Genomic DNA, 61,258 nt, shown 5'->3' with positions numbered 1-61,258 from the left:
TATCCTGCTTGGGACTCTCTGTGCTTCCTGGACTTGTATGTCTATTTCCTTTGCCAGGTTAGGAAAGTTTTCAGTCATTATTTCTTCAAATAGTTTTTCAATCCCTTGCTTTCTCTCTTCTCCTTCTGGTACCTCTATCATGTGAATGTTGTTATGCTTGATGTTATCTCAGAGGTCTCTTAAACTCTCCTCATTGTTTTTGGATTCTTTTTCTTTTTGCTAATCCAATTGGGTGTTTTATGTTACCTTGTTTTCCAAATTGCTGATTCAATCCTCTTTTTCATCCAGTTTGCTGGTAATTCCTTCTAGTGCAGTCTTCATTTTAATTATTGTATACTTTACTTTTTTATGTATTTTTTATTTATTTTTTATTTTTTTGTTTTTTTTTGTTGAGAGCCCACTGGCCCATGTGGGAATCGAACCCGCAGCCTTCGGAGTTAGGAGCACGGAGCTCCAACCGCCTGCGCCAAGGGCCGGCCCGTGTATACTTTACTTTTGACTGGCTCTTTTTTATGGTTTCTATGTCCATTTTAATGCTTGTTATTGCTTTGTTGAAGTGCTCATTAAGTTATTTGAGCTTGTTTATAATCTATGTTTTGAACTCTGTCTCTGGTAGGTTGCTTGCCTTTATTTGTGTAGTTCTTTTTCTCATGTTCTTTCATTTGGGATGTATTTCTTTGTTCCCTCATTTTGGCTGCCTCTCTATGTTTGTTTCTATGTATTAGGTAGATCTGCTATGTCTCCCAGTCTTGGCCCAGTGGCCTTATGTAGTAGGTGCCTTCTGGGACCCAGTGGCACAGTCTGCCTGGTCACCTGAGCCTGCTGCTCTAGCAGTGTCCCTTGTGTGGGTTGTGTGTTTCCTCCTGTTATAGTTGAGCCTTAGTTACTACTGGCATGTCAGTAGGGGGATTAACCCTCATGCTGACTGGCTGTGGGGTTTGGCCACATCTACAGCTTATAGGCTGCTGTGCAGGGGGTTTACCCCACTGAGTAAGCCCACAGTGTGCTCTGGTGCTTGTTGAGATTACTCTTTTGGTGTGCTGCTTGTGAGGCTAATTGGGTGGTGCTCTGCTGTGGTCTGAAGCCACCCTCCAGGTATATTGGTCCTGGGGCTTCTTGTGAGTGGCTCTGATGCAGGTCCAGGTCACACATTGCCTATGACCAGCCAGGGGTTACCTGGTAAGAGGTACAAAGCAATCCACAGTTGTTCACTCCCTAACCCTGTAGGCATGAGAGGAAGGCTAACCCTGTAGGCATGAGAGGAAGGCCACACTGTGAACCAAAGATGTCTGCCACCAGTATGGGGTCTGGGACAGCTCTGCAAAATGCCAGGACACCCCAAGGCCTGCTGCCACCTGCCAGCTCCCTTAAGTTTCAGCCACTGATAAAGTGGCTGTATATTAGTTGGGTGAGGCAAGATCTCAGGGAGTCATTAGAGTGGGAAGAATTGTAGTCACCAGTTTAATGTAAATTCTGTTTTGGGGCCAGTGGTGAGCCTGGAGTGACTCAGCACAAGTCTCAGAGCACACCCAGGCCAGTTGCTTCCTGGCTGGAGTCTACTGGACTCTGATAGTTTTCAAGAAAGAGTGCAATGCAGGCGGGCTGGCTGCTCTTGAAGAAAGTGCCTCCAGTGATTTGTGAGTTGGGTGGGGCGGGTCCCAGTGACTCAGCAGGGTGGAGCAGCAGAGCTCACTAGGCAATCAGATTCAGATTTGGCCAAGGTGGGGGCGTGCTCAACACAGGAAAGATGGCGTCTGCCTGTCAGCTGCTTGGAATGTTACCCCTCACCAGGAAAATGCTGACTGTCCTCCAGTCCTTCCCCTGAAGCCACAAACCTCAGGATGCACCTTGTCCCCTGTATGTCTTCAAGGCCTCCCTTCGCTGGAGCCTAAGTTGAGTGCCGGCAAGTGAGTGAGTCTGTGTGCGGGCCATTTAAATAAGAGGATGTCTGGGTTTCCTGCAGCCTTCCAGCCAACAAAAGGGTCAGAATCTCCACTGTTTTTCACAGCCAGATATTGTGGGGGCTCCTCTTCTCGGTGTCAGTGCTCTGGGCTGGAGAGCCTAGGGTTGGGGACTGGGGTCCCTTGCTCCTCTGGGGAAAACCAGGGCAGCTGAGATATCCTGGTTGATTCTCAAAGTCCACATACAGGTGTGGGGCATGTTATGCCTCTCTGCCTCTCCTACTAGTGGTTTCTTCTTTATATTTTTAGTTATAAGACTTCTGTTCAGCTAGACTTCAGATGGTTCTCCAGGTTGATTGTTCTATAATTTAATTGTAATTTTAATGTGTGCACAGAAAGAAGCAAGCACAGTATTTATCTACTCCGCCATCTTGAGTCTCTCAAAAACACATTATTTTATAGGTGTGTGCGTACACTGTAATAGAAATTCCCAGAATGGGACCGCTGTGTGTGTCATAATGAATTGGGAAACATTTAGCTTTTTAGAGATAGATAACTAGATGGATAAATTCTGACTCAGATAAACAGAGTTTAGATAACTTGTCAATTATCTATTCCTGTGTTTGATAGAATGTTCACCCTGGAACTCTTGCATGTATGTGTGTGTGTGTACGTGTGTGCATGTGTGGGAGAAAGTGGTTGTTGGATGCCTTCCCACTTCCTTCTTGACACCCACACTTTCCCATAGCCACATACATCTTTCAGTCTCTCAAGGTTTATGCATTTAGGTTTTCTAGGACATAATGGAAGCAATAAGATGATGATTGTTATCATGCATTGAGTACCAACTCAGGGCCAGGAACTGTGCTGGGTGCTTTGAGTGTATTATTTTTTATTATTTTCAAATTTTATGTTTTTAATTTATTTTATTTTATTTTTAAAAATTAGTTTCAGGTGTACAAAACAATGTAATAGTCAGACATTTAACAATTGCTTCAAAAACAATAAAATACTTAGGAATAAATTTCTTTTCTTTTATTTATTTGTTTTTTTGTTTATTGGGGTGACAATTAGTGAAATTACATAGATTTCAGGTGTAGAATTCTGTATCACATCATCTATAAATACCATTGTGTGTTCACCACCGAGTCAGTTCTCCTTTCATCACCATATATCTGATCCCCCTTACCCTCATCTCCCTCCCCCCACCCCCTTACCCTCTGGCAACTACTAAACTATTGTCTATGTCTATGAGTTTTTGTTTCTCATTTGTTTGTCTTGTTCTTTTGTTGGTTTTGGTTTATATACCACATATCAGTGAAATCATAGGGTTCTCTGCTTTTTCTGTCTGACTTATTTCGCTTAGAATTATACTCTCAAGATCCATTCATGTTGTCACGAATGTTCCTATATCATCTTTTCTTACTGCTGAATAGTATTCCATTGTATATTTAACCAAGGAAGTAAAAAACCTGTACTCAGAATATTATAAGACATTAAAGAGAGAAATTAAAAAATATACAAATAAATGGAGACATATACCATGCTCATAGATAGGAATAATTAATATAGTTAAAATGTTCGTACTACCTAAGGCAATATATAGATTCAGCGCAATCCCTATCAAATTACCAATGATATTTTTCGCAGAAGAACAAATAATCCTAAAATTTATATGGAACCATAAAAGACCCCGAATAGCCATGACAATCTTGAGAAATAAGAACAAAATGAGTGTATTATTTTTAACTTTTATTTCAACCGCATCAGGACCTCTTTTTACAGATGAGGAATGCAGAGCTCAGTTTGCTCAAGACCTACAACTAGGAAGCTGTAGATGCAGAAGTTGAAGCCAAGTGTGTCTGCTCTACAGCCATGGCCTATTAGCCAGTGCCATGCCCAGCTCTGCTGGCATTCCCATGCTGCCCTGAACAATAACCTGAGAAAGGCTGACTGGTGGGGATGTGTCCTGATGGTTAAAAATAGTATCCTCAGCTTCTGGATTATTCCTTCAAATAATGGCTCTGTGCTGCTGAGACGTCCTGATTTTGATGTCACTCAGGTCAAATTAACAAATGCTTATGGAACATCTGCCATGTGGCGGACATGATGCTGGTTGCTGTAGGAAATACAGAAGTATAAATCAAGACTCATATGTGGACAAACTGAAGCCCAGTTGTCAATGTATAGGTTTACTGGTTAACCTTAAAAAGAACTACTCCCACCAGATAATATTGCCAAACTGTCTTTCCAGGAGTGGGACTGTTTCGTTATAAGATAAATGCAATCAATCAAGACTGGTTTCTGCTCCTTCCTGCGGTCCCCACACCACACACATCAAAGTAAATGCCAAGTCTATAACCTCGTTTAACATCTAAATCAAGTTATGGAAAAACTAGCATAGATGAGAGTATTCATTTCTATTGCGGAGGAATAACTATAAGAATTGAAACTATAGCAAAAATGATAAAGAAAAAGATTGATAGATAACAATGGAAAATTTTCAAAGAAGAATGTAAATAAATATGAATACAATAAGTTTTTATGCATTAATGCGATTGATTATATAAAAATTTATAAAAGACATTCGAAGTTTTACAGTAAGCAAGCATTACTTTTTTAACAAAAATAATGGTTACAGTAATTTAAACCCAAGTTTAAAAAAGCTTATTTGAATACATAAGAAAACAACCCTTTGACCTCAAATACTAGCCAACAAATATAAGCAGATAATCTATCTAATGGTATTAATAAACTCTATGGCTTGAAATAGGATAAGGTCAAGAAAGGAAAAAAAGTAAGAAATATGAAAATGTCCACCGTGTTCATAACCTTTAACTTAGCTATCTCCTTCCTAAGAATTTATTCTAAGGAAATTTTCTAAGGATGAGGAAGTTAAATGTATTAGAGCTCCAACATAACAGGGAAATTGTTAACTGAACCATTGTGTATCTATACGGTGGAATATTATTCAATCATTCAATAATCATTATGAAGACTTTGAGGCTACAAGCTTATAAAGTAATGTTAAACGATAACAGCAGAAATTTACCTACATAACTATTCTGGTTCCGGAAAAATAACTTCTTGTCATCAGGGCCTGGAAGTACACATAGAGAAGTGAAAATGTGTTTGGATGAGGGTAATTAGGTTTTTTTTTTAATTTAAAAATTTTAAGTTTCTGGACAAAAATGATTTTTAAAGAAACAACAACAAAAAAAGAAAATTGTGGTGTTGGGATCTCTGGACATCTCAGAGGGTTATACAACATTATCTATGCCAGCATCAGACACTTCGCCAGATGGGACAGTTAAGCCGCCTGCCTCTTGTAGCTGGATCCAGACCCAATCTCGGAGCTGGTGTCTTCCTTTTATAGAGCTCCTCCCTTCTCCTTTGGCGGTTAGCCTAGCCCCTTTCTCCACGCCTCTCCTACAATATGCAACCATCAGGGCACAGCAGTGTTTGTGTCCTGCTCACAGCGCCAAAAAGCCCCAGGCACAGGGCACTGCCCCCTTTGGCTCCTCTTCAGTCCTCGGCCTTGCCCTCGTCTCCCATGACACAGCAGAACAACCCAGCTCATCTCAGCTTCCATATGCCACACCCATGGGTTTCTGTCTCATTCCCACTGCTCTTAACAGAAGTAACTCCAAATGAGTAAATCAAGCAGAACTGGACTTTGTCATATAGAAGTAATTACCCAAGAAACAGGATGCTGTATTTACCTTTTATATGACCAAATTGCTTTCTAAAAGGGGTAATCCAAGTTAAAGTACAAATTTAAAAGCCTCTGAATAAAGCCTAAGAGAGACGCACAGGGTCATGGACCATTGCCAAATGTAATCCAAGAATGAGAAGTAACCAAATATGGGTTGTAAGATTCTGGGAATTCTCCGGAAAATGGTGCTGAACATGCTTAGTCACTTGCAATTGTTTGCACAAGCAAAAGGACACAGAAGGTAGCAATGATATAAAACAGGGTGCGATCCAGGAAAGACTCTTATTTATAGAAGAGTGAGGCTGGGAGGAACTGAAAGCTGACAGGTCCACACTCTCTTGTCTTTCAGTTGAGGAAATTCAGGGCGGTCAGAGGCCCAATCAGGGTCACATCTAATCTTCTGCCACCTGGTCAGCACCCTCTGCCCTTCTGTAGTGCATTCTAGAAAAATTTTTTCTTTTAATAATTATTTTTTGCTAAGTCAAAATAGTCACATGATTTAAAAACAAACACAAGGAGGGGGGTTCACAGTGTGAGGGATATAAATGATGAACGTCGAAGTATTACCTTGTCTTGTGCACCTGAAACTAATAAAAAAATATATAAAAACAACAAAAAACAACAAACAAAAACAAATGCAATATAAAAAGGTGTAATTGAAAAGACTCCGTCTCACCTCTCATTAATTTTCTTATATATCCTTCTAGGACTCTGTGAAAATACAAGCAAATCGAAAAATATTAAAATACATTCTTGTTTCCCACTCTTTCATCTTCCCACATGAAAGTATAGAAAGCTTCCTTTTTCGTTTTAAGATATTGATATCGTTTTAAGATATTGAGTTGTAAGGATGTCCCATAATATATTTAACTAGTCCCTATTTATGAACCCCTGGGTTATTTGTAATATTTTGCTTTTACAATCTGTGCTGCCATAAATAACCTTGTACATATGTCATCTCAGAAAAATGCAGGTGTAGCTGTGGGATAAATTCCCAGAAGTGTGTTTGTGGTCAAAGGATAACCAGACAAGTTGTTGGATATAGCAAATTGCCTTCCATGGGTGCTTCCAATGAGCAAGTGTAAAAGTGTGCCTGTTTCCCCACAGTTAGAGTTAGTTCTTGGGGCAGATCTGCCTTCTTAGGTATAGTCTTCTTGGACTAATATTAACTTTTGTTTCATTGTTTGAGTAAATACCAACTGGCATCAAGTGAGGGGCATTGGTCCTGAGGCATGTTGGGTAACATGGGGAACCAGCTTAGACTTAAAAACTTGGCATAGCTAGTGCATGATATGCAGGCCAGAGTATCAGTGTCTCTCACCCCGGATTAGCTTTTCCCTGCACTGCTCTTTGAGAGGCCATTGCTCAGAATAGCCTTGGATGTTGGGTAATCAGGTGGTCTGTTCTAATTTTATCCTCAAAGTGATCCTGTGGGATGAGAGGTAATTATGATTTCCACTTGACAGATGAAGAAACTGAGGCACCGAAAGGTAAAATAGCACTCTCTTACTGATTCCTCCTCTTCTGGAGTATAACTCAGATGTAAGATTGAGGTCTTGATGAGTTGGAAAGCATTTTGAGAGGGGGAAGTTTGAACTGGGGTGGCGTCTTGCTGGGGAGATGCAGGTCATGCATGGGAGTAGAGAGTAGCTTATTGGAGACTGGCTCTAGGCTCCAGGCTTAAGGGAAAAGAAAGAAGCAATCTTTAGTTCAAATCCTACCTTAAAATCTGGTTTGCTGTGTCCTTGATGTTCCTTGAGACCCAGGACTGGGGCTTCTTCGTTTTAATACCCAGTACTGCTAGGATTTGCAGGGCCCAGAGCAAGAATACAAATTTGGATGCAAGTCTCCAGCCACCCCTTTCTCTTCCTTGTCCTGGTTCCATCCTGCATCTTCAGGAGCCCTACACACTGGCCTCAGCCACCCCTCAGGTCTAGGAGTTCACACATAAGCAGTAAGGTTCATCCTCCAGACCCAAGAAAGAGGCCGGTCCAGGCCCTAGAAGTAAGTTCAGGGCTAAATGGACAGGAAATGCCAGCATCCCAGTTACTGGAGGATGTCTAGAGGGAGGTTAGGACTCCAGGTTGGCACATTCCTTTGGGCCCATAGATTCCTTGCCAGAGTAGAAACCCTTTAAAATGTAAGGGCCTATGGGTGGTACTATGGGAAAGAATCCAGTCAAATTATCAGTATGAAAGCATCAGGTAGAGCTGGAAAATCCAGGCATGAAAAACCAGATGGAAGTCAGGGAAATCTATTCATAGTAAAATGATTTAAACAGGCAGAAGGGAGGCAGAGATTGTAGGAGTCCAGTAAGCAAGGAAGCACAAGTATACAGCACGTGATGAGATGGGATGGCCTAGTGATGGACAGGGAGAGAGATATCTTAGAGATGGGGTATCTTCTCACAGGAGGGTGCATGGAGCTGGCCATAAGTGGGAACCATCCTTTTTCAGACAGTAATTCAAGTCTTTTGTCCTCTACCCAGAAGGCAGTGCTATCTGTAGACTCAGGTACAAAAGTCCTCAGCTTGGTCATCAGGGCATTATGTTCTACTCAGCTTCAGGGTCTCTTGCCTTAAATGATACTTGATTAAGTTTTGTTAAAACAGAGTTTTAAATCAAAGCTCCTTCTGCAATATGGGTAATGCAAAATCCCTACCAACTGAGTGGTTCCATCAAAATATAACTAAGTACAAATACCTCCAAGAAAGTCATGCCAGCGTGAACTCTTTTTGATTATCAGTCTTTCATTACTTGAGAGTTTATTCAATTTCTTTTGTCCCTTCAGATATCCTAAAATGTCCGTGCTGTTATTTCGATTTCAGGTAATTAGAGACTCTAGCCAGCAGACCAAAGCCCAATTGGCACCAGCACCAGTATTACCAGGTTTTATTGCATTTGGTCAAATCTTCATAAGCTCAATTTTGATTTCTCACAGAATCATAGACTCCTGGAGCTGGGAGGAATTTAAATCCTGGTGCTTGTATGCTGTCAAAACCAAGATCTCACAACCTTCTAAGGGAGCCAAGCCCACTTTTGAGCCACTCCGACTTCTAACAGGTCTTTTTTAGGTTCAGCTGAAATCTGTCTTCAGTTTTCTAATCATTTTTCTGCTTTTGATCCCTTGGAGTCCATACAGAATATTTCCAGTTCCTTTGCCAGTTGACCACTACATCCCAGTTTACCACCGTAATCCTTCTGAGTTACCTCTGTGGATCAGACACCTCTAGTGTTTTCAACTGTTCTCCATATGATGTGGTTTTAGGAACTATCCCTTAAACCCATATGCTGAGTTTGCAATGTTTCAGGGGTCTTCCAAGTAAAGATGCTGCATGGGTTGTTGGATGGATAATCTGACATTCAGGCATGAGAACTAACTTAGTGGGTATAGATTTGAAAATCATTAGCTCGTGCAGGGCGTGACTGAAGCCTCAAGAGTAGATAAGGTCACCCAGGGAGGCTGTGAGCTGGAGAAACGATTGAACTTGGGGGAAGATGAATCATGCAAGGATGTGTAGATGAAGAGGGAGGAACACATGAAGGACATGGAGAAAGAGTGGTCAGAGAGGTAGGGGGATGTCTGGGGAGAGTGTTACTATAGAAACCCAGGGAGAATGAAGTTTAAGGTTTGAGTAGCAGTGATATCTAATGCATCAGAAGCCTAGGCATTTGACAGTTGGGGTAGGTGTCAGTTTCTTAAGAGAAGTGAGAGTGGAAGCTAGAGAGCAGAACTTTGAGAATGAGAGGGGAAGGAGTACAGTCAGTGAGTGGAGACCATTTTTTGAGATGCTGGCCTGGGAAGGGAAATGGAGACCTAAGGAGGGTAGTCAAAGGAGAACCATTTGTCTTTAGGGTGAGAGAGACATAAGCTTGTTTCAATGTTAATGGGAAGGGGCCAGGAGAGAGGGAGAGGTGGAAAATATGGAAGGAGTAGGGAGAGAAAGGATAGCTAGTGGAACTACCATTCTGAGGCAGAGTGTGAGGGAATTAAAGGACAGTAGGAAGAATTCTTGAACAGGAGTGGGCCTCTCACTCACAGAGATGAAGGAAAGAACGTGCTGAGTTTTCCTTTGACATAGTAGGTGTGGTTGTCTACTGATGACCAAGGGGAGCAATGTAGAGTAGGGGACTGAGAGTAAATGCCAAAGTTTAAACTGTATTCCCCTGCCCCTAACAAAATGATGTGTCACCGGCCGGAGTAGCACCACAGATTCTGCTGCCCTTCTACCCCATCCATGAGAATGGATCCCACTACTGGCCTGAATGGACCCCCGTTTACTACCTTCAACCTTAAGGGCAAATTGCTCATTAACATCCTTGGTTTCCAAACTATTCTCTTGGATAAGACAGAGCCTGGGGGGCCAGGGACTCTTCCAAGTGTTTTAACAGTATTAAATTATTTCCTTCTCTAGCAGACCTAGGAAGTATAGGCACTATTATCTCCAGGAGGAAACAGAGGCACAGAGAAGGTAAATAACTTGTCCAAGGTCATTCAGCTGGTAAAAAGAAGAGCAGAGTTAGGATTAGAATCTCAAGTAGCTGGTTCCAGAGTCCAAGCTCTTAAATTCCTTCAGAGAATGAAGGAAACTTGCACAGCAAAGGAGAGGAGGAAGCTTAGCAGAGTGAGAAACCTAAGGTGTTTAAGTCCTGGTTCTACTCCTTGAGGTCCGAGGTTTCCTGCTTCCTGCTTTCTTGAGGTTTAATTCTTCAGTTATGTCTTTGGTGCTATGAGATACCCCGGTATTATTCCTTTTTTTAAAAAGATTTTTATAAAAATATATAGCTAACATACAATATTATATCAGTTTCAGGTGTACACCCTGGTTGTTCAACATTTACATACCTAAAGAAGTGATCACCTTGTCTAGCAACTATCTGACACCGTGCCACAATATCACAATATTATTGACTATATTCCACAACATCACAATATTATTGACTACATTACATCCTCAAGACTTATTTGTTTTATACTTGGAAATTTGAACCTCTTATTTCCCTTTACCTTCCCCCGCCCACCTTTTTCAATTTTCAACTATAGTTAACATTCCATATTATTTTATATTAATTTCAGGTATACAGCATAGTATTTAGACATTTGTACAATTTAGGAAGTGATCCCACTGGCTAATCTAGTACTTACCTGGCATTATACATACGTGGCCATTACCATTTTATTGACTATATTCCCTATGCTTTACTTTACATCCCCATGACTATTTTGTAACTACCAATTTGTACTTTTTACCCTTCACTTTTAACACCCTGTCCCCCAACCCCCTCCCATCTATCACCCCAGTAAATCTAGTACCCATCTGACGCCATAGCTATTACAATATTATTGATTATATTCCTTCTGTTATACGCTACATCCCCGTGACTACTTTTCAACAACCAATTGTACTTCTTAATCCCTTCCCATTTTTCACCCACCTCCTCCACCCACTTCCCATCTGGTAACCATCAAAATGTTCTTTGTATCTATGAGTGTGTTGCTGTTTTGTTTGTTTGTTTATGTTGTTCTTTAGATTCCACATATAATTGAAATCACATTGCATCTGTCTTTCTCTGTCTGATATACTCCACTCAGCTCAATATCCTCCAGGTCCATTCATGCCTCCACAGATGACAAGAACTGATCATCTTCCATGGTCAAGCAATATTCCATGATGTATATGTACCACCTCCTCTTTATCCATTCTTCCGTAGATTAACACCCAGGCTGCCTCCACATCTTGGCCCTTGTAAATAATGCTGCAATGAACATATGGATGCACATGTCCCTTTGAAGTAGCATTTTGGATTTCTTCAGATCAATACCCAGAAGTGGGATTACTGGGTCCTTCTTTGTCTCTTGTTATAGCCTTTGTTTTAAAGTCTATTTTGTCTGCTATGAGTATGGCTACCCCAGCTTTTATTTTTATTTTTTTCATTTTCATGAAATAATCTTTTTCCATCCCCTTTGCTTTCAGTCTGTGTGTGTCTTTGAATCTGAAGTGTGTCTTTTGTAGGCAGCATATGTAAGGGTTTTATTTTTTTATCCATTCAGCCTTCCTGTTTTTGATCAAAGCATCTAATCCGTTTACATAGAAAGTAATTGTTGATAGATATTAACTATTGCCATTTTATTATTCATGTTTTTTATTTTATTTTTTATCTTAAAGAAGTCCCTCTAGCATTCCTTGTAATACTGGTTTGTTGGTGATGAACTCCTTTAGCTTTTTGTTGTCTGGGAAGCTCTTTATCTCTCTTTTAATTTTAAATGACAGCCTTACTGGGTAGAGTAGTCTTGGTTGTAGATCTTGCTTTTCATCACTTTGAATAATATTTCCTGCCAATCCCTCTGACTTGCAAAGTTTCTGTTAAGAAATCAGCTGACAATCTTATGGGAGCTCCCTTATAGGTTACTAGTTGTCTTTCTCTTGCTGCTTTTAAGAGTCTCTCTATGTCTTTAACCTTTGTCATTTTAATTATAATGTGTTTTGGTGTGGGCCTGTTTGGGTTCATCCTGTTTGGGACTCTGTGAGCTTCCTGGGCTTGTATGTCTATTTCCTTTGCCAGGTTAGCAAAGTTTTCAGTCATTATTTCCTCAAATAGGTTCTCAATCACTTGCTTTCTCTCTTCTCCTTGTGGTACCCCTATGATGTAAATGTTGTTATGCTTGATATTGTCCCAGAGAGCTCTTAAACTATCCTCATTTTTTAAAATTCTTTTTTCCTTTTGCTGTTCCAGTTGGGTGGCTCCTTTGTCTTTGAAATTGCTGATTCGATCCTCTGCTTCATCTAGTCTGCTGGTGATTCCTTCTAGTACATTCTTCATTTCAGTTATTGTAGTCTTCACTTCTGACTGGTTCTTTTTTTATGGTTTTTATGTCTTTTTTATGTTTGCTATCTCTTTATTGAAGTTCTCACTAAGTTCCTCGAGCATCCTTAAAACCATTGTTTTGAACTCTGTCTCTGGAGGTTGCTTGCCTCTATTTGTGTAGTACTTTTTCTGGAGTATTCTCCTGTTCTTTCATTTGGGATGTATTTATTTGTTGCCTCATTTTGGCTGCCTCTTTGTGTTTGTTTCTATGTATTAGGTAGATCTGCTACATATCCCAGTCTTGGCTGGTGACTTTAGGTAGTATGTGCCCTGAGGGGCCCAGTGGCACAGTCTCCTTGGTCACCTGTGCCCGGTGCTCTAGGAATGTCCTTTGTGTGGGTTGTGTGTGCCCTCTGTTATAATTGAGCCTTGATTGCTATTGGCATTTGAGTGGGTGAGATTGATCCTCAGGCTGAGTGCCTGGGGGGTTTGGCCACATCCACAGCTTATGGGCTACTGTGCTGGCGGTCTTTCCACATGGAGCAGGATTTACCCCACTGGGCTCTGGTTCTTGTTGAGACTGCCCTTTGGGTGTGCCATTTGTGGGACTAATTAGGTGGTGCTTTGCTGTGGTCTGAAGCCAACCTCCAAGCATGTTGGTTCTGGAGCCTCTTGGGAGGGCCCCGATGCAGGCCCAGGTCGGCTAATGCTTGTGACTGGTTGGGGACTATCTGGTAAGAGCTACAAAGCAATCCATGGTTGTTCACTGCCTGAGCTAACTCTGGAGGCATGTGGCAGAAGCCATGCTGTGAACTGAGGATGGTGCCACCCCACTACCAGTCCTGAGGTAGCTCCACAAAAAGCCATGACACACCTGCTGCTGATTGCTGGCTCTGGTAAGATTCAGCTGCCAATAAGGCCTCCTGCAGCAGGGACTGGGTCTGGCGGGGTCTTAGTAAGTCAGCAGGGTGGAGCTGTAGAGCTCACCAAGTCAGATTCAGATTTGGCCATAAGCATAGGGTGTGGGCTCAACAAGGAAAGATGGCTCCATGGGAGAAGGACCCTACACAGGGAAAATGCTGACTGTCCTACATTCTTCCACCCGAGGCCACACATCTTAGTGTGCCCCCCATATGCCTTGATGATCCCCGAGTCACCATACCTCCACCAGAGCCCAGGGCAAATGTCTGTGAGCGAGTCTGTACACAGGCCCTCTAAGAGGATGTCCGGGTTTCCTGCAGCCTTTCATCCCACCCAGACAGTCGAAATCCCCACTGTTTTTCATAGTCAGATGTTGTGGGGGTCTCCTCTTCCCAGCACCAGAACTCCTGGCTGGGTTCCCTAGCTCCTCTGTGGGGAACCTCCATGGCCGAGATACCCCTCCCAATTTTCATCCGCTACATGGAGGTTTGGGGCCAGCCCATTTTGCATCTCTGCCCCTACTACCAGTCTCAATGTGGCTTCTTCTTTATATCCTTAGTTGTAAAACTCCTGTTCAGCTAGACTTCAGATGGTTCTCCAGGTGATTGTTCTTTAATTTAGTTGTAATTTTGATGTGTTCATGGGATGAGGCAAGCACAGTGTGTATCTACACCATCTTGAATTGTTCTCTCCAGTGTCATTCTAATAAAAAGTGAAACTGGAGAGTTTCAGTTGGAGGTGCTGAGTTGTTCCTGGCAAACTGAGGCTTAATTGAGCCCTGATATCTGGGGAGCTCTGATAGGTGGGGTATGGTGTGGCCACAGGGGATTGTGTAGTATTCCTGCTCATAGCTTGTGGGAGGGGATGGGGTTGTGGAGGTTACTGAGCCAGACTGGGCCTGAGAGTGTCAGCTGTCTTCTTTGTCCTGTACTTGCCTTTCCGGGGTTTCCCCCAGGCTCTATCCCCTTGAGGCCCTTGTGGGTTCACCCATAGCCTGCTTTAGCTGGGACACTCTGAGTATAAGTTCCTTCTGGTTTTACTTCCCTCCCTTCTCCAGCCTGGGGCCCACTGGCAATTGTTTTAGCCACATTCTCATTAGCAACTAAACACTTGTTCTCCCTATGTACCTGCTAGGCCATTTCTCATCTGTGAAGTGGCCCTAGTGTTTGTTTTCTCTTCTGTAATTCAGCTAGAGAAAATTCGACAGCCAGGCTGACTGGTTCCAGAATGAATTTATGATTTCCAACCTCAGCTGGGTTCTCAATGCTGCTAAAAATATCTTTTTATTCCTTTCTCAGTTAGTGCTTTTTAGATATCCCATGCCAACAACTCTGAGTTCTGGCTGTGTTCCTTGATCTCCCTCTCCCATCATTCTCTGTAATCTCCATTTCACAGCTGGGGGCAGGGAAGAGATGCATATTGGCTGATTAGTTAGTGAAAGTGGTACCCGCCATGCCCAGAATATGAAAAGAAAGGAAATTAGAGGGTCCTCAAATCACACTATGAAATTGGAGTCAGTGCTTCAGATCTGAAATACACAAAGTCACTGAAAAGAGACAAGTGGGATCACAGATCTGGGTTATGGTTTTAACATATCTGAAAAGAATGCATTCCTTTACAAGTGCCTTGGTCAAGCCATGAAATCCCAGGGAAAATGGAGTTCCAAAGAAAATCTCTAGGGTTGACTATTTCAGTTGTTGAATAATTACAGTTGATAATGCACACTCTTTGGATACCAGTGGAACCCCCACAAGAAGGGCAATGTGGCGTACTTGAGCTTCATAAGGCAGCAGCTGCAGAATGGAAGTAACAATGAAACAACACTGTACTCATCAACCTTTCAAAATTATTTGACACAGTCTTCAGGACTGGGGCTCTGACAGCTAAGAAGCACGTTTCGTAGCCCTGAGGCATCTGCTTTAGACAAATTTCCATGATGTTGTCATCTCCCAAATTTGTATCTCTAGCCCTCTTGCTTGAACTTCAGACTCAAATATCCAACTGTTTAAGCAACATCTGCTCCTGAGTATTGAACAGACATCTCAAATTCAAGGTGAACAAAACTTAGCTCTCTCCTCTGTCTGAAACATCGTTTATCTACAGTCATCTCCATCACAGTTAATGTTTATGGTGCAGCTAAAATTGCTTATCAGCATCTAATGAAGAAATCTCTGTCATCAGGAACTGTTTTTATTTCATTTTTTCCAGTTGCTTTTCCTATCATAAATGTACTCTGCTTTAGTTGTCTGAGTAGTAGCTAGCTTCCAACACTTTCCTGGTCATTCCCAAGATCCAGTCTCTCGTCCTGGGGAAGGCTGGGCTGGCCTGGCCAAGATCTGACAAAACTTAGGGAAGGAAGCTCAAGGGTCATTCCAGAAGCCTGGATTCAGTTAAGGCAGGAAAGCAGAGTGGTGACTAACCACAATGGCCTAGGTTCAAGTCCTGGTTTCACTACTTACCAACTGTGCAAGGAGGCAAGTTATTTACCTTCCATGATTCGGATCCTCATCAGTAAAATGGTGGTTTTAACAGTATCAACCTGGGGGAGAGGAGTGTTGATTAAATGAGAATATATAAAGTTACTGGTGCATAGTGAAAGCTCAATTAACTACTGGTGATCACTCTTTTCTGAGCCAGAAATAAAGAAGTGAAATTGATTTGAGAGCCTAAAGAAATTCTCTTGAAATTTATAAATAGCTATACATAAAATACTCATTGAAGAGTTTGAAATGAAAAAAATCATCTTCCCATAAATATTGGTGCTTCACTTCATAGTTTTTTTGCATTATTTATCCCTTAATTCAACACACATTTATTGAGTACTCACTATATGCTAGCCACTGTTCTAAATGCTGGGAAAAAAATCAGTGAACAAAGCAGACAAAAATCTTTGTCTTTCTGAAGCTAACCTTCTAATGGGGATCAGATATTATACAAAATAAGTTATATTTCAGGTTGAATGGGAGGACATAATTCATTTGGAGTTTTAAATAAGGTTTAAGGGAAAGGCACGTAACACCATGTTTTGAGCTGGGGGAAGATACAAAACTATTTTAAAATATAGTCCCAGCCCTCCAGAAATGCCCAATCTGGTTAAGGAGACAAAGTGGCATTCACATGTCAATCAGTGATGAAACAAGCAAGGCATTATATAAGTGGCTAATGGAGACAAGAAATGTTCTAGAAGGTCAGAGAAACTGGAGAGCAGGGGAGGGATGCAGCCCAAAGATTTGTTGGCAGGAGTGGTCTGGAAAAGTCTCATGAAGGGAGTGGAATTTAGCTGGAAATAATGAAGCAAGTTTCCTCCCTGCCTTCCCTCCCCTCCCCTTAGCTGTCGGGAAACAGCTTGTGGTGCAATGGGCTGAAATAAAACATTAATCATGGCCTTTTCCAGGAAGATGCTGTCATGAGAAGACAGTGTAACAGGAACAGAAAACCATCACAGTGGCTTCAGTGAACCCCCACATGTCCAATCAGAGTGGACTAAAGGGGGAACATAGTAGCTTTCAAGTGAAGGCTGGGCTTTGAACTCAGTAGAAACCAAACTCCTGGAGACTCAGGAACATCTCTGCCTCCAAATCTTTGTAGCATGAAAATGTGGCCCTGTTAACCAGGTGGTCCTATTACCAGCAGGGGTTACCAGTGGAGGGTCCTTCTGTGTCTCTTTTCTAAGTCTTTGAGTTTGCACCTGTTTTCTATAGATGTGGCCAGATCCCACTTATGGGACTGTATTGGAGGAGGCTCAGTGAGCACACACACAGGAATGGTAGTCAGGTGCAAAATGGGGCCTGTGAAGTGTGGGTTCCTGGTACCCATTTTAGGTTGTATTGCAAGGGGAGAAAAAGGCCAAGATGTGTGAATCAGGAAGCAGATTTGGTTCTTTGGGCCTAAATGAGTGTCAACTCTCCGAGGACTCAAGCACATTAAATTCAATTCTGCTTGTTGAGACAGACACTAAATTGCTCTAACTAGACAGGAGAAAAAACAAATCCATTGTTTAGATAATTGAGGCCTTAGATGGGCCACCAGAGTGGGCTGAGGATGGACAAATGGGGAATTCTTTATCTTCTTCTCATTCTCCTTGTGGAATTGCTATTGGAGTCTTAGCTGTATTTTGTCATGGCTGTTTGGCCTTCAACTTGAACTAGTATCTAGTACAACTCATTTGTAAAGTAAAGACAGTGGCCCTTGTAAAATGTTGTGGTTAAAGCCTTGGGCTTTGTTGAAAGATACACCTGGGTTCTCATCCTGGCTCTCTCTATTACTAGTTCTGTGGCCTTGAGCAAGTTGCTGCATCTCTCTGAGATTGTTTGCTCATCTGAAAAATGGACATAATGATAGTGATAGGGGCATGATGTATGCAACTTACTCTTAAATAGTTCAGCAAAAACAATAATGATCTGTGCATGCATGTATATCTGTATCTAACTATCTAGAGAGATAAAACAAATGAGGCAAAATATTAGCAATTGCTGAATGTAGGTAAAAGGGTATGTAAGTATTCATTTTACTATTCTCACAACTTTTATGAAAATTTGAATAGTTTTTGAAATCAAAAGTTAAAAACTTATCTAGGAGACTTCTGATCTGGCCAAGATGGAATAACAGGTCCAGATTTACCCTCCTGCCTGAAACAACAATATCCGAAAAGATAACAAACAAAATACCCAAGGAAAAACCACATAAATATATGAAACAATGGTTTTTAAGACATGAACATCAGGCAGTGCAGTATAGTGTTTCCAGAGAGGTGAGAAACAAATAAGGTGAGTCCTACAATTGTTCATCTTACTGCCTCGAAAGAGTTTCCAGGCCATAGCACCCTGCTGGACGCTGGTGAACTCTTTGAGTTGAGAAAACAGAGAGGGATGTCCAGAGAGACCAAAAAACCTAGAGTTTGCAGGACAGACTACTGAGGAGGAGAGAGCTGCACAGAGAGAACTCTGGAAATTGGCAGAGGGTTCTTATCAAGAATTTAGCTGAGTACTGATCTGCATAAGTGTGAGGAACCTACCTGAGAAGACTAGAAGTAATAGCACAGGGCTGGGAACAGTGTCTATTCCCATCAGTCAGATTAGAAAACTCCATGATTCATGGAGCACTGGGTTACATACACAGAAGGGCCTTGCCAGAGGCCCAGTTAGAATGGCTATCATCAACAAGACAAATAGTAACAAGTGTTGGAGAGGCTGTGGAGATAAAGGAACCCTCATACACTGTTGGTGGGAATGCAGACTGGTGCAGCCATTATGGAAGGCAGTGTGGAGGTTCCTCAAAATTTACGAATAGAATTACTGTATGATCCAGCAATTCCTCTCCTGGGTATCCAAAAAATCTGAAAACATTTGTACATAAAGACACGTGTGCTCCAGTGTTCGTTGCAGCTTTATTTACGGTGGCCAAGACATGGAAACAACCAAAATGTCCTTCAACAGATGAATGGATAAAGAAGTTGTGGTATATATACACAATGGAATACTATTCAGCAGTTAGAAAAGATGAAATAGGACCATTTGTGACACATGGATGGATCTTGAGAGTATAATGCTAAGCAAAATAAGTCAGACAGAAAAAGCAGAGAACCATATGATTTCACTGATATGTGGTATATAAACAAAAAACAACACAAAGGAACAAGACAAACAAATGAGAAACAAAAACTCATAGACACAGACAATAGTTTAGTGGTTACCAGAGAGTAAGTGGGGAGGGGGTGGTAGGTGAGGGTAAAGGGGATCAAATATATGGTGATGGAAGGAGAACTGACTCTGGGTGGTGAATACACAATGGGATTTATAGACGATGTAATACAGAATTGTACACCTGAAATCTCTGTAACTTTACTAACAATTGTCACCCAAATAAACTTTAATTAAAAAAATAAATAAAGAAGGGCCTTCAGGAGTGGGGATTAAATAGCCCTAGACTGAGCACTTCTCAGGACCTTCCCAAAATATCATAAAAGCAAAGTCTAAAAGGATCAAACTGTTTCCAAATAACTTAATTGGATCCCAGGACTAAACTCAAGAACATGTATAGAATACAAAAATATCGACTACCTAACAAGGTACAGTGTACCACATCTAGCTTCTAATAAATATTTATCAAATGTGCAAAGAAGTAGAAAACATGACCTATATAAAAACAATGTGGCCTCATCCCTGTCAGCAAAGGCCAAGTAAGGAGCTAGACTTTTACCCTCACCAAGCTTCAATGAGGCACCCAATCTTTCCCTGTAGGGGTGGTGTCCCCCAGATTGACTCCCCCTGTGAGGTCAGTGAAGACCATGTTGGGAGCTGGAACTCTCACCTGCACTCAGCAGTCACGAGCTACTTCTCTTGTTACTGGAGTGTCTGTCATGGAGGCCAAATGGGGAACCTGGATTTCCACTCCCATCTGACAGTAATGAGGCAGCAACTCCCTGTTTCTGAGGACATGGGGTCAGAAATAGCCTGCTAAAACAGAAAAGGTAAATAAAGTATAGAGTCGTACAACATAAATTCCAAAATGTCCAGGATATAATAGAAAGTCATTCATCATGTCAAGAACCAAGGAAATCTCCACTTGAATGAGAAAAGACAGGCAACAGATGCCATCATTGAGGTGACACAGATGTAGACAAGAATTTTAAAGAAACTGTTATAGAAATTCTTCAATGAGAAGTTATAAACATGCTTACAACAAATGAAAAACAGAACTCCTCAGCAAAGAAACAGAAGATATAGAAAAGAACCAAATGGAAAATTAGAACTGGTAAAGGACCAAAATTTGAAAAAATAATGACTAAAAATTAACCAAATTTGGGTGGCAGAGGAGGTGGTACAGAAAGTAGATACCTCCTGCAGGGCTCCTAGCTGTGCTGCTTCTGTCTGCTCTGTGGTGGGAAGTGCCTTCCCCACAGGAGATCAATGCAAGACTGAATAAGAATAAGAAAAACAATTTCTTCTTCCTAAGCCATGGCATATCAGTCATACAGAAATACCACTTTGGGAAACAATGTTCAGGAAAGCCTCGATGAGCTCATACAGGCCTCTCTACATATGTGCAGATTCTGTGATGATGGGTAGACTTTTGTATTGAATGATGTTGAATTCGGAGAGGTGACAGAACTTACTAAAGTGGGTAAAGTGAAAATTGTAGCCTGTGATGTTAAAAATACTGGCTCCAGTACTACAGAATGAATAGAAAAATGGCTTTCTAAATGTTTTCATCTGTTATCATTCATCACTTTTTAAAGGAAGCATAGAAGAGACTCGAAATTTATTCCAGGATTGCAAAAATGACTACACTGTGCTATATAAGCTTTCAGAGATTCCAGTAGAAAGAAGCTTGGAATTTAGCTTCTTACATTACCTTTATTGTACAGCATGAAGAAACAGAACTTTAAAAAATGAAAATCAAACGTCATTGCCTTCCTAATAACATTCTTTAATAAACTCATTTTAACACTAAAAATAAAACAAAACCAAATTTGACAAAACACATAAACCTAAAGATTCAAGAAATTAGTGAATCCCAAACAGTATAAATCCAAAGATTATAAATCCCAGACAGTATAAATCCACAGCAAGGCACATGACGATCAACCTTCCGAAAACTAAAATGAAGCAGAAAGAGAAAAATGAAATTGCACATGGGAAACATGAAACTGCAGTTTCTCATAAGAAAACATTGAAGCCAGAAGGAAGTGACAAAAACACGTTTAAGTGCAGAAAGCAAAGAACTGTCAGTCCAGGATTCTGTATTAAAGTGAAAACATTGTTCAGGAATAAAGGGGAAATCAAGACATTCTTAGATGGAAGAAAACGAAGAGAATCCGTGGCCAACAGACCGACCATACCCTAAAAGAATGGCTGAAGGAAGTTGTTGAAACAGAAGAATAAAAGAAATCTTGGAACATCAGAAAAGAAGAAAGAACTATGGATTTAATAAAAATATACCACAGCTGTTCACCATTTGAAAAGATCATCACAATGCTCGAAGACAATCTAAGAAAGCTATTTAAGAATAATATGCTGTGTTTTGAAAAGACCAATACCCATGTTGAATGGTAATGAGCTCGTTCAGGAACCCAGTTAATTGAACCTCCAGGTCAATCCACCCATCTAGGATATTGGCATTTTATATAAACCATTGTTATGATGCTGTAAGTTTTAACTTTTTACAGGTACATGTCTTAATCATCATGAATACCATTTCTGCAGCTATCTTTGGTAAACAGAATGAGTATTTCCACATGTTATGAAAACGCTAAATTGTCGATAGTTTCTCTGGGGCTTTGTGGCTTGCTATGCCTTCTTCAACGATTTCATCATTGTCTAGCCGTATTAAAGTATTACACTTTAGCCTAACGTAATTTTCCAGGCATTTTTAGCCAGTTTTTGCTGCTTTCTGATTTCAAGACAGAAAAGTTAGTTTATAAGCAAACTGAATACAAAATAATGGAGATGCCAATTTGTAGACCTAGTATATTTTATTTATATGCATATATTGCACACTTTCAAGCATTTCATTGTAACAGTCAATTGCACTGTGCAATCCATAGTTTTTGAATTGTTTGGTTCAGTATTTAGCTCTTGAGCAATTTTTTTTTGTTTCCATTTAGAATCCTGTTTTACAAAATATACCATTGACTATATTCCCTATACTGTGCTTTACATTCCGTGACTATATATTTTTAAAATTATAGTTGACAGAATATAGAACGATTTTTTTCCTAGAGCTTGTTTTAATAAATTTGAAGCTTTGAACTTGCTCTTTTCCCCTTATATTTAATTCATTTTATGTTACAAAGCTTTTAAAGCAGAAGCAAACAATTCTTGGATCTAGATTTTTATCTGTGAGCTGTTTAATAACTGTATAAACATTTTATGGTATTCTATGAGGAACTCTTCTTAGTTTTTCATTTGCTCATATTTTCTTAATCAATTTGTGTTTTTGGATAAATGAAAGACAAATATGAACTGTTTTTACAAGACAGTAAATTAAACACACTATTCTTGATAAAAATACTACTCTTGATTTTACCTTGATAAAAAGTCAATAATAAGAAAACAACTTCCCTCCCCCAAAATAGACCAAATACTTGAACAGCTACTTCATCAAAGAAGATATCCATATCTATCTATCTATATATCTATATATATCTAATATATATATATATATATATATATATATATATATATATATATATATCTGTATCTATCTGTCTGTCTGTCTGTCTATCTATCTACATGCAAAGGTTCTCACCATCACTGATTATTAGGGAAATGCAAACTAAACCACATTGAGATATTACTAGTTATCTATTAGAATGGCTAACATTGGAAACACTGACCATACCAAGTGCTGACAAAGAGACCGAGCACCTGAAACTCGCATACACTGCTGGTAGGTATGTAAAATGATACTGCCATTTGGAAACAGTTTGGCAATATCTTAAAAACTTAAACATATACCTACCATGTGATCTAATCATTCTATTCTAGATATTTACCCAAGAGGAGTGAAAGCATATATTCATACAAAGAGTTTAGGTGAATGTTCATAGAAGCTTTCTTTGCAATAGTAAAAACTGGAAACAACCCAAATGTCAGTCAACAGGTGAATGGATAAACAAATCGTGGGATATCTATGCAACGGACTACCAGTCAGCAATGAAAAGGAATGTAGTATTGATACATGCAGCAATGAATGAATCTCAAAACAATAAGTAAAGAATCCAGACAAAAAAGAGTACATATTATAAGTTAACATTTGTATAAAATTCTATAAAATCCAAAGTACTCTATAGTGACAGAAATCAGATCAGTGGTTGCCTAGGCAAGGAGACTGGGACTCAGAGAGAGAGATTACAAAAGGGCAAGAGAAAACTTTGGGGGGTGATAGATATTATCTTTATCTTGATTTTTGGAATGATTTCACAGGTGTATCTATATGTGAAAACTTATCAAATTGTACACTTTAAATATGTGCATTTATTATATATCAATTATATCTCAAAGTTGTTTAAAAAACTTAATCTCTAGGAAGATTATGGGGTATAAGTCAATCACACAATTAGTTTTCTAAGCTTTCTTGTTCTGTGAGGCTCAGATAGGAAAATAAAAGGCGATACATTTTAGTTCAACAGAACAAAAATAATTCTAAGAAGAATTAAAAGTGGGGTAAACTGCTTTTATTTTTCCTATACAGCGAATGTTGAGAGGTAGCCTAACTACTCTGGAAATGTGGGGTTTGTGAATTGTATAAAGAGCTTAACTTTTAGATCCATTCAGGATGTGGAATTCTGGGGGGTCTCAGTATCTTTCTCATCCATAGCACGTTCCCTCCATCATCTCCGTCTTGTTTGTCCTCCCTCCTGAGCACCTTCCTCGGGAAACCCTTCTCTCTCTCTTTACTCTCTAAGTCCTTCTACTTGGTGGGCTTAGGTGTTCTTGGTGCTTCAAATAGCCTTTCTCTGAGTGTTGGACCTTCTGTGTCAGAAGAGATCCTGTGGACCCTGAAAGTTCTGGCATCCCCTTCAGACCTGAGGAATTAGAATCTCTGGGGGTGGGGCCCCAGGAACTGCATTAAAAATATTTTTTTTTAATTGGGAAATATTGGGAAACTTTTTCCAGGACCCATCAGCTCCAAGCCAAGTTGCTGTCCTTCAATCTAGTTGCGGAGGGCGCAGCTCAGCTCCAAGTCCAGTGGCCATTTTTAATCTTAGTTGCAGGGGGCGCAGCCCACCATTGAACCTGCAACATAGTTGTTAAGAGCTCCTGCTCTAACCAACTGAAGCATCCGGCTGCCCCAGGATCTGCATTTTAACAAGCTCCATGCTTCCTCTGCATCTGGAATTGAAAAGCTCTTATTCTATGGCCTCTGAAGTTGCTCAGGACCTCTTTTCAGCATCTCCACCTCCTTCCTCTCCTTTAGTTTTAGTTGTTTAGTTGCTTTTCCTCAAGTGCCGCAGTGGCTTAGAGGTGTTTGATTTTCCACTGTCTTCCACTGCAGACACTCAGTGTGTGATAGGTGGTTTCTAGAGTCTGCCACAGGACCTAATGATTATTTAGAACCACACATGACAGGAAAAATGAGTTTGGAATTCTAAACAACCCTTAAAAGCTTTTTAAGAAAGTGTCGATATACGATGTCAGACAGGTAGTAAATTGGGGGTGGAGGGATTATCATTTTTTGAGGGGTGTAAACGTCTATTACATTATTTTGTATACCTGAAACTAATTTAAAAAAAAAAAAAGAAAGAAAGAAAAAAAGAAAGGGGGGAAAAGAGAGTTTTGAGAAAAGATGCTACAAATGATCTGGGGGCTCCCTTACAGTTGTTTCTAAAATTACTGAAGGTGTTGAGATTTGGAAATGAAATCCCCAAAACAAATTTCCTGTGCCATCAGTCATCAAAGGATCTGGCCCTGGGAGGCTGGTGGGGACAGACAGGGCTATGGGAAGAGAACCGGAGGCTTGAGGATGCATGAGCTGAGAGGAAATGTTTGGCTTTTGGGCCAGGAGCATGTAAGGAGCAGCTGCTCCCTGGGAACTGGGCATTTGGGACTTGTTGAGGGAGAGACAAGGTCTCGGCTGACTGAAGGCTATCGAAACCACTTGTCAGAGGCGTGGGTGCAGTCTGCTGGCAACGCAAGTGCCCGTCTGTCACATGGAAGGCATTGCTGATCTCTGACATCTCTGACATATTCCCTCTTGCCCTGCAGCCAGGGACTAGGGGAGAGAGCAGTCTAGGGCCGGAAGGCCAGGCACAGGCGGGGAAGGAGCCAGAGAAGATGACTCTGGTTTAAAACCCAGCCACTTGAAATGAAAACTAAATCAAAGAGAAGGAATTAAGACAGTTGGGGTAGGAAACATGCACACACGTGCCCCACCTGCTGTTCCACACCAGCACCTCCTATAAGCCCAGGAGCAGCTGCCCTGCCACTCCGGAGAGCCAGGCAGGCGGGCCAGAACGTATAGCCTTCTCTCTCAGTGTTGGACAGAACTGGGTTCAAGTCCTAGTTCTGCTACTTTAGTTACTAGCTGTGTGACATTGGCAAGCCCCAGCTTTCTCCCCAGCCTGGCTCTTTATCAGTAAAACGAGGATGAGTAGACTACCTAGCATGTAGGGTTACTGCAGGACTTGAATGAGCTCATGTGTGTAATATGCTTAGTCTAGTGTGCCTGCCATGGTTGGCATTTGATACATGTTAGTTATTATTATAATATTATTATGAATCAGGAAAGGAAGACCTTCAACGGGATATTTGGCTAAAAATGATCAAATCCATCCTAAGTCTCTTTCTCTGTAGATTGGGGTGGACCTACTATCAAGTGTCTAAAGAAATGTCATGTTGTTTCCTTTCAGTGAGAGGTGTTTCTTTTCTGCATTTCTTTTCTACAGATAGGAAATTGAAAGAACTTTTAGATAACTGACATGTTACACGTAGTCTTGAGCTTCACAGAGTTCACAATGTGTTAGGGAAGAAATAAGTAATTTCATTACTGCAGGGGAGCATTAAAGGGGGGAGTGTGAGGTGCTAGGACTCTGGGAGGAGCACTGAGCTTAACCCAATTTTGGTTCTTGAGATGCTGATGTTGACCCCCCTCCACCCTCTTCTCCAAAAGCAACCTATTAGGCCAGTCTATTAGTAAAGTCATGAAGAAAAGCTTTGTTCTAAAGAAAAGGCTCTAAACGTATTGCTTTTAGTTTTCTTGAAATTTTGAGGTGTCATTTTACGAAGTTGCCATGATTTGAAAAATTTCAGGCACTGAATAGATATTTGGCAAAGGGTACAATAAAATGTGTACTCATCACATTTAGAGGAATTATAAAGGCACCTGTGATGTAGTAAAAAGAGCCCTGGTCTTGGGGAGAGAAGAGCTGGTGTGCACCCTGGTTCCACTTGCTGTATGACATCAGGGAAGTCACTAAACCACTCTGAGCTTCGGTTTCTTCATCTGCAACATGGGGATAAGGACAGCTACCTCCCAAGGATGTGGAAGAATTACATGCAATTGTGCTCAAGATAACTGTAAAACGATAAACAGAAAAAATTGTTTGAGAGTCTAAAAACCAGAATCTTCCAAACAACAGGATGCTAAAAATAGCAGAAACAAAGTCAGGTAGCAAATTGAGTGTTTACTATGTCTAAGCGTAATAAACATATTTCATTTAATTCTCATAAATAACCTGTGAGATAGATACTTTTGTCTTCATTTTATAGATGAGAAACCCAAGTCACAGAGAAGTGAAGTGACTTATCCCACATCCCCCAGACCTGTAAGTGGCAAAGCCTGGAGCCATACCCAGGCATTCTGAGCTCAGAGCACATACTCTTTCTCAGTATATTATACTGCAGGTGCTCACATGCCTTATCTCATTTAAAATGTACAACAATCCTATGAGGACTATACTATCATTTCCATTTAGTAGGTGAGGAAACCAAGGCATAGAAAGAACACGTGACTTTCTCAAGGCCACAAAGTTAAAAAGTTGAAGTCAAGATTGAAACCCAGGCAGCCTGACCATAGGGCCTGTCCTCTTAAGCATCACTCAAACGGGATTGTTCTAAAATTATTTTTAAAATAATCATTCACTTTCACAATCAGGGTATTGAGACGCCTGAAGAGTCATCATGGCTCAGAGTACAGGGCAATGGGGTAACCCACTGGGCTGTGAGTGACCCAGATAATGACCACTGGTGATATCACAGGGGCCATGCTGAGCAATATAGGTAAGGTGGAGTCGACTGTGACAGAAATCACAGTGACATCATGGAGGTGGAACTGGTAATACACCAGTACTGACTTATGTGGATCCGTTACATGCTTTGGTGGTGAACCTCTGTTTTACCTCACCGAATTGTATTTGTGTAAATAGGTATCATCAATCCTTTTCCAAATCCACAACATGGAAAAACAAATCAAAGGGAAACCTCCACAGGATGTGTAGAGGCTAGATCAAGTCTTTTGCCAATTGCTGTGCTCTTTGGAATTAATATATTTAAACATCAGTGATTCCAGCAATTCCACTAATCTGAAATACACTACCTTGTCCTGAAATCCTTCCAGCCAACTACAGTTGGCTCGATTTCCCCTTTCACCTGCAGGTGGCAGCACGAGCGCCAATCCCAGTCTGGAGAGGGTGCTCAGGGCTGTGAGTCCCGAGAGAGTAACTTGGAGATAGAAGATGAGAACCGAGGTAGATAAAGAAATAAGATCCCATGAATTCCGACTTCGGATAAAACACGTCATTCATTGAACCCCCTCCAGTCTCCTGAACTTGAAACTCCCCGTGAGCAGGCCTCGTGGGCCCTGGAGACCTGCAGTACAGGGCGGGCCCAGAGCTGGGCAGGTACTGCATTCTCTGCCTGGCAGTCACTGAAGGCTTTGCCAGGGGGTGGGCAGGGAGGGGCCTGAGCAATATCCCGTGCGGTTATCAGTCCCTTGGCGCCCATACTGCAGCACCAGGCTGGCCCTTCGCGTTTCATAAGCCCTTACATAACTGCATCCACTGCCACGGAAGATCTGTGCACGGTCAGCTGCTCTTCCACGTGCTCTACCCCCAGGGGACAGGGTGGGCTGCTGCAGGCTCCACAGCTGACTGCCGGCTACTGCAGGCCACCAGAGAAGCAAAGGAATCAACCCGGGCTCTGCCATCATATCCAGACAGCAGGCATTTTCTTTAGACCAGACAGGATGGTGGTTTTGTCCCCACTTTTCCAGTGCAGGGACCTGTCCCCAATCTCTTTCCCTGCCTTCTCCCCTCAAATGAATACTAATCCCATAAACCAAAAGTTTAGAGACTAAATGTGGCCTTCAACTGTATAATATTAATATATAACAGTGCCATTTTAAGCATGTGGACTGCTTTTGGGAGCAGTTTCTTTCTAGGATTCCCTAAATTACATCTCATATCTCACAGTCAGCTCATGCCTTACTTAAGGCCATATGTGGCTGAGAGGGAAGTCCAACTTCCTGGCAAGCCTCCTTCTCTTACATTTTATAATAGCATGGAAATGTGACCTTATTAATCAGAATAGCATCTTAGAGCCTCAAAATAGAAAAAAACAAAACTCAGAAACTTTTTAAACAATAGCTGATCCTCTCAGAATTATAGGTGCTTTTATTCAGCTACAGGTTTAGGAGACATCCATTACTCACCTGTATCTGACAAGTAAATGTTAATCCCTGGTGTTTATAATTATGATAATTATTACCTGTGAGCAGTGTAGCTGGCGTCCCTTATCAACTACTGGTATTCCAACACAAAGATTCATTAACTTTGTAGGAGGCACATTCCTATTAGTTTATCTGCCCCCCTCCTATGAAAACATATAATTATTCTGCTGTAAAATTACTCCTCTCTTTACTTTCCCTACCTAAATTTGTCTGCCTTTCAGTGAACTCAACCTTTTAGTGAAGATTTCTGCCTCCGCTCCTCCCCTCCTTACCTTCTAACGCCTCCAGACTCCTCTCTAGCTTGACTGTGCAGGAAACTGTCTGGATTATACATTATGAAATTTGATTATAGATGATTAAACGTATTGTTTAATAATTGCCTCGCCTTGGTCTCAATTTTTTTTCCTGAAAGTATAATCTTCTGAATTGGGCTGTAAACATCGAGAGGGCAAGGCCCATATTCATTAATACTAGGCTTAATAAGGTGTATTAATAAGATTAAGAGTCTACTTAATAAATATTTGTTTAATAGAGAGGTATCAAGATGAAATTTTTTGTTGAGAAACAGGAAATGTCATCCTCTTAATCTTTTGATTAAAGTTTACCAACTTGCAACTCTGTGACAGAGCCTACACTGGGCTGCATAGAGGATATTAAATCTAAGGAATACACAGCCCTACTTAGTAGGGAAGTAAAGCATTAGCACAACTCACCACAAGGCAGCGTAAATGACTCAGGAGTGTTGTAAGCAAAGAGCCCTACAGCTCAGAGGGTCAAGGAGAGAGCTCTTGTGGCTGGTGGTTGAGGAAACGTTCAGAGAAACTGCAGAGCCTTTTGAGTACGGGAGGGATTTCAGAAAGTGAAGGTGACCAGTGAAACATGCAGGCAGAGGGAATGGTATGAGAAAAAGTAGGGGGATGGGAAATAAATCTTAAAACTTGTATGGGGAAACCAAGCAACTCAGTTTGATTGCAGTGATGTAATAAAAGTAACAATAGTTGATATTTATTGAGAACCTACTGTATGCCTGGTATGATGCTTTATGTACTTTATCTCATCTTATTCTCTGAACAACACATGAGGAAGATATTCCCATTTTATGGATGGGGAAGCAGAGGCTCAGATAATTTGCCCAGGACCATAGCACTAGGCTGCGGTCTGACTCTGGAGCCATACTGTTCCCCCTCCAAGATGTGTGTGGGAGAAAGTGAGAAATAAGATTGGGGAGGTTGTTTGGCAGGTCATATAAATTGGGCCTCAAATGTCAGAACTCAATTTGGTGGGTAATGGGGAGCTGCAGAAGATTATTGAACAGGTAAGTCACCAAATTAACGTCAATCTTTAGAAAGAATAATATGGTGGTTGGAGTTAAGATGGATTGGAGGGAACAGAAACAAAGGACGAAAGATCAAGTAGGAGGTGAATACAAGTGGGAGATAAAAATTCAAAGTCTGAGTGGAGCAGTGAGAGTGGAACATAAGACATTGTTGTGGGAGACATTTCAGGTGTAGATTCTATAGGGCTTGGTGACTTGGTGAAGTGGAGGGTGAAGGAGAGAGTGGACAACGATTCTAAGGCATCAGGCTGAAGCATTAGGACATGGCAGCAACATGGGCATGTGCAACGGGGCAGGCAGAGCTGGTTAAAGACGGCTCCCTTTTCTTGACGAGGAGTGTTGGTGGGACTATACTGGACTATATTTGGGTGGTCACATACAATGGACAGGGGAGTGGCTGGTTTGGAAGACTGGAATGAGGTTAGGGCTGAGATTATAGATTTAGGAATCCTTCACAGTGAAGCCAGGAGAGAAAGAGGCCAGCCAGAGTGGAAAGAGGAGAAAAGAGGATGGGAAGAGGGGCCTAGATAGAACCTTGGGCAGGAACTGGAGGAAGAGAAACCATAGAATGATGACTAGTCAAGAGAAGGGAGAGCTGGAGAGGAAATCACAGAAGCGAATGGAGGAAATTTTGAAGAGAAGATGGTCGATAGCATCAAGTACTGAGGACAAAGAGGAAGAGGACTGAAGTGCTTTAACAACTAAGGGGTCACTGGATCTAACACTGGAGGATGAGATAAATACATTATGGTGCCTGTCTATGGTAGAATATTCCACAGACATTAAAAACTAGCTTTTCTAAGAATATTTGAAGAGTTTTTAAAAATTAACGTTTATTAGGGTGACAATTGTTAGTAAAATTACATAGTTTCAGGTGTACAAGTCTGTATCACATCATCTATAAATCCCATTGTGTGTTCACCACCCAGAGTCAGTTCTCCTTCCATCACCATATATTTGATCCCCATTACCCTCATCTCCCACCTCCCACCCCCTTACCCTCTGGTAACTACTAAACTATTGTCTGTGTCTATGAGTTTTTGTTTCTCATTTGTTTGTCTTGTTCTTTTGTTGTTTTGGGTTTATATACCATATATCAGTGAAATCATAGGGTTCTCTGCTTTTTCTGTCTGACTTATTTCACTTAGCATTATACTCTCAAGATCCATCCATGTTGTCACAAATGGTCATATTTCATCTTTTCTTACTGCCCAATAGTATTCCATTGTGTATATATACCACAACTTCTTTATCTATTCATCTGTCGAAGGACATTTTGGTTGTTTCCATGTCTTGGCCACTGTAAACAAAGCTGCAGTGAACATTGGAGCACACGTGTCTTTATGTATAAATGTTTTCAGATTTTTGGGGTAGATACCCAAGAGAGGGATTGCTGGGTCATATGGTAATTCTATTCGTAATTTCTTGAGGAACCTCCACACTGCCTTCCATAGCGGCTGCACCAGTCTGCATTCCCACCAACAGTGTATGAGGGTTCCTTTTTCTCCACAGCCTCTCCAACACTTGTCGCTATTTGTCTTGTTGATGATAGCCATTCTGACTGGGGTGAGGTGATATCTCATTGTGGTTTTTATTTGGATTTCTCTGATGATTAGTGATGTTGAGCATTTTTTCATATGTCTATTTGCCATTTGTAAGTCCTCTTTGGAGAACTGTCTCTTCAGGTTCTCCGTCCATTTTTCAATTGGGTTGTTTGTTTTTTTGTTGTTGAGTTTCATGAGTTCCTTGTATATTTTGGACATTAGCCCCTTATCGGAGGCACTGTTTGCAAAAATCTTCTCCCATTCAGTTGGTTGCCTCTTTATTTTGTCAATGGTTTCCTTTGCTGTGCAGAAGCTTTTATGTCTCATATAGTCCCATTCATTTATTTTAGCTTTTACTTCCATTGCCTTTGCAGTCAAATTCACAAAATGCTCTTTGAACCCAAGGTCCATAAGTTTAGTACCTATGATATTTAAAGATTTGACCAAGTGCTTATAATATAATGTTAAGTGATAAATAAATAAATAATAAATAGAATAAGAGTGAGAGAGAGAATACAAACTACATTTGTATAACATGATCCCAAATTTATTTAGTATGCTCATCCTTTTATCATGAACACAATATTAAACGTGTACTGGAGTGTTTTCCTTTTTTTTTGCCAGGCTTTCTTGCTCTTGTTGAGCTAAGCAAAGTTATAAGCAAAGCTGAGAATTGGAAGGAGATTCGAAAGGCTGGATTGCTTGATATCGAAAAGGGCTTGGAGCTGCTTGTATGAAGAATCAGGGAAGGTCAGAAAGAGAGCAGGAAGGGGTATCACTTTGAAGCAGTCATATCATCTATAAATATTTCAATAGGGATCGCTAAAATAAATGTTCTTTAAACATAAACACAGTACCATTATCACACTTAGACACTACCAATAATTTCTTAGATTACCAAATATTCAGAGTTCATGGTTTTCCCCCCCTAGTTTGTTTAAATTGGAATCCAAAGTCCAATTGGTTGCTTAGCTCAGGTATTTTTTTGAAACTACAGATTCCCGCTTCATTTCTTCTATCGTTTCTTGAATTTTTATTTTTTTCCTGGAGAAATTTACAGTATTGATTTTGCTGATGATATCCCCATGGTGGTGTTATTTAATATGTTCTGCCTTTTGTATTTTCTTTTTCTCATATCTTTCCACATTTTCCAAGTTTTCTACCAATCCCTCCTTACTTTTATATTCAGAATTGAAGGAGTTAAAAAAAATGTTCTTTAAGATGGATTTAGTAAAGTTTCCTTAAAAGGATGGATTTAGAAATTAGACATTGGGGAAACAATGATGAAATTCTGAGGAAGTCAATAGTTTGCTAATAGTATTGTGTCAACATTAATTTCTTGGTTTTCATAAATGTATTATGTTATATAAGATGTTAACATTTGGAGAAACTGGATAAAGGGTATATGGGAATTTTCCCACAACTTTTGCAACTTTTTTATAAGTCTGAATTTATTTCAAAATAACAAAGTGAAAAAGTCGAAAGAGGAATTTCAGTAGAATGACAGAGATTGAAGCTAGATTGTAAGGAGTTAAGAAATAAAAGGGAGAAAGGGAAGAACTTGTTGGCAACATCTGGCCATTAAAAAAATGTAAAGAGATTAGGAAGCAGATCAAGGAAGTAGCAAGATTTCAACAGTTTTTAAAATTTTGTTTTTAAGACCAGAAGACACCTTATCTTGCAGGCAAGAAAGCCAGATGAGTTTGAAGATATAAAAAGTAAGTAAGATTATTTGCGTGTGTTTAAAATTTTCTGTAATAAAAGTTTTTTTAAGCAAGTGAGATAATTGATGTTATAATGAAGGGTAGGACCCAGAGCAGAGATGGGTTTGCCTGGACTAGGAAATAAAACATCACTTTTTCCTCTGAAATAGGAGGAACCCAGAAGAGGATAGATGTAGACAAAGAGAAATTCTAAGATGGAAAGAAACAGAGTTGAGGTAGTGTATGCCCAAATATTTTTTTTACTTCACAGGAAAATGAAAATGACATTCTCAGATGAAAGTGAGAGACATAGGGATGAAACTGGAGACTTGTGGAGCCTAGAAAATTCTTTGCAAGGGCTGGGAGGGAAACAACAGGAAGCCAACTCCAGATGGATAACAATGGGAGCAGAGAGGGCCCAGACGTGGCTGGGGAGTGGGAATACTGAGCAGGCCCTGTGGTACAGTTGTGATACTTTCTCTAGTAAAACTTGGCAGCCCTGCAGTGAGCAGATGGCGGTGACCTAGAGTGAGGGTTGGTGTTGGGAGCATTGGCAGGTAAAAGGACTAAGGGGGCCAAGGATGTTAGCAAGGGCAACACTGAATGGCTGGAAGCCAAGAGCTCTGTGGTAGACTTGCCTGTCCCTAGTCCCATGGGGTTACATCAATCATCAAGCTATTGACCTTGATATATATAGTCCTTGGAAATTCTTTGTGTAGCCAAGAGGGATAATTATTTCAGCAAAGCCGACATTCACAAAATGACAGGGCCAGGGTTTACCTTTTATGTAGGTTGTTCCACCTCTTGCAGCTCTTTTCTCTCCAAATGAGCCATTGGCAGGATGTTAACGGCTCCACAGAGATGAGTCTCTCTTCTCCTCTGGCTTTACCCACAGTCTGAGATTCTTGGCACTGATTACTTTTTAGGTGGGGAGAATGGACATTTTTATCCAGCAATTTCCAATCACTAGAGCTGGTTCTTTGATTTCTCAGGTGGGTTCTGGGAACAAACTGATCAATGACCTAGAAAAGCCACCCTCCCCCCACACTACTCCCGTAGAACGACATCCAATGCTTCAGGTTGGAAACACATGCCTCACTCTGCAACCACTGCTTCCAGCTTTCTCAGGAGGGTGGCTTTGGGGAATCATTGCTCATGAGAAGGTGAAGAAGACTTAACTTGAAATCCAGGAATGTTTTTCCAAAAAGATGGTGTCATAGGGCTGCCATAACAAAGGACCACAGACTGAGTAGCTTAAAAAACAGAAATTTATTGTCTCACAGTTCCAGAGGCCAGAGGTCTAAGATCAATGTGTCAGCAAGGTTGGTTCCTTCTGAGGGTGGTGAGGGAAGGAACTGTTCCAGGACTCTGTCCTTGGTCTGTAGATGGCCATCTTCTCCCTATTTCTCTTCACATCATTGTCTGTCTGTGTGTGAGTCTGTCAGTGTCCAAATTTCCTCTTTTTGTGAGGACACCAGTCAGATTAGGGCCCACCCTAACAACCTCATCCTAACTTAACTAATTATATCTACAATGACCCTATTTCCGAATAAGGTCACAATATGAGGTATGGGGGTTAGGACTTCAACATATAAATTTGAGGGAGGGGGGCACATAATTCAAGCCATAGCAGATGGATTGGCAAAGTCTCTTCTTTCTCACTATCTAATCACTTCCCTCCTGACCGTCTGCTGGGGTAGTGAAATTGCTTCCCACGGGTCCTTATCTCTTGTCCCTCAACATTCCTTTTTCTAAAATTCTTAGTTTTATCATGATTTCTGATAACAGACCATCCATGGTTCATTGCCTAAAGAAGTGGTTCCAAAAGTTTCCAGTTTGTCAGTCATGTGGCAAGTTTAAAGCAATCTAGGTTCCTGGGCTCTACTCTCTGACATTCTGATTTATAAGATCTGGCATTTTTTAAAGCTCTCCAGATGCTTTTAATGATCAGATCCACTGATTTAGAGAAGAGACTCAAATTTCCCACAATCTGGCCCAAGTTTACTCTCCAACTTCATCATTATCTAGAATCCTCTGTTTACTTACCAGGTGCTGCTACAATCCTGCCCCAGTATATCTTCAACTGGGACCACCTGAGGAGGCATTCCCATCCCCAACCCCCACTTCTCCAGTCGGCTTTAGTTCTTCTCAAGTTCAACCTTTTCTTAGAAGTCTCCCTACAACTCTGTCCCATTGTCACCTCCCCTTTCTTGACCTTCTGTAGCTTCCTGTCTGTGTTACTCACTAGGCTGTGAGCTTCACCTTGTGATGTTTCACAGATCACAAAAGGGCCGAGAGGGCCTTGGAGACCACATGTGTCTCAAAGGCGTTCAGAGTTCAGAGGAGGAAACTGAGACCCCTAGATGATATGCTCAGGGACACACAGTGGCAAAGCCAGGAAATGGTTCAGGGTGTGACTCCAAACGAGAGGACTGAATAAAACCCTTAGACTTCATATCCCTTTCCCCACCCCATGAGCAACCGGGAGATTGATCATCCTCTTTGGGCAGGGGACTGAAGCAGATGTACTCTATGCAGACACTGAGCTGAAGAAGCTTTGGAGATGAGGACACAGGGTACAGCATTGGGTAGAGCAGTGCAGAGTGCCATATTGAAAAGTGTGGGACTTAGTGAAAGTCCACACGCCACACAGGCTCCCCTCCCCAGCACACTATCATCAGAAATACCTAAAACAAAAAACAGAATTACTTACACCTAGAGAAACTGACCAGTCTAAGAGGAAATACTGACCGAAAGGATTTATCAAATAAATGGCTAGTTTTCAACAAGCCCCACCCATGCACACTGAACTGTCAATCACCCTTTTGGTTCTCACTTTTATATATGAGTAAATAGTTGTGATCACTAGAGACCAAAACAAACAAACAAATAAATGAAGAACACAGGAAATAAAGAAATTTTAAAATCGAGAGAGGAGTACAGAAAAAGAAAAATAGTTTACATATAAAGGACTAGGAGTAGGAATACCATGGGACTTTTGAATAGCAACTTGGAAATTAGAAGGCAATGGAACGATACCTTCAATATTCTGAGGAAAATAATTCTCAACTTAGGTTTTCTTTCCCAGACAAACTATCCATCAAGTCGGGGAGTAGGCCACTTCAGATATGCAAAATGCTTATCTTCTATGCATACTTTCTCAGGAAGATACTGCAGAATGTGAGCCATAAATATGATGAAACCGAAAAAGAGGAAGCCTGAAATTCAAGAAATAGAGGATTCAACATAAGAGAGAAGACATCTAGGATGATGATGTTCTGGAAGTTCCAGAACAACAACTACGCAACAGGCCTTAAGAAGAAACAACCAGCCTGGAGCAGAAGGGTACAAGGGCTCTAGGAGGAAGGAAAATAAAAGAACTGATGGATCATTTCATGCATTTGACTGTGTGGAAAATTGTATTGAAAGGCTGTTACAGAATGTGGGAAGACTTAACTACAGGAATAAATAAACGAAACAGATGAAACACAAGATAGGAGGACAGAAGACTGCAAGAAAAGATGGAGCCAAGAGAAGAACTGCGCTGATACACTCTTGATGTGTTTGTGTTGAGACGAGTTTTATAGTTCTATGAGAGAATTTGGGGGATGAAATTGAGACATAGAAAGATAAGGCGATTATTAAATTCAGGAAAAACAAAAAGCTGTACAAGAAATGCTACCATGGCATATGACATGACTCAGCTGTGAACAGTATTATATATTAACAATAACATAATAAATATAGATTTAACCAAAAATTGAAATATAACTATATTGCAAAGATTAGCATAGGCTAAAGGTATGTGCACATGTGTTTGTGTATGAGCCAGGTATTACACAATTGTGTCTCAGCTTCAAACCCACCCTTTACTTTGTGATTCTGGGGAGGAAACTCCACAAACTGAAAGTCTCCCTTGCTAGCTGGTTCCATGTTAGGCTCTGTAAATAGTGGAATTAGAAGGGATTGTGGAGTGGTGGAGGAAAGAACTTACGCCTTCCTGTCTGTTCCTTCTCTCTCAATGTTCATTCATTCATTTATTCAATTATTCAACAAAGACTTATTGAGTGACTATTATTGTGTGCCACACACTGTTCTAGGTGTTCAGATTCATCAGTGACAATATCTCCGCTTCAGTAGAGTTTACCTGCCAGTAGAGAAAGAGAGGTAATAAACAGTGTACCTAATAAATAAATTACATAGTGTTGCAAAGAAAAAGAAAGAACAAAGCAGAGTAAGAGTGATTGGGAGCGCATGGGTGAGAAGTAGTAACATTTAAAAAAGGGTAGTCAGGGTAGACATCTTTAGGAAGAAGATATTTGAGCCAAGACTTGGCCTTAAAATGAGAGTAGGCCTGGCATGCTCAAGGAACAGTGCAGGGGCCAGTGTGGTTGGCCTGAAGGCAGAGAGGGTGAAAGGAGTGAGAAAGCTGAAATTGTTTGCCTTTGGAAGGAGGGAACTCGAGGTAAGGAGGGTTTGTGCAGAACACTGCTTTTCTGTTATAAGTCATATCTGGTCATTTCATTTTTTAAACCATGAACATGTGTGACTTTTATAAAAATAAAAATAAAAATTTAAAATGATCAATCACAAAATGCCATGTGGAATCCTGAACTAAATCCTGGAACAGAAAAAGGACATGAGTGGAAAAGCTGGTGAAATTTGAATAAAGTCTAATTAATCATAATGTGCTAATATTGTTTACTTTGTTTGGACAAATATACCATGTAATGTAAGATGTTAACATTAGGGGAAGCTGGGTGAGAGATATACGTACTTCTCTGTATTATCTTTGCAAGTTTTCTATAAATCTAAGATTATTCTAAAATAAAAAGTTCCTTAAAAAAAAAAAAAGCCTTTGAAATGAACAGAACACTGAATCAAGTGGTAAGATGGTGCCCTTTCCCTTCCCCCTACCGCACCCTGTTGTGGGTTTGAGCAGTTGGTTATTTTTCTGGTAGAAAGACGATGTGACTTGCCCACGGACCTGGGTTGATCCCCAGAAGGAACTTGAAAAGGCCAAAAGGGAAGACTTTATGGATCACATCTACGGAGCATCCAGCTCCAGGACCCTTAGTGGATGACATTCAGAAGCTGAAAAGCAGAAAGCAGGATAGAGGCATTTACGTGGAAAAAACATGAATGTGCAATTCCCTTATGTTTTTTTAAAAAGCAAAGTACCAAAACTATCTTCACGGGATTTCACTTCTTGCTTATTCTCCATCTCCAGTGAGCTGTAAAGTTAATGGAGTAGCTTCAAAGTAGAAGTAATTCCATACCCTTGATTCAGTGACTTTTTCCTCACTTTAAAGCTTCCTAAAACTTTTTGGTGGGTGCCTGTCTAGGTGGTTCTCTCACTGATGCTAAAATACATGTGTGCTTTTATAGTCTTTAGTATAGGAGTTACTAGAAAGTTGTTTTAAAAAAAATTTAGATAATATTTAAATGTAAACAAAAATAAAAACAAAAAAGCTTAATCTTTGGTGCCAATGCTCTGAGACTATTAGTCTTCTACCCCTCTCCTTGCGGAGCCTTTTTCTAGTATTGAGGAAATCCTTTTCTGTTCATGCTTCTTCCATATATTCTGCTTCTACCCACCACCCCCTCCTCTCTCTGGTGCTTATACTTTTGGAAATAAAGGTCAGAAAGGAAAGTATTTTTCATGCTATTTTTGTTTTCTGTCCTACCATATACCTCCCTTGAGGTAGAACAGGCCACCCCTCTAAGTTGGGGTGAAATGAAAAGGAAAAGAGAAAATCAGAGGGAAAACAAAAAGGACATTTCAACATATTATCCAGCCACATTTCGTCCACTTTTCTGCCTTCCCGGAGTCCGCATGGTGTATTTTCTGGGATTGTGGGCAGGTAAGTGGTGATAAACAATCAGCACTCAGAAGTTAATTTTGATTTTATTTGTTTTCTCCATACCTTCTTTAAAAAAGTACATAAGAGGTAAATATTTATTGCTGAAAAACAAAAGAACAGGTAGACAAAATATTAAAATTCATTAAAATTCACTTGTAATTTCAGAAATAATCACCCTAGTCCAACATACCACCAACCACTCAATGCAAGGAAGCAGAAACAGAAGCAAGAGCAGAAGCATTGAAGCTGTGAACTTCCAGAAGCTTCTGAGACTCAGTGGCTGCCCTTCTTATGGCTTGGTGGCCATGTTTTGCCCATGGCTGGTTGTCACTGTCACACTAATCTTCTATATTGGTAGCACCCTTTTGGTTGCAAGTGATGGAAACCTAACTTGAATTTGTTTATACAAAAAGAAATAGAAAACAAGATGTCTGCTCAGATCTTATAAGTTTGAATACCAGCTCTATGTGGTCTTTAGTATGCTATAATCTCTTAAAATCTCACCTGGAAGATGATACCCATCTTTTCATGGGGTTGTCACAGGGATTGAAAGAAATAAGGCCTGTGTTCGGCACATGGTAACCACTCCATAAACAATAGCTACTGTCAGCAGGGACGGAGCCTGGTCTTCCAAGGAGTGGGGAAAGTTGTGTTGCTAGCATGTTATTACTGGAGGAAGTTGGAAGGTAGGAAACAAGGCAGGAGCTTTTCTTCTCACATGTACACCCCTAAAAGGTCCACCGTAACCTGCTGCAAGGACTGCTGGTGTAGACAGCTGGGCTTCTGACCTCTCCCTCCACCAGGAGCTCCTGAGGGGGCTCTTTCTTGACTAACAGGCAGGCTGCTGTAGCGAGTCCAGGAGAACTCCAAACATCATCATTCATGAAGGGAGATTTTTGTCACAGGTTATCTGGGGGAGCTGACAGCTTTGCAATTTGAGATGGTGGTTTCAGACCTGTGGATGCGGACAATTATATGAAACACCTCTGAGAGTTTAGGGCTGCACCTTCTACTGAGTTTCCACTCACATGTGTTTACGTCCTGTGTCTATCTTTTTGTCTTTTTGGGTCAAATCAAATCAATTTTGGGGGGTATTTAATTTTTGGGGGGTCTAGTTAATAAAATACGTAATGAAAAACCAACCAAATTCTGATAAAAAATGGTAACGTTAATCTCTGCTTCCTAGATCTTCAACTCTTCCTAGTGAACATTCAAAGGTTCTTAACAAAATAGTCATTGAAACACCTGGAACGTAATGCGCTCTAGTCTGCAGAGCCAAGTCAACGTCAATGTCTCCACCAGAACTTGTGACGAACTAACATATATAAATAATCAGATCTGGCTTGAGATGGCCTTGGATGAAAACAGGCTCAAAAGGGACATGCTGTCTTTGAAGTCCCAGGTTCAGGTTGGTGAGGCCAAAGGGGATTTCTCTTCCTGGGCACTAGGCCTGTAGTTCAGGTAAAGGTGCAACTCGTGTCAATCGTGGGCTTGTGATCCAAGCAGACAGGTTTTTCCTAAGTATGGGTAACTGAGTCACAAACTATAGCACCCCACCCAGCCCGTTTGTTTTTCTCTTACCAAAATAAAACTCACCATTAAAACTGAACAGCAATTAAACAATTTTTAATCTTCACCCTACATACAAGGCAACGTGCAATTTAGAGCAAGATATAAAGAGATAGACACATCTCTTATTTTTTCCCCCACCAATCTGCTTCCATAGCTGGGAATCTTTGTTTAATCTGTCTCCAGGTCTTTCATTGTGTTTGAGAAAAACACTCACTCTGCATCTTCTGTGGCTTCTCCATGTCCCAGTTCCAACTTCAGGAACCCTGTTAAGTGTCATCCAAGTTGTAACCTGAAGCCTCTGGGAGGCCCAGGCTTTCTCTGTGTGAGACAGTTATCAGTCCTCATTATCAAACCACTCATTTCCCCTTTGTTGCTCTGTGTAATAGAGAAAGCTTCCTGCTCCTGGTGACTTGGCAAAACACTGAATAAGAGAGAGAGATTATGGCCATAACAGGTGTGCACAGCAGGGTCCTTCCCAAGCCTGTTCTGTGGACCTTTTCTAACCAGAGGAGGCATTGGTTTCCCTTTTCAAAGGCGCTGCTCTACTTTGCATGTCTCAGGTCAGGGGCTATAGCTCAATGATTAGTAAGAATGCAGATCTTCCTGCTCTAGAGAAAGTTCTCAGACCACTTCTACCACAGTCATATTAATTTCTAGAAATTAATTTTTTCTTTTATCTAAGAAACACATCCAAGATCATTTTTACTTTTATCTATTAATTTTAACTTATGTAAATTTTACATTAAAAGTTAAACAACGCCAAAAGCTCATGAGGTAAAACAGCTGCCTCCTGTCCTATTTACTCTTAAACTATTTTTCAGTTATTTTTTTTCTTTACTATATCTCTATTTGTTTCTGTGTGCTATGCATATATTGTTGGTTTAAGTCATGAATTTGAGACTTTATTGGCTTTCTCATGGGTTAAATGGGATACAGCTTTCTTGCTGTCCCCCACCTCCACTTCCCACTCCACTTTCTGCCAATATAGCTAGATTGCAATTTTGGTTAAATCTGATTTCAGTATTTGTATTATTATAACGATGTAACTACTGTTCACTGCAAAGCCAAGGCCGGTATTGTAGTTATGCTTCCTTTCTTGTAAACTTTTTGATATTCCTGGGGTTAGTAATTGTCTTTTTCTCCTCTCATTTGCTTAAATTTCTCAGTTCTGATGGATGGCTTCTTAACATGATTGTTCATATAGTTAAATGGATCAGATAATTTACCAGATAACTTTCCTGCTTGTCATCTTGTTGGTCTCTGGGCCAGCTAAGCAGCTGTGGATCTAGAACTTCCCATCATTATTCTGGAAATCCCCTTTGACTCTCACCTGTGTTTGATCTTGTTTCCTGGATCACATGTCTTTCTCTTTTTTGGTTTATTAGTTCCCTCATTTTCATGGATCACATTCTCAAATAACTTCTTGAGAAAGGATGCACAGGAGAAAAGTTTTTTGAGATTCTCAATCCTGAATTTTTTTTATCCTCACTTTTGACTGATACTTTGGCTGAGTGTAGAATTTAAGACTGAAAATCATTTTTTCCCTTAGAATTTCGAAAGCATTGCTTCATGTTTTCTAGCTTCTAATATTACGGCTGAGATGTGGCCATTCATATTCTTAGTTCTTTTGATGTTTTTTTTCCTCTTTAGGAACTTCTATTCCTGGTGTTCTGAAATGTTATCATGACATGGAATATATTCTTTGTGCTGGTACTTAACAGGTCCTTTTAATTTACAAACTCAAGTCTTTTAGTACTAAGATTTTTTTCTTAAATTATTTGTTTGCTAAATTTCTTCCCTTTTCAGATTTCTTTCTGTTTTCTCTTTCTAGAATCCTTCTTTGGATATCGGACTCCCTGAATTGATCCTCTAATTTTCGGGCTCATTCTCTCCTTTTGTCTATCTCTTTGTTATTTTGTTCTGCTTTCTGGGAGACTCTACATGTTATTGTATTATAATTACTTTCTTTTAATTTCTCCTTTGTAAGGGCATTACAATATATTTTTTTTGAAATTATGTGTAGGTTGATTATTTTAACTTTGAATTTCATTTTAGATAGTAAAGGGGGAATATTTCAAAATATTTATTTTGAAAACGTGTTGGCACATACAGTATGGTCAAATCTCAGAATAATTATGCTTCATGAAAGAAGCCAGGCAAAAGGAGTACATACTTATAAAATTCTTAAAAATGCAAACTAACCTATAGTGACAGAAAGATCAGTGATTGCCTGGGAATGCGGGATCGGACAGGAAATGCAAGGAGGGGGAGACTACAAAGAGGCACAGGGAACTTCTGGGGGGATGGATATGTTCATTATCTTGATAGTGGCAATAGTTTTATATGAGTGGATGCATACGTCAAACTTTCTAAATTGTACACCTTCAATATGAGCTGTCTATTGTGTGTCAATTATACCTCAGTAAAGCTGTTAAAAAAAGGTGTTGGGTCTGATAGAGTTGAGGTCAGTGTTATGGGCAATTGAGCAATGATGGGATTTTTGTACTGAGGTGCTTTTAAATGTCAGTATCTGTAGCATCTGAGGTTTTTCTCCAAGTGTGATTCAATTTTCCAGATCAAGATGCTCCAATCTCCCTCATGTGGGATATGAATCTGGCTGCCAGCATTCTTGTAACTAAGCAGAGGAAGGGTGAAGGGGGTCTCACCATTCAGTGTGCAGACTTTTATTAATCCCTTGTTTTCAAGCCATCTTCTCACCCCCCCCCCCCCCCCGGCTCTGCTTGCTGTCCCTAGTCAGGTGCCTCTCTTACTTTTGTTACTATTTACAGGTGCCTTCTTCTAGAATACATGATTTAAACATGCTCAGATAGAACAATTAGCAAAAATGAAAGATTTGCTGGCAATTATTTATTTAGATAACCCTTGGATGGCAGAATCAGTGGGTTACTAAGTAAGGTCAGGACAGACATTTGGGGTAGGTGGATGACAATTTAACCTTTTGTGGAGCATGCTGATAAAACAACTCATTTGCCCTCAGACAATCCCTTGCTGCCATGGCCAGCGACAACACCAGGAAGGGGATAGCAATTCAGATGTTCTCACACGTGGACTTCAGCAAGTACAGGGCAGAGACCTGGAAAGGATTCAGGCTATATGGTGCCTACATTTGTGGTGGAGCTTTGGGGTCTTCATAGAAAGGCTCTGTATAGAGATTATCATAAGGACTGCGAGTGCCTGGGGATGAGCATTCCCTGCGTGCTCCTGACAGGAACTCACCATTCTTTGTGAAGGCAGTGGTGCTTCTGCCATTTCAATAGGGTACCACTAGGTGAGCGCATAACTCTGTGCCAGGCACCATGCTAAGCACTTTTCATAAATTATTTTAGTGACTTCACCATAATCCTATTGTTTTTATCCCCATTTCACAGAGGAGGCTACTGAGACTCAAATAAGTTAGATAACATGCCCAAAGTCACTGAGCTAGGAGGTACCTGAGACAGAACCATACCACACAGGTTCCAGAACAAGAGATTCCACCTGAATTCAAATACTCTTCCCTCAAAACTCCAGCTGTGAGAATATTAAGTAGAAGTTGAGGATTAAGGGGAAACTCTTTGGGGTTATTCTTGCTAAGGCTATGTGAGGAGAGCAGGTGACCTCAAATGGCAGTGAAGCGGGAGACCACGAGGCTCCCTGCCTGAAATACAGAGGGGCAACATTCTTCACAGGTCACGTCTATCGTGTAATGTCATGGGCTTGCTGTCAGGAGACCCAGGTTCCAGTTCCCACTCTGCTACTCTCTCACTGTGGGACCTTGAGAGGTCACTGATCTCTCATTGGACACTGACACCGCCTCAAGGTCCTCCTCTGTTAAAGGGGAAGATTCCACTGGATAAGTCTAAAGTTCTTCTCAACTTTAAAATGCCGGGAGTGCATATATTTCTCTCTCCCAGAAGAATTTGTATTGTGGAGTGAAAGGCCTTTTGCTGCTGTCTCAGAGGTATTTTGTCTGTCAGAGGGTCCTATCCCAAAGCCCTGAACTCAACCGTCTTAAGCAGCTGTCTACCCAAGGGCAGCCCTCACCTGTGCTGGGCCACGGAAGCCGAGGGGTTAAGTAGCACACCCTGCCCTGCTCCAGGCAGAGAGGTTGTAAGGACTTACTCATGTCTCAGCTCTGCTGGCAGCTGTGACTCACTGCTGCACTGCGCTTATGTAAGTGCCCAGGGATAGGCAGCATTACATACGTGCTGGCAGCCGCACACCTCTCCCATTTGCTCACTATTTTTTTTTTTTTTAATCCTTCTTTTGGATACAAGCTTCTTTTGAGTTCATCTTTGGAATGGAAATGGAAGGATTATTGGAGAACAGGCAGAACAGGAATTGTCCATTAGTCAGAGAGAACCCTGGAATCAGGATGTGGAAACCCTGAGTCTTGACTTACCCCTCTCTTTGCCTCCCCCCTCCCTCCCACTCCCACCTGCGTGGTCCACCTCCCCTCCCCAGACAGACCCAAGGTAGCCCCACCCACAGCAGGAGCCTGGGGCAGGAAAAGTGAGGCCCAGAGAAGGGACTGTCCCTCAGAACCTGCAGTGAGTCACTGTGTGTGCTTTGGTGGGCAGCAGGGACAGAGGAATAGGACTGCCAGGATTCTGCATCTGGGACAACGACCTCAACCATGTTTCTGTAAGGAAAGGATACAAACCTGCCTCTCAGATTCCTCCATTCAGATTGCACACTTCAGCCTCAGCTGTCACCCCGAGGGAAAGCTGTAGCTTAGATTTTAGCTTCCTCCCCATCTCCATTGCCTGACATCTCCATTGTCAAAGATTTGTTCTACTTTCAGGTTTATTTTTCCCTGTGTCCCTTCACCTATTTAATGTTTACCTTCCCATCTACACTCCTCATCTACTCCCTACAAACAAATCGGAGCCTCCTCCGTCCTGTAACGCGTCGCTCTTTCTCTGTCTCCCCTTTTGTAAATGTTTTGAACGGGTGGATCTGTCCTTGCTGCCTCTACTTCTTCATCTCCCAGTTGTGTCTGACTCTGCAGAGCAATGAACTGAGCTGTCCTTGTGATCCCCTGTGACCTTCTCATCGCTCAATCCCACGGCCTTTTTTTAGTCCTCATCCAATTTAACCTCTTGGCAACATGTGACATGTTGACCAGCTGCTCCCTCTTCTAACTCTCTCTCCTCTTGACTTCTGTGACCCATCGCTATACTATTCCATCTACCTCCCAGAAATAATCACCTCCTTCTCAGTCTCTCTTGTCATTTTCTCTTCCCTGGCCTGGACACCATCTCTATCTGCATATACACACATGTGTTTGTAGGTAAGCAGGTACTGATTCCCTGTCTCTTTCCAAAAAAGATTCAAACAGGTGACACAAATAAGCATTACTGTAGGATAATAAAAAAAAAGAATGAGATGGAAGTGGTCGGTAATTAAAAGTAAATTGTAGCCGTAATAAAAGAAGAATGCAAAACTTTATCCAAAAGTCACTATAAAATAATAACTCCACCCAACAAATCTAATCAGGTGACTCCCATAGAAAAGTCGCCAATGAGGCATCATTGTCCAATCCCTTAGTTTAGCCTTTCACAGTCGGTTCTCAGTTTGCTATTCCAGCTCATTTCCTGCCTCTGGACTTTGGTGTAAGTTAAACCCTCAGTTTAGAATACGATGTACTCACTCCTCTTTCTCCCATTGGCCATTCAACACACATCTACTCCTTTTTCAAGGCAATTCCAACATCATCCCTGCTGTGAAGCCTTGCCCAGCTCCTCCTGTGACAGTTATCCCTCTACAAGTCTCAGTTTGTACACCTGGATAACGGGAATACTAGAATGGACCTCACTGTGAGGATAAGTGAGACATATGCAAAGGGCTTCACGCAGTACCTGACGTAATGCAGGCATTTACCAGATGTTCACAACTCCTATTTTACCCTCTTATAAGTGGAGAACACAATAGTTAAGGAGGCTGAGCTATTTTCTGATGTTCATTAGGATACTAATGATGGAGCTTACACTAAGTCCCCAGTGCCTGTCGCCTGGGCCACAGGCTATTTGGTCTCTGCCCACATAGTCTCTCAAACATTGCTCTTCATCAGTCCCGACTGTTCCTCTCTGGAAAATCCTTTCTTCCCTGAATGTTGATGCCTTCACGTTTAGGCACCACTGACTTGTGTGACTTTATTGGTGTAAGTGTGACAACAGGTGCTGTTCAGCTTCAATCCTGTTGTCTCAGTTTTGCTGAGATCCTGGTCTCTGTAATTTGTGGCTAAAACAGACTGATCTGAATGTGCGCTAGACTGATAAATGGATTCAGAAGTCAGGGAGAGGGTGTCCAGTGCCAGTGGCCAGCTGGGTACAGGGGCCGTCAGCTCCAGCCAAAGCCTTTGCTGGCCTTTGGTGCCAAGAGAACCCTGGTGACCTGAAGTCTGGCTTGTAGTTGTCAGGGGTGGGTTTCCAAGGGCCACATCCTCAGCAGTCTCTGCCTGTGGGCACTCAGCAGTGCACACGTGTGTGTGTGTGTGTGTCTCTGGGTGTGTAACTCTCCCTTTGGTGGGTTCAGGAACATGTGCCATTTCTCAAGATGTCACTTATCAGTTAAGAAACATCCCTGGAGCAGAATCAGGGGTCCAGTGCCACAGTCACTCAGCAACATGTGTTTAACTGGGAGCTGAGGAATCTCATAAGCATTATACCGATACTACGTGGTAGCTAGTATCCATGCGTATGCCGAGAAAGGAAATAGGAGACTGAGGGAGACCAGGTGCCTCATACAAAGTCACTCAGCTCATAAGTGGTGTTTATGTGAGGTCTGCCTGACTCTGAGCCTGGTTCCTTCTTCCGTGCCTTGTGCCCCTTTCAGAAAAGTAGGGGAGCACATGAAGTCCTTGGATAACCATATGAGGCACCCTGTGAATGTGAGCTACTGTATTATCACCATCCCGAGGCTCCAGTGCTACCCCACACACGCAGAAGTGCTCCCTTTGAACATGCTTGGGGTGAAACAAATGAGGATGTACTCTGAGAAGGGAACTCACAGGCCCTGGAGAGTAGGGATTGCACATTACAGTTGGAAGAGAGGGCTTAGCCTGTGGGGAGCGCTGTGTGGGTATGGGGAGGCTGGTGCTAGCTCTGAGATCTTGAACATATTTCTTTCAGTTTCTCCATCTTCATATGAGAGGTTGGGGGAGATGACTTTGAGGTTCCTCCCTTTATTAAGGAAGGGTTTTCACGTGGTATCAGACCTCTCCCCTGAGATGAGTATTATTACAAAATTATAGGGAGCTCATAGTGTCTTACCTGTGTGTGGAGCTTCCTTAACTCTTTCCATTGCACATTCACATTCAGAAGTGCATTTCAGTTTATCTTATTTTATATAGCACAGTGTTTTTCATACCACCTGATAATTGAGTAATTAATTTTTTTTAAAGATTTTATTGGGGAACAGTGTATACTTCCAGGCCTTTTTTCCAAGTCAAGTTGTCCTTTCAATCTTAGTTGTGGAGGGTGCCATTCAGTTTCAAGTTGTCTTTTCAGTCTTAGTTGTGGAGGGTGCAGCTCGGCTCCAGGTCCAGTTGCCGTTTCTAGTTGCAGGGGGCACAGCCCACCATCCTTTGCGGGACTTGAGGAATTGAACTGGCAACCTTGTCGTTGAGAGCCCACTGGCCCATGTGGGAATTGAACTGGCAGCCTTCGGAGTTAGGAGCACGGAGCTCCAATTGCCTGAGCCACCGGGCTGGCCCAAGTAACTAATTTTTTATGGCCCCTTCCCCCTGATGTGCTCCTGGCAGAATCCTCATCACTTTCATGGCAGACACTTTACTATCTATACACCTCAAGCACAGAACAAGCAGGGTGGTGTCCATCAAGGGGACAAAGACAGCCCTGGAGAGAGGTAAGTGGTCGGGAGGCACGGAAGGCTCCAGAGGGTGGCAGTTACAGAGGACAGCCTGGAGAGGCGGCACGAACTAGTGGCCTGCAGCTGGGTCTGGTCTGGTCTACACAGTGTTTCAAAGAAATTCAAAATAGTGGCTAACATTGAAAGTCAGGTATTTCACATTAAAAGTAAGTATTCTGGGCTTTTGTTGAAAAGTGGGAAGATTCTGTTGAAAAATGGGAAAGGGCTGCATTGAGCCTGAATTCCCTCTTGGCCAGAAGACCCTTCCCAGGGGACACACACTGTCCATTCCAGCCTAGGGCCGGCTCTACCTGCTTCCCTCATCCCTGTCACCTGCATTTGAGGACACTGTGTCCAGCCATGTGACTAAGTCGTGCTCAACAAACTTACAGGCAATTAAATTTCCCAAATGTGACACTGCAATCTGACCCAATCTTAATTGTGCCACACATGGGCTGCCAAAAGATGTGAGATTTTATACACATTGGTGGATTTCATTTTCCAGTTGGCTATGAAAACAGACCTTTGATTCTGGAATCATTTGTTCCATGTCAGGCATTGTTCTAAGTATTTTAACTGCCACAACCACCTCATGCATGAGGTAGCTAGCAATATCCCTATCTCATGCATGGAGAAACGTAGGCACACAAAGGTGAAGAAACTTGCTCTGTGTCACACAGCCAGGGAATGGCAGGATAGGATGGGAACCCATGCAATCAGACTCCAGAGACTATACTCCCAACCACCTGCTACACCACCTGGGCACATCAGACTCTCTGAGTTTGTCTTCTCATTTGCGAGAGGCCCGCCAATCACCCCTGCCTCACATGGAGCAGATGAGATCATGTGTGCGAAAGCACTTGGTAATTTGCCATGTGCTCATAAATGTTAGTTGTTTTTAGTGATTACTATAACCTGCAGGTCAGGATTCAAGCCAGAAGCTTGTGGCTGAGGCTACCCTTGTCAGTGTCATTCCAGTTATGGCCCTGTGGCTGCTCGATGGGAAGGGGGTGTCGCTAGCACTGATTCTTGAAATGCCAGCAGGGTGTGAACAAGGAATCAATTAGAGATTGTACTACAGGGTGGTAGCTGAGGTGTGGGGCCCGTTTTCAAAGGCACAGAGACTATTTTATTTCAACACCCCTTCTTCCCACCACGGAGTTAAGCCCACCTGCGGTGACTGCGGGTGGTCCAGGTTTGCCAACTGCCAGGGAGAACAGGAGGATTCACATACCCTCTCCCTGAGCAATTCCCAGGGTAGCCATGTACAGGTGAGCTGTTTGTGGCCTGCACACAGATCCTGACCAAGGGAGTAAGTGAGCGCTGAAATCCAGCTCACGCTCTGTTTGTAAGTTGTGTGTCCTGGAGTGGGCTGCACCTGCAGGAAGAAGCAGCTTCTGTCTCTTGGCACAGAGGTGCCATCTGAGTGCCTCTGGGGTGTCTATTCAATTGGTCTGCCCAGAGAGGGCACGATTTTTAGTTCTTATGAGGCCCCATGTGGACTAGTGGGGGCCCTGGTTGTGTACCCTAAGGAGACAGATAACAGATTCCTTTGCTGCCCAGGAACTCAACCCCTACCTCCAGCTCTCAGTCTCCTCAGCTGGGCCCATGGATCCCGTCCCTGGCAAGCTCACAGTTCTCTGTGCAAAGTTCTCTCCATACTCTTCCATGACTTTGTGTCATTCATTCCCCTTACTCTTCCCCATCTGATCCAAGAAGGTGATCCAGGGCCAACTCCCAAAATTCAGAGCCAGAACTCCCATTTGCTTCCCCTTTGGCCTGGTTCCACTTCTGGTAACCTCCTAGGATCGCTGCCTCCCTGCCTTGTCCCTTCCAGTTCTACAGCCCCAGGACTGGAGAATTCTCCTAAATCCTGGTGCTCAGCCACACATTCCCAATTGTAGATTACCTGCCTGACCAGACTTCCAGGTGCCACTCTGTTGATATTGTCTGCACTCCACCTACCTCTGAGTCTAACCTCTGCTTTGTCCCCCAACTAGTCACTGTCTGCTTCTATCAGAGCTGGAGACTGCCTGTGACAATGACACCCAGCCTCACCTGCTTGCTGAGTATCTGGGATCAGGTTGGGCTAGAGGGTCACTTCCGTCTGTACCCATCCCCCTCCAAGGGTGAAGTTGGGCTGGTTCAGACCCTGCCCGCTGCACTGTCTTGTGAGTAAACTGTCATGCTCAGACAAGTCTAGAGTGATGACCCAATGGAGAAATCTGCCTCCCTGGGGCAGATTCCTTATCTGCCTCCCGGAGGAATGTCCCCAAGGAATCTACACAGGGCGCCAGAGTACAGGAGGTACTTTATAATTATTGAGCCTTTTCAGATATCAATACTGCCACCATTCTTACCTGGAAGATGATTCAGAATTTTTGCAGGTGGGTGTAGTGGCGGTTGGAGGGAATTTAAAAATTCCCTCTCCTCCTTCTGAGAATCACATATGCACCCACCTCAACCCACCCCCTTAAAAGGCATATCCTTTTGGGATCACTGCATAAGAGTTTCTTTGTTGACTTAGCTCAGATGTGACAAGCTCTAGCAGAAGTAATGGATTCCTCTATTTCTAACTTTGTGCTTTCGGTATCATTTCCAGTAAACTGTGCTTTTATTCCCATCAACTTGACTCCCTGTCTTTGATTAGCAAGTGGTTTTGGGGGACCCAGGTGGTTGTACCTGAAATTGCCACAAGCTTGGGCTGGCTCTGAAGTCCCCAAGATTGAGCGGCCCTGGGTTAGAGACTCAGCATCCCTTATCCCGCTCCTTTCAGAACCAAGCTGGCTGGGGATCCCAAGACTAGTGGTCCATGGAAGGGTGACCCATTCCACCCTGCCCAAAGCTCGGGGACCTGATGACCTCACTCTTCAGCCCAGGCGTGCTCTTTGCCAGTCACTGGTACAGAAAGTCAAGCTAGGGGATGTCAGGGGTATTGGCTCTAATACGTCCTGGGCTCTCCCCTCGCCCATAGGAGCAGACAGGAAGGGAACTCATTATCCCTGCTAATTCTCTGGAACAGGAAGTGATAGGGCGCATCAAAGGGGTAACCCAGAGGGGATGCCAGACGCCTACTGCCAGGAGCCCCTCCTCTTGGAGTTTTTGGAGAAGCCACTCCTGGGCCTCGTACTGTATCTGGGCTTGTTTAGGTGACATCAGCAGCCTAGTGTTGTGCAAGTCTCCCAGGCTCCTGCCCACACCCAGCCTGGCAGGCCCTGACTCATTCTCATGTGATTAGGCAACGAGGTTTTGGAGATCGACCCTGGCAAGAGGGGCAGTGAGGCATGCTAGCTCCGGGCAAGTGGGGACGGCATCCACCACGAGTTCGTGCTGGTCTCACTGAAGCAGGTATTTGCACGAAGTAGGAGACAACAGATTATGCTGCCTTTTCCCTCTTACGTCCCTAATCTGTCCCCCTTTCCATGCCCCCTCTAGAATCCAGGGTCCACTTGTTGCTGTCCCTCAGTCCCCAACGGTCAGAGCTTCTACCCAAGTGCACCCACCAGGTGCAGAAGAATATATGCTCAATTCTCTCCTCAGCTTGCTCATTAGACCCGACTTGTCAGTGCACCCCACCTCTTTGTGAGCCCCCACCCTGTGTGCACCCCACACCTCCTTTTGCCTGCTCCCCTTGGCACCACTTTTTACGCACTTGCCCTCTCTTGCAAGCCCTGGATCATGCAGATGTACACACACACACACACACACACACACACACTCTTTTTTGGTGTCCTGACTTATTTACTCTCAGGTAGCTGTTAAGTTGGAAAGGCACTGACAAACTAGACCTCTCTCCTTGGGGACGAAAATCGTATGTTATCTTCCCAGTAGCATCTGCGTCCCCCAAGTGTAAGAAACATGGAAAGAGCTCTACAATGTAGGATTTCAGACATTAGCGATAGGCCAATGGAGGGACATTCAATTAGAGGAGTCTTTTTATTCACTGTCAAATCACACTTTGCAGCCAGGGAATTACCCAGATGGCCCAGGAGCAACCCTCTGTCCCCTTCATTTGGTTTGGTCTCTCCAGGCTTCTAAAACCCTGAGGCCAGCAATGCATGTATTTGAAAGGGGTCCTATTACAATATTGGCCGAGGTGTAAGTCTGAGGTCTGATAAAATTTTCAGTGTGTTTCCCCCATTTGTTGAAATCAATGTATCCCTCACTCTGCCTTTTCATTGAGATGCTCTCAGCCTGATCGTTTTATAGATCGTGGGTGAGAAGGAGAAAAGAAGGGGAAGAGCAACAACTTTCTGTAAGCAAATAATGTTTTAACTTGAAGTCAACTGAGAGAGGGCTGGAAAACACTTTATACAAATGCATATACAAGTGTCCTAGAGAATCTGGACAAATTCTTTTAAATGAATTTGATTATTACTCTATGGTGAGCTGTGAAGACAACACAGCTGCTGACAGAAAGTGGCAATGTGGCCTTGGAATGGCTGATAACATGCCAGTGATCTGAACACATGTGTCTAACTGCATTATAACAGAAACGCTAAAGGAATGCTAACATGTAATTTTTACAACTGTTCCATTTCTGTTTCACTTGGGGAAAAATTGGAATTTTGCCAAAGGATGACTTATACTGCGAGATTCCTGATGAAATGTGAATGTCGAACTAGGTTGGGCTGCTAGAGGACAGTAGGAGGTCCAACACCTGGTTGCAACAGTACCTGTGAATCCCCACACAGGATTTCACTTGCTAGCTGTGTGACCTTAGGCAAGTAACTTAGACATTCTGATCTAGATTTCCTTACCTGTACAGTTGCTGTACAATGAGATAATAATGCTGTGAGGATGAAAGGAACTCATATCACATAGAAGAGTGCCCAGAAAATAGTAGGCACTTAACAAGTATTAACTTTATATTACTTCTCTTATTTAGATCAGAATCTCAGAAATTGCGTTAGACGATTAGTAAAAGACTGTAAATAACCATGGTTTAAACAAAATATGAGCTTTATTATTTATTTATTTATTTATTTATTTATTTATTTATTTATTTATTTATTTATCATAAGAGAAGTCTGGAGGCATGAAGTCAAAAACTTGTATGTGAGACCCATACTGGTTATTCTATCCATCTGCTTTGCCATTCATAGTGCACACCTTTTATCTCTAGGTTGTTCATGGTCTAACATAGCTGCTGAAAATCCAGCCATCACATGGGTGTTCCAGCCAGGAAGCAGGAGAAAGTGAGGAAGAACAAAAAAAGAGGAGCAATCTTCAGTTGCCTACTCCCCCTTTCGGGAGTATTTTCTGTGTACTGTTCTCCACTCCCACCCTATCTCAACAGCTTCCACTCACATTTCCTTGGCTAAAATAACATCATGTGGCCATACGGATTTAAAGGAGGCTCAAAAACATCGTCACTCCAAATACAATTGAGGTGGTGTTTACTCAGGAAGAAGAGGAGAATAGTACTGGTTGGGTAGGCAAACAGTAGTTGCTACCTGGTTACTGTATTTTGCTGTGTATAGTGCACACTTTTTTGCCCAAATTTGTGAGAGAAAAATCAGGATGTTCATTATACATGAGTAGTACTAATTCCATATCTATATAAATGTTTTTAATTCTTTTATTTATGTTTATGAGTTAAAAGTGTAACTCTAAAAATCAATAACGATATCCATATGCAAAATAATACCCTGGAATACGATAATCAGTTTTGTTGAACTTATGACCAACTTGCAATGACAGAGAGTTCGCCCTTCTATGATGCACAAATATCATAAATTTGTCACAGGTACATAAACTTTTTTGTACCTTGTATCTGTTCTTGTGTTTTGTAATTATTTCATTACATAAAATTTCTTGTACCGTAATATGTTAAAAACTGAATGCTAAGATTCTTTTATAATACAAAAAACAAGTACCTAAATATAAACTAAGAAAAATTTGAATTAAAAAATTAAAATGAAAGATTTTTTCCCCTGAAAGTTTGGGCCAAAAATGTGGATGCATATTATACACAGCAAAATATGGTATATCCAACAATAGAAGTTGTGCTTTTATACAGTCTTGACTGGTTATTTTTATAAGTTGAGGATTTGGAAGATTCTAAGTGAGGTGAAAAGTATCTGTACATATGAGTACACAAAGGCCACTGATGAAGCTGTAATCAAGTTTAGAAATTAATGTGGCTCTTCAATATCTTTACGAATTTCTTTGATCACTGAGTTAATCTGTTTGGTAAGCTTTAAAAACAATAGCTGAGGGGACGTCTGGAACAACAGCCCTTTGTACAATATCTCGCACCTTTTCAATAAAGAATGTGTGAAGCCATGATAGAGAGTCTTAAGGGGAAAGCTTATCACCACCCCAAAAACTAAGTCTAATGGACGGCATAGACCCAGAATTTCAGAGGAATCTTTAACATAGACAAATGAAGGTTAAGACAAACCTTCACCTCATTTAGATCATGAAGCAGAACATAGCTGAGAAACATAAGACTCTTCAGACCTCCCCACTGTTTATATTTCTTGACTCAGAGACCCAGCTGACCCTCTACTCTGAGGTCCTGTGAGCTAATCGAGGTTGATTCTCTTCTTCTTTTCTTGTTATCTATTTAAAGAGAGCATTTCTTGGAAATTAACTAGGCAGTAAGTAGTGGGATGGCGAGTGTGTGTGAGTGTGTGTGTGTGTGTGTGTGTGTAAACACCAGCATGGGGGCTGGCAGCAGTACCTGCATCCTGGGACATATAAACACTGCAGATAAAGAAGCTATTGAGCTGGCATTGAGACAAAGAGCTCTGCCCAAACAAATCAGAAATGTAGCTTTTCAAGAACTGCATTGGTTTGGAGTATCAGGTGCAGGGTTAAATAGATGAATATCCACTGCAAAACAGAACTGGCCTGGATGTTACTCCAACCTGCCCTTCAACTGTGGAACTGAGAATAGAGTTTGACTTCACACAAATAGAAATGGAGCCAGGGGAAATCTATACAACAGTATCTGTTGTCAAATACCGAATTTAAGTAGCATTTACCTTTAAAAAATTATTTGAATATGATTGAGAAGTGGTAGAGCATCTATACTCTGGAGCCAGACTGTCTTGGTTCATATCCTGAGTCCATCATTTATAGCTCTGTGACCTTGGGCAAGTCACCTAACCTTGGTGTCTCAGCATTCATACCTATAAAATGAGGTTAGTAATGCTTTTTTCTTCATTATCATTGTGAGGACTACATGAGTCAATACGTGAGAAATGTTCAGGACAGTACATAGTAAACACTCAATAAATGTGAGCTATATTATGGTGATGAAGATTAGGATTAAGAGAAGCACAATTTAATATAGAACCTGTAAATAAATTACAGAAACAAGGGAAAGGACATACAGGGTTGAAGATTTAGAGGCTGAATATATCTTCAGAAATAATGTTCAGAAGAAAATTTCAGGAAGCTGTTTGGCATCCTCAGAAGAGTAAAAGGAGATATGGTCTTTATGAGATAGGACAGAAACCCACACAGAGATAAGAGAATGAGATAACAAAATTTAAAAATGCACACTGAGCCAAGAAAAACTGGAACTGATAAAAGAGACATGAAAGCAAGAATATGTGGAGAACAAGATTGAGAAATTCTCCCAGAATGCAAAGGATAAGGAAAAAAAATGTGAGAGAACATAATAGATATAGAGAACAGAACATTGAGACATATCTTATAAGTAATTGTTTCTGAAGAAGAGAACAAAACAAATGGAATAGAATAATTCAGTATGGAATAAGATAATATTTTCTGACTGCTAGAGAGCTTTCTATGCTGATGAAAATGATTTGCTCCTTCCATAGCAAATCAATGAAAAGACACTCACATTTAGACACACACAGGCAAAATGTGTAAAGCATCCAGGTTGAGGAGGCTATATACATTACTTCTGTAATACTAAATGTTAAGAAAAGACAAAAACACAATCACTTGCCAATGATATTATTATCTGCCTGGAAAATGTAACAGAAGCAGCAGAAAAAAAATTCTGGAATTAATAACCAAGTTCAGTACCAGAATCAGTTTAAAACTACTAGACAAAAGTAACAATTTTTTATTTCCCAACAATAAGCAGTATAATGGGATGCTTGCCAGTCCTGGAGGGGCTGGCTAGAAGGTTGAGAGATACATTTGATAGCCTCATGGGGTTAGGGCACAAGGTCTGGAGTCCAGGACCCACCAAGAGGGAAACCTGATGGACCCACCCTTCTCCCTTTAGACTGAGACCTTAAAGGGATGCCTGCACCCTAGGAGTAAGGTTGAACCAGAAGTAAACAGACCTTCAGAGGGATTGCAACTCAGCTTTAATTATTCAGTCTCTGAAATTGGATTAAGATGAATGCAGGTTACTAGTGCTTCCAGGCACATGACACAAGTAACATAAATTCACTCTAGAAAAAGATATAATTAAAGGTTTAATTCACTAGAAAGATACGATAATACTAAATATGTATACACCTAATAATATCTGGATACATAGAAACAAATGACAATGAAAGTACATCCTACCAAAATTTTGGGGATGCCGCGAAAGCAGTTTTAAGAGGGAAATTTATATCATTACAGGCCTATCTCAAGAAACAAGAAAAATCCCAAATAAATAACCTCACGTTACACCTTAAAGAACTAGAAAAAGAAGAACAAGTGAAACCCAAGGTCAGCAGAAGAAAGGAAATAACAAAAATCAGAGCAGAACTAAGTGAAATAGAGAACAAAAAGACAATAGAAAAAATTAATGTGACAAAGAGCTGGTTGTTTGAAAAGATTAACAAAATTGACAAACCCTTGGCTAGACTTACTAAGATAAAAGGAGAGAAGACACTAATTAACAAAATCAGAAATGAAAACAGGGAAGTTATCACGGACACCACAGAAATACAAAGGATCATCCAAGAATACTATGAAAGACTATATGCCACCAAATTCAATAACCTAGAAGAAATGGACAAGTTCTTAGAAACATATAGCCTTCCAAGGCTGAACCATGAAGAACTGGAAAATCTAAACAGACCAATCACCAGTAACGAAATTGAATCAGTCATCCAAAAGCAAAAGTCCGGGACCAGATGGCTTCACCAGTGAATTCTACCAAACCTTCAAAGAGCATCTAATACCAATCCTGCTCAAACTCTTCCAAAAAAATTGAAGAGGAGACAGTTCTTCCTAACTCATTTTATGAGGCCAACATTACCCTGATACCAAAACCTGGTAAGGACAACACAAAAAAGGAAAACTACAGACCAATATCTCTGATGGATACAGATGCAAAAATCCTAAACAAAATTCTAGCAAATCAAATACAACAATGCATTAAAAAGATTATTCATCGTGACCAAGTGGGGTTTAACCCTGGGGCACAAGGATGGTTCAACATCCGCAAATCCATCAATGTGATACATCACATAAACAAAATAAAGGACAAAAATATGATTATATCAATTGATGCACAAAAAGCATTTGACAAGATACAACATCCATTTATGATTAAAAAACTTAATACAATAGGTATAGAAGGAAAATACTTTAACATGATAAAGGCCATATACGACAAGACCTCAGCTAATCTCATAGTTAATGGTGAAAAACTGAAACCCTTTGCTCTACATTCAGGAACACAACAGGGCTGTCCCCTATCACCTCTGCTTTTCAACATAGTGGTGGAAGTCCTTTCCAGAGCAATCAGGCAAGAGAAAGAAATAAAAGGCATCCAAATTGGGAATGAAGAAGTTAAATTGTCACTCTTTGCAGATGACATGATGCTATATATAGAAAACCCTAAAAACTCCACCAAAAATCTATTAGAAACAATCAACGAATACAGTACAGTTGCTAGCTACAAAATCAATGTACGAAAGTCCATTGCATTCCTATATACTAACAATGAAATCTCAGAAAAAGAAATACAAAAAACAATTCCTTTTGCAATTGCAGCAAAAATAATAAAATACCTAGGAATAAACTTAACCAAGGATGTGAAAGACCTATATGCTGAAAACTATAAGACATTTTTAAAAGAAATTGAAGAACACACAAAGAAATGGAAAGACATTCTGTGCTCACGGATTGGAAGAATCAACATAGTTAAAATGGCCATATTACCCAAAGCAATATACAGATTTAATGCAATCCCCATCAAAATCCCAATGGCATTTTTTAAAGAAATAGAACAAAAAAACATCAGATTTGTTTGGAACCACAAAAGACTCCAAATAGCCAAAGCAATCTTAAGAAAAAAGAACAATACTGGAGGTATCACACTCCCTGACTTTAGCTTGTACTACAGGGCTACAATAATCAAAACAGCATGGTATTGGCAGAAAAACAGACACAAAGACCAATGGCATAGAATTGAGAACCCAGAAATAAAACCACATAAATATGAACAGATAATTTTTGACAAAGAAGCTAAAAACATACAATGGAGGAAAGACAGCTTCTTCAATAAATGGTGCTGGGAGAATTGGATAGCCATGTGCAAAAGAATGAAACTGGACTGCTATCTGTCACCATGTACCAAAATTAATTCAAAATGGATCAAAGACTTAAGCATAAGACCTGACACAATAAACTGCATAGAAGAAAACATAGGTACTAAACTTATGGACTTTGGGTTCAAAGAGCATTTTATGAATTTGACTGCAAAGGCAATGGAAGTAAAAGCTAAAATAAATGAATGGGACTATATGAGACATAAAAGCTTCTGCACAGCAAAGGAAACCATCGACAAAATAAAGAGGCAACCAACTGAATGGGAGAAGATTTTTGCAAACAGTGCCTCCGATAAGGGGCTAATGTCCAAAATATACAAGGAACTCATGAAACTCAACAACAAAAAAACAAACAACCCAATTGAAAAATGGACGGAGAACCTGAAGAGACATTTCTCCAAAGAGGACTTACAAATGGCAAATAGACATATGAAAAAATGCTCAGCATCACTAATCATCAGAGAAATGCAAATAAAAACCACAATGAGATATCACCTCACCCCAGTCAGAATGGCTATCATCAACAAGACAAATAGTAACAAGTGCTGGAGAGGCTGTGGAGAAAAAGGAACCCTCATACACTGTTGGTGGGAATGCAGACTGGTGCAGCCGCTATGGAGGCAGTGTGGAGGTTCCTCAAGAAATTACGAATAGAATTACCATATGACCCAGCAATCCCTCTCCTGGGTATCTACCCAAAAAATCTGTACATAAAACATTTGTACATAAAGACACTTGTGCTCCAATGTTCATTGCAGCTTTGTTTACGGTGGCCAAGACATGGAAACAACCGAAATGTCCAAAATATCTTTCCTGAATGGATGAATGGATGAAGAAGTTGTGGTATATATACAGAATGGAATACTATTCAGTGGTAAGAAAAGATGATATGGGAACATTTGTGACAACATGGATGGATCTTGAGAGTATAATGCTAAGCAAAATAAGTCAGACAGAAAAAGCAGAGAACCATCTGATTTCACTGATATGTGGTATATAAACCAAAAACAAGAAAAGAATAAGACAAACAAATGAGAAACAAAAACTCATAGACATAGACAATAGTTTAGTGGTTACTAGAGGGTAAGGGGGGAGGGGTGTATTAGATGAGGGTAAAGGGAATCAAATATGTGGTGATGGAGGTAGAACTGACTCTGGGTGGTGAACGTACAATGGGATTTATAGATGATGTAATACAGAATTGTACACCTGAAATCTGTGTAATTTTACTAACAATTGTCACCCCAATAAATTTAAAAAAAAAGTATAAATTTGAGTTAGCATTAAGTTTGGGCCTGGAGTTAGTCTGGACTTTGGGCAAAGGGATCCAGAAGCTTTGTTATGGCTCAAGCATGATCTGGCTGAGATCATAAAGTTTATGAAATCCGTGTGGGGATTTGGGGCCAAAGTTCTCTCGTGGTAAACATTATATGTTTGCTTATTTTATGACCATAACAGTTTGCTGAAAATTGTCTTTGCTGTTGCTGTCAAAAATAGATGGAGAGGATTACTTGAGAGATGAAAGGGTCAACAAAATGGATCCTCTTAAAGAAATATAAGAGAGGGAAGCCAATTCTTGGTGACAGCATACTAGACAGTTAAATTGACTTTAAGAACACACAAGTGAGTCCAGAGAGTAGAAAAATACCTAAATCTATGTGAAGGGCATCTCATGCTCTCATGTATGGCTTTCTTCAGGAAGCTGATGGTCATGGCATACATGAAGGAAAACAACCTTGGAAGCACAGAGAAGCTGATGACTACACACTACAAAGGGATCAATTGGAGAGAGAAATACTGATCTTCTCTGGTGCAGGAAGGGTGTGTAGATGAGAAGGGGGCATCTAAGTAGTTGCTGCAATGATTCTTTTTCTTCTACAACATTTTTCTTTCTATACAGCAATTCTCTCTATGTCATATAAGAGTGCCATGGTGTATCTCTCATCTTAAAACAAAACAAAATGAAAACAAAATCCTCTTTCAGTCACTTTTTATCACATTGGTATGTTCTGTTTCTTCAAAGCACTTGTTACCTGGAATGTTCTTATGTATGTCTTTTTTATTTATAATTTGCCTCCCTACTTTAAGGACATAATCTTCATGAGGACAGGGATCTTGTCTTTCTTGTCCACTGATATTTTGTCAGGATTCTATAAAAGTATTTGGCATATAGATGGGGCTCAGTAAATATCTCTTGATTGAATGCAATAAGTTGAGTGACATGAAGATAAAAAATATAATTACCCAAGTAAAACTAGATTTCTTTTAAAGGTCACTATAGGTTCCAAGGACAGAAACAATAGGCTGAACTGTGATTCTAGGAATAATGGGCAAAGCAATTTCATAATCTACTTGGTTATAGACCACGGATGCCA

General features: G+C 41.2%; 1 long non-coding RNA gene across 1 annotated transcript; it reads left to right on the top strand.

Moving 5' to 3' along the window:
- The first annotated feature begins 7,029 nt into the window (after nucleotides 1–7,029).
- Nucleotides 7,030–37,935, top strand: LOC308505933. The gene is made up of 3 exons (XR_013994643.1): nucleotides 7,030–7,106; nucleotides 33,052–33,109; nucleotides 36,259–37,935. It is a non-coding gene; the product is annotated as an uncharacterized lncRNA (long non-coding RNA).
- The last annotated feature ends 23,323 nt before the right edge of the window (nucleotides 37,936–61,258 follow it).

The sequence above is a fragment of the Rhinolophus hipposideros genome (assembly GCF_964194185.1).
Source record: "Rhinolophus hipposideros genome assembly, chromosome: 12".
Taxonomy (NCBI): Eukaryota; Metazoa; Chordata; class Mammalia; order Chiroptera; family Rhinolophidae; genus Rhinolophus; species Rhinolophus hipposideros.
The sequence above is the reverse complement of the archived record's forward strand: the minus strand, read 5'-3'. Positions and strand labels throughout refer to the sequence as shown.